This window comes from Acomys russatus, chromosome 19 (genome assembly GCF_903995435.1).
Source record: "Acomys russatus chromosome 19, mAcoRus1.1, whole genome shotgun sequence".
NCBI lineage: Eukaryota > Metazoa > Chordata > Mammalia > Rodentia > Muridae > Acomys > Acomys russatus.
Window position 1 is genome coordinate 5,076,812 of NC_067155.1, and position 72,089 is coordinate 5,148,900.

Consider the following 72,089-nt stretch of genomic DNA (forward strand, 5'->3'; position numbering starts at 1 on the left):
CCTTGGTCCTCTGTAAGAGCACTGAGTGTGTTCTTTAGTGCTGAGCCATCTCTCCATCCCTGATACCGGCCTCTTTATTACACACCCTGTAAACTAACAAAGTTACTATTGCCAGGGAAAATGTTCTCTGTAATGTTTACTTAAAAAGGAAACTTTATTACAGAGGTCTGACAAACTTATAAATCTATCATTGCATACATCACCTCTTTAATAGACATTATATACCTGTAATGAAAGCATCAGAATAAAACAAAAGTTTAGTCAGGAGACAGTGGCACACACCTTTAATCCTGGCACTCAGGAAGCAGAGACAGATAGATGTCTGTGAGTTCAAGGCCAGCCTAGTCTACAAAGCTTCTTGTTCCGGGACTATGAGAGCTCCATAAAGAAATACCATCTCAAAAACACCAAAGGCTGGCTCGTGAAATTTTAAATGATGGCATGAATCGATGGCTTTACCTTCTCATGTTATGTCTTATAGATTTTACATACCACAACAGAAAATCATGTTTGAATACAAAGCAGAGTGTTCTTAGTCACTGCACCCCTGATTATTGCGAATGTGAACCAACAAAACCCAACAAATAGTGTACGAGCATTTGCAAAGCATGGACTAAATGACATATATCCATTTGATCAAAACAAATACTTTAAAAATACGGCACTCAGGCAAAGGAAGACATTAAAACAGAACTAGAAAATTAAGCTGTTTTCGTGTTAGAAATGAGTCTGAGCATCTCAAGAAAATGGCTAGAAAAAAAAAAAACTGTACTTCTGTGGAAGCAAGCATAGCTGTGCCAAGTCCATTATGCAAGCACATCCAGCAAGGGTCCCATGAGGACTAGGTTTATAAAGCAAAAGGGCCTGGTATTTGAATAGTCACCTCAGAAACGCATAACAGTGGCTAAGTCAAAACAATGCAGTTTACAACTAGAACATATTTTTTGAGCACAAAAATGAAACCTCTTTTGAACATTTGAACTCAAGAACAATTGATCATCAAAAATTGGAATTTCTATCAAGTGGCTTCTTTACAGTTTAAAAAATGGGATTCTGGGGGGCTGGAGAGATGGCTCAGCGGTTAAAAGCACTGACTGGGAATTGAACTCATGACCTTTGGAAGAGCAGTCAGTGCTCTTAACTTCTGAACCATCTCTCCAGCCCCTTTTTTACATTTAAAATGCCCAGTGAATGCCAGAGATGTACATGGCTTCCATCCCAGCACTATCAAGATAGAGGCAAGTGGGTCTTGTTGAGACCACCTTAGTCTACATATTGAATCCCAGGCCACTTAAGGCTACTTAGACTTATTTTTTCCCTGTCTTAGAAAAAATATTGTCTGAGTGTGGAAACAATGACTCAGTGGCTAAAGTACCGACAGCTCTTTCAGAGGACCCAGGTTCTTCTTCCAGCATCCACATGGCAGGTCATAAACACCATAACTCCAGTCCAGGGGATCTATTGCTCTCTTCTGGCTTCTGTGAGCACTGCATATAAGATGGACCACAGACTAACATAGGGAAAAACACCCACACAGAAAATAAAAACAAATACAAATAAACAAAAGTGTCGAGTGGAACCATTTCTGTTGATGTTAGCCCTCCCTGTATCACACCTAGTAAAAGAGAAAGAGATGGTTTCATTTACCTAGCTTTAAGAGATGACACCTGAGATCAACACAATGTAGCCATGGCTTTAAAGTGACTAACCTAACCTAACCTAACCTAGCCCGCTGCACATCAGTTATTACTGATGTTTTGTTTACTAATGGTTTGTTCTGCAGTCCTGGGAGTCAACACCAGTTTCATACATGCTTAGCAAGTGTTTTGTAACCCAGCTACATCGCTAGTCCTGCTAGCTATCCTTGAAGCCTTTGCCTGTGTCCTGTAATGTACAGTGAAAGCACCAGGCTCACTGGAATCAGGAGAACCCGGAGAACACACAGAGAATGCAGATCATTCTTCTCTGTACAATCGCTACAGAGTAGAAATTTGGAAAGCTTCCAGTAGGAAGGAATGGAGCAGAGATTTGAAGATACAAATTCCTGTTCTGTGAGAAGGGAATAGGGTGGGACTAGGGAACTGGGAGTGATGTCTCAGTGGATAAGATAACTTATTGTTTTTCCAAAGAAGTTGGGTTCAATTCCAAGCACACTCATACTGGTTCACAGATTCTGGTAACCCCAGTTTCCTGGATCCAGTGCCCTCTTGTGGCCTCCAGGTAAACCATGTATGCATGTCATGCGCAAACAGATATAAAGACAAAGCACCCATTAGTTTGTTTAATAAAGAAGGGAATGAGGAGAATGATTGTGGCAGGTGTAGTAACAGAAATCACAAGGAACTTGAGACATTTAAACCTACTTAGTCACTTCTCCCTACCCCTCTCTCCCAGTCTGGTCTCTCAGTCCTTAAAAATACCAGACATCCAGAGCTGAGGAGTTGGCTCCAAGTTTACAAACCTCAAGAAGATCTAGAATAAGGATCCAAAATTCCATGCAGGCACAGCAGCCTGTCTGTAACTCAGAGAAAGAGGATACCAAAGCAAGGTGAATTGCAAGACTCTCTGCTTCTACAAGCTCTGGTATAATTTAAAGGCCCTGTGCTGGCTTAAGTTCCCCAGGGGGTGAACTGTCTTAGAAGGACTAGGAAATGTGTGTTATTGGGGAAGATGTGTCACAGAGGAAGGGCTTTGTGATTTCAGAGGCTCACACTATTCCTAGTTTTCTCTTTTCTGTCTTGTGCCTATAAGAGGAAAATGTTAGCTATCAGGTACAGTTACATTGTCATCCTTGCTTGCCTGCTGCCATGCTCTCTAACATGACTCTAACCCCCTGGAACCCCAAGCCTCCAAATTAAATGATTTCTCTTAGAGTTGTCATTGCCTGGATGTCCTATCATAGTAATAAAAAGTAAGTAAGACAGAGCCTCTGTCAGTGAATATATAAGAAGGAACAATGTTGGACTTCTACTCACACAAGAATACATGTACACACATATACACCCCCAAAAATACACATATACCCAGGTGAAACTGTATACACTCTTGAATGCACAGAAAAACACCCAGAAACCCAAGTTCGTTTTCCACCTTCTGATTACTATTATCAGTGGGCACATGGTTGTCTATGCTGGGTAGTAGATACCAGTTGTGAGGAAGGGGATGTGGAATATTTGGCTTTATGGTTTTAATCATCTGTGAACCCTGGGGCAGTGTGCACCTCTTCTGCCCACACCCTGGCCTTGCACTGTGAAGTCAAGGCAGGCAGTGTGATCTCACACATATCCTGGTGTACTTCTCTCCCACTTTGCTCCTCCTGGTCCTGGCTGGGCTTCTTCTTCCTGCACCTGGGTAAAGTTGTCAACTTCATCAATTAGACTCACCAAAGCACTTCCAAAGATGGATGTAAATGGCCCCAAGTACTGGGAGCCCAACAGGTCCTTTGATCTGAACTCTCACCCAACCTCGATAAACAAGAATTTGCTACAAGAGCCCTGTGGCTTGGTTGCTAACAAGATACCATCAAAGATGTATGGCATTGTCATTCACGTGGGTACTGGCATGTGTAAGATAGGCTTTGCTGAACAGACTCAACCCACCTACATTGTGGCCAACGTTGTGGGCTGCCATTCCAAAAAATAAGCCACCATGGGGCAGTCCAAAGTGCAAACGTTCATTGCTGAGGCAGTCCATGCTTGCCCAGAGTTAACTCTGATGCAACTGGTTTGTAATATGATTGTGATGGACTGGGAAGCTGCTGATCTCATCTGTCGCCACATACTGGAAAATGACCTCCAAGTGGCCACCCAGGACCATCCTCTGCTGTTCACCGATCCACCCTTCTACCCTGCCTACAACAGTGAGAAGCTGGTGGAAGTAGCTTTCCAGCCTCTGCACTCCCCTGCCATGTATGTTGCCTCCCAATCTGTGCTGTCAGTCTATGCTAACGGGTGCATTAATGGGCTGGTGGCAGACACTGGCCACGGGGTCAGCTACACAGTTCCAGTCTTTCAAGGCTACAATCTACCCAATGGCATCCAGCGCCTGGACCTAGCTGGCCACTACTTGACTACCTTCTTGGCAGAGAAAATCTTGAGATCTGGCTTCCCGCTTAAGAAGGAAGACACGGACATTGTGGAGAGCATCAAGGACCAATTCTGCTATGTGGCCTCAGATTTCCAGAAGGAGCAAGGACGCCCTGCTGCCAAATTCCAGCGATGCCTGAAGCTGCCAGATGAACAGATGATCACAGTGGGGAAGGAACTCTTCCAGTGTCCTGAGCTATTATTCTATCCCCCAGAGACCTCGGGACCTTCATCCTTGGGCCTCCCCAGCATGGTGGAACAGAGCCTCTGTTCCGTGCCGCAAGAGTTGCAGGCCGACATGGAACAAAATGTGCTGTTGTGCGGAGGCTCCTCTCTGTTCCCTGGATTTGAAAGTCGTTTCAAGGCTGAGCTGCAGCGCTGTCTTCGTCCAGAGGCCCACGTGGTTGTGGCTGCCCAGCCAAATAGGAACCTCTCGGTGTGGATTGGGGGGTCTATTCTGGCCTCGTTGTGTGCTTTCCAGTCCCGCTGGCTCCTGAGGGAGCAGTATGACGAACAAGGTCCCGACATAGTGCACCGCAAGTGCTCTTGATTCAACACAGGGTGGGGAGGTGTGTGGGAATAAAGTTTCTGTAGGGAGCCAGTTGTGTCTTAACAAATGCTCCATTCTCCTCCATCCCACCCAGGAACCGCATACAGAAACTCACTTGCAGACCAAGGCCACTGGGACTCGAAGCTCAAACCTTCCTGTATTAAATCTGACCTAAAGCACCTCTCATAATCCAGTCTCTAGACGCCCTAATTCTCACTCATTCCTCACAAGAATCCCTAAGACAGTACCTTTCTCTAATGTCATCAACCCACCCTCCTGGGATCAGTACCTCACTTGTCCACGCAAGGCATCGTCAAGTTTTGGAGAGATACACATCCGCAGACTGCAGCATTTGTTACTAATTTTCTCTCCCTTCTTTCTTTCCTTCCTTCGTTCCTTTTTTCCTTCCTTCCTTTCTCTTTGAGACAGTGTTTCTTTGTGGAGCCATGGCTGTCCTGGACTCACTATGCAGACCAGACTGGTGTTGAACTTACAGAGTCTGCCTGCTTCTGCCTCCTCAGTGCTGGGATATAGTTATGTGCCACTGCACCGGCTGCTACTAGTGTTTTTTTTTTTTTTTTTTTTTTTTTTTTTTTTTAACTGTCCTTCTAACTGGTATTTGATGGAAACAAAATATTTGCATTACATCTTTGGAAAACTGTTAGTTCATTAGCCTGCTTAGTTACCAGATTATCTGCTTTTTAAAAAAAAAAATTTGTTATTGTTTAGCTTTCTGAGTTCTTGATATATTGTAGGCATTAGTCCTCTCTTAGATGTATAGGGTGCAAAGAGTTTCTTCTATTGTGAGGGGGTACTTATTGACTCAATTTATTTTATTTTATTTTTTTGTTATTTTGATATACAGAAAACTTTTTAATTTCATGAAAATTTAATTGACAGCTTTTGGCTTTATTTCCTTAACTACTGGAGTCCTGCTGAGCAAATCTTCTCCTATGCCCATATTAAACATATTTCCTTTATTAATTTTTAATGTGTTGCCTGCATATTTTGTCCCCATTACATACATACCTGATGTCCATGAAGTTCAGAAGAGAGCATAAGCTCCCCTGGTATTGAATTTATAGATAGTTGCAAGCCACCATGTGTGTGCTGGAAACTGATCCCAGTTCTTTGGCAAGAGCAACAATTGCTCTCAACCCAAGCTTTCCTTTAGCAGGCTAAGGTTGTCAGCTCTTCAATGAAGGTCTTTCGTTGCCTTTGGTGGTCAGAATTAATAAGAATCTAATTTAATTCTTGTACATGCATCTATTTAGTATTATTGCTAGATTTCTTTTATGTGTATGAGTGTTTTGCTTGCATAAATGTGTGTACACTGTGACAGTCCCTGGTGCCCACAAAAGATAGAAGAGGGAGTCAAACCCCATGGAATTGGAGTTATGAGCCACTATGTGAGTGCTGAAAATTAATCTAGGATCTTCTTAACAAACGCTCTTTATATTTGAGGGTGATTCTAGCTCTCACCCCTTCTTTGGGACAAGGTTTCACTGCCTAGCCGTGGCTGAAATGGAACTCAGATAAGTGGAGCTCCAATAGAAGATCAACAGAGACAGCTAACCAGAGCCCAGAGGAGTTTATGAGACTGAAGCAACAACCAAGGACAATGTATGAACTGGATCTTGAGTTCCTACGTAGAAGTATATGTCGGGCAAATCAGATTCCATGTAGGTCCTCAAGTGAAAGGCCTGGGTGCTGTCCCTGACATGGACACTTTTGCCAGACATTTGATCACTTCCTCTTGGTAGAACTGCCTTCCTAGGACACAGATGAAAAGGACATGATCAGTCCTGATGCAACTTTGTGAGCTAGGGTGGATGGGAAGGGGATCTTCACTTATCTGAGAAATAGAGGAGAGGTGATGGGAGAGAGAGAGAGAGAGAGAGAGAGAGAGAGAGAGGAAGGGTGGGACTGGAAGAAGAGAAGGGATCGGTTCTATACCCAGGATGTAATGTGAATAAATACATCAATTTCCAAAAAAGGTTTCATGATATATGATTTTAGGAATATGATTTCACCCTGATCTTTGGAAGAGAAATTGTGTGTGGCCTGAATACAATTATGTAACACTTGGGTACAAAGATACACCCCAGCATCCCTGCACTGGAAGACAAGATGGAAAAATTCTCCACAGCCACCATCACCTTGCCGTTGGTGCTATGGTAGACAGGGAGGAAAGTAATCCAAACAGTGCAAAACACCAGCATGCTGAATGTCAAGAACTTGGCTTCGTTGAATGTGTCAGGCAGGTTCCTGGCCAAGAAAGCCACAGTGAAGCTTCCCAGGGCCAGGCAGCCTAAGTATCCTAGAACACAGTAAAATGCTATAACTGAACCCTTGTGACAGATAATGATGATGTGGTCATATTCAGAATCTGCATCAATATCAACAGCTGGAGGGGAAGTTCCTAGCCAGATTAAACAGAGAATAATTTGGATGAGTGTACAGAGAGGAATGATGCAGTTAAGTGTTCCTGAAACCAGAATGTACCTCATCCTTCTTGCAGGAGCTATGACTTTGAAAGCCAGAACCACTGTGATTGTTTTGGCCAACACAGTGGAAATAGCCACAGTGAATACAATTCCAAATGTGATTTGCTGCAGGATGCAGGAGACTGAGTTTGGATGGCCAATGAAGAGCAAAGAGCAGAGGAAACAGCACATGAGTGACATGAGTAAGATGTAGCTGAGAGCACGGTTATTGGCTTTCACAATGGCTGTGTCGTTGTGCTTTAAAAATACTCCAAGAATCAGAGCTGTAAAGGCAGAGAAACCCAAGGCCATTAAGGCCAGAGCCATCCCTAAGGGGTCTTCATAGCTGAGAAAGATCACAGCTTTATGGATGCAGTGATTCTTCTCAATGTTGGCGTACTGGTCCTCTGGACACTTCACACACTGACCCATATCTGATTGACAAAAGGACAGATTTGTTAGTACAGCTTCAGCAGTTTATTGATAAGACATTTCATTACTTCTGTTGGAGAATCTTTGAAATAGTTGCATTTGGTTGCTCATAGCATAATTGAAGGACATTGCTGTAGAGCAAATCTTATATTCATTAGTTCTTATATTTACAGAGAACAAAACCAAACCATCATTTGTCTAACTGTGTTGATGAGAACATTTACATATTTTCATAAAACACAGATTTCTTTCATTATTCTGAATGCTATCATGAAGTGACTTAGTCTGGTAAATTCATAGAATCTAAAATCGCTAACCACAGTGTGGCTGAGTGAGTTTTAAAATCACCAATCCCATACATTCTTTGCCTCCTAAGTTCATTGACTGCTCAATTAATACTGTCTTTATGAGAGATCAAGACTGTCTTCTACTTGGACAAGACCTGTGGTAGCCTTTCTTATTCCAATAGCCCAACCTGAACATGTTGATATAAAAGATACAGTAAAAGAAATAATCAGGGTTGAGTTTTATGTTTCTGTGTGTGTGTGTGTGTGTGTGTGTGTGTGTGTGTGTGTGTGTGCAAGTATTTCTATTGGTGTGTCCATATAAAAGAAACAGATGAGTTCATAAATTTGGCAATGAGTTGATTTATATGGGGGAAGTAGGAATGTGAGTGTGAGAAGTAAAATTTATATAAATGTAATATTAATATTTGAAAATTATAAGAAATACTTTATATCTCCTTATTTATGTTATTATCTGGCAGTACAGAGAAAGAATTTAGGAATCTTCATCATGGGAAGCTTTAATCCTAAAATTGAAGGTAGTTACCTCTACAGACTGAGCAGTACAATGCCCTTCATTTTCATCCCATCATCATGGGAAACATCCTGCACCTTTATACTTCCCTAATTTCAATCTGTATGAGACCCAGACTCTAATTTATTATTTCATGAAATTCTTAGGGTTGCGTTATTTAAATTTTTCACATAAGACCCCTCAGATTTTGTAGATCATGTGTCAACACTTATCTCTACTTTACTAGAAACAAATGGCATCAGACACTTGAAAATGAGCTTCTAGATATTCAATGAATTCTGTTTTATATTTAATCAGTTTCTTATAATTTTACAAGTAATTTTTTTTTACTGCTACACTAATTTTCCTAAAGATAACAGATTTGCTTTCCACACCCTCATTACCCAGTACATTGGTCATTTGCCTTATCTGTTCTACCTGGGGCTATGTATATACATGGTACATATAGACATATGTAGTGGCACATAAATATGTTCAAAAAGAGTAAGTGTATATTTGAAATATTAGTGACTGCAATCTTCCCTACATGTAGTTTTAGAGATGAATGAGTAGGAAAGATCTGGTGAGGAATTCTCACTGCAGCTTAATTACAAAAAATGTTTTTTTGAGAAATTGTGATATGACATAAATTTTCAATGAAGCAAAACGTAGGTTTAGGCATAAGAGTTTTTCGTTATTATGTTGTTAATATTTGTATTCATATATAGACTAATGGAGAAAATAGTATATTTTATTTTTGCAGTTGCATTTTACACTTCTTCAGCATCCCTTTGTTGGTGGATAGTATTACCAATGTGAAGGCTTTATGAGAGCAGCAAACACTCACTTGTTCCATTAGATATTTCATTTTCTGGGCAGTGGACACAAATAAAACTGCAGGCTGACATTCCCTCCTGCCTGAATTTTCTGAATCCAGGACCACAATCAGCACTGCATACAGAGGGCAGCATCTGAGAAAATAATATACATGCTAATACCAGAACTTTTAGCTACTTCTGCCATAACTATATTATATTAAAGCAAATGGATAAAAAGTTGAGATTATTACCCAATCTTGGAAATTCAAGAAAAGGAACTTTTATCTTTCTTTGTGCAAACAGTACATAAATTGCAACCTGGTTTTCTAATTAATTTTCTTTGAGCTCATACAAAGTACAGTAAAAGACAGAACTGGTTAGGGGAACGTTAAGTGAAGAATTTTCTCTAAAAGACTAGCCTGTCTTTATATCTCTGAGATAGTTTACTAATTGGTATGCATTGTAGGCATACTTGTTTACTCCAGAAAGTACTATTCCTAGGAATGTATACATGAGAAATCAAACAGAGCAAGACAGTAAGCAATGCTCCTTCAAGTGTCTATGCTTTTGCTTCCAAATTCCTTCTTTTTCTGCCCTTGGCTGTAACTAATGAGCCAAATCAATCATTTTTCCTCAGTTTGTTTATGGTCAATGTTTAATCACAGCAATGCTTTTAGCATTATGAGTAAAGAATATCTGAAACAGGTGAGCTGTCTTCTCAAACCTCAGATAGCAAACATCTCCAATAAATCTTGACAAATGCAGTTTAAACAAAAAATTAGCTGAAAAGGTAGATCCTGGTGTATTGGTGGTGACAAAGTCCTGAGTTAATGTGTAGGAAGCTAGAATTTGAATTGTTTCCTGAAATAAGAAGACTTTACAAAGCCTGTGAATACTGGGAGGGCTTGAGTAAAACTTAGTTTGTGTATAAAGTTTATTGAATGATTTCTTAAGTTAAAAGGATTCTTTTGTATTACTCTGAACGTGATGATAGGGTTGTATATGCTTCATCAGAAATTTGCTGTTTCTTGCATGCTCACTTCAAATCCTTAATTCAATATTAAAGTCTATGTATAAACAACATCGTTGTTGGTTATGGTGGTGCATGCCTTTATTCCCGACACTAGGGAGGCAGAGGCAGAGGCAGAGGTATCACTGTGAGTTCCAGGCCAACCTGTTGTACAAGGCGAGTCCAGGACAGCCAAGACTAACACAGAGAGAGACCCTGTCTCCAGAACCCAAATAAAAACAAAAACAAAAAACAAAAAGAAGCAAGCAAACAAAAAACATACACTGTCATTTTCATGCAAAGTCTAATCTCATATTCTTCCAATATACAGTTAACTAGAACAATTCTTGTGGTTGGGTAAAAAGGGTCGCACTGTGTAGAATTTGGGACCTCAACTCCCTATGTAGAATAGGAAACATTTCTTTCTCTCTCTTTCTGTATATTTTCATTTTTATTTTGGCACTTTTGGTAATATTTTAATGACTATTTCGAAGAAGAATGGAGACAGTACATATTACTGTTCAATTTCTCTTCAGTATTTTAAGGCATGGTCTCTATGTTATGCTGCCTGCCTTGGATTAGCTATATAGGCCTGACTGGCCAAATGAGGACAGAAAATTTCCTGCCTCTGTCTAGAAAGGGTTTGGATTACACACATGCATTATACACACCTGGCTTCTTTCTGATTTTAATTGATGTTTTAAATTTTTCTTTCCAACTAGTACAGTGCTGTCAATCTGTTTGCCATAGAAAATCCTATTCTGCCAAGATATATTCTTTCTACTCTATCAGTTTTTGTTTTAAAACACTGAATGGATAATGTACTTATTTAAAAGCATTTTATGCTGTTTTTTTATAATCACGTTATTACACCCTAGATTGTATTTATGCGATGTATCTTATTTAGCTAACCTGTATGCTTGGAATCACACTTACAGGCCTGGTTTAAGTAGACGTAGGGGCAGAGACCGATCATTCTGTTGTGCTGTTCAGTACTCTTGGTAGGTTTTAGTTAAGAATTATTCTAATCCATGTCCATAAAAGAGACTGTCCTCACATTTTGAAAATCAAACTTCATTATAATATTTGCCCAAATTTTTATAGAAAAAATCTGCTCGTGTTTATAAATAACGCTTCCTCCATGGAGGTAACACAAGAGTCTTTGTTTTTTGTTATTGTTGTTTAATTAGACCAATCTTGTTGTCTGTTGATTTTCATTAGGTAACGTTATCATGGAGATTAGATTATTTTTGAAAATTATTTGGTAAATATCGTCTACTTGTTGCTAATACAGTAATTGATACTTTTCTAATAGTTGTGCTTCTCTGTACTTTAATACTGTCTATGAGTTCCTTTGACATCTTGTGTTCAATTGTGAAGGTCTTTTTTTTTTTTATTAATTTATTCTTGTTACATCTCAATGTTTATCCCATCCCTTGTCTCCTCCCATTCCTCCCTCCCCACCCCGGCATTTTCCCATTATTCCCCTCCCCTATGACTGTTCCTGAGGGGGATTACGTCCCTCTATATATTCTCATAGGGTATCAAGTCTCTTCTTGGCTACCTGCTGTCCTTCCTCTGAGTGCCACCAGGTCTCCCCCTCCAGGGGACATGGTCAAATGTGAGGCACCAGAGTACGTGAGAAAGTCGTGTCACACTCTCCACTCAACTGTGGAGAATATTCTGACCATTGGCTAGATCTGGGAAGGGGTTTAAGTTTACCTCCTGTATTGTCCTTGGCTGGTGCCTTAGTTTGAGCGGGACCCCTGGGCCCAAATCTGCCTATCATATTGTTCTACTTGTAGATTTCTAGGACCCTCTGGATCCTTTTATTTTGCTATTCTCGCATGCGTCTCTCATTTAGAGTCCCAATAGGATGCCCTCCCCTCTGTCCCAGTTTTCTGGTAAGTGAAGGCTTTTGTGGGACATGCCCCTTGGGCTAGTATGCAGATATAAGTGAGTATATACCATTTGATTCTTTCTGCCTCTGGGTTAACTCACTCATTATGATCATTTCTAGCTCAATCCATTTATCCACAAATTTCGGGAATTCCTTGTTTTTAATAGCTGAGTAGTGTTCCATAGTGTATATGTACCACAGTTTCTTTATCCACTCTTCTACTGAGGGACACTTAGGCTGTTTCCATGTTCTGGCTATTATGAATAAGGCGGCTATGAACATGGTTGAGCAAATTTTCTTGTTGCGTGCTGGAGCATCTTCTGGGTATATTCCATGGAGTGGAATAGCTGGGTCTTGAGGAAGCCCTATTCCCATTTTTCTGAGATAGCACCAGATAAAAATATGGAACGCTTCACGAATTTGCGTGTCATCCTTGCGCAGGGGCCATGCTAATCTTCTCTGTATCGTTCCAATTTTAGTATATGTGCTGCTGAAGCGAACACAATTGTGAAGGGCTTGCTATAGTGTCTTTCATCGTGCTGCCTCAGTGGTTATGAACTCTTGAGTTTGTGTCTGTTATTGGACTTTATTCTCCATCCTTCTATTATGAGTAATAATCTTGCTGAGTATAGTTACTGTGGTTGGCAGTTATGTCTCTAAGTGCTTGAAAAACATCACTATTCTTCTTCTTCTTCTTCTTCTTCTTCTTCTTCTTCTTCTTCTTCTTCTTCTTCTTAAAGAATGTCCATAGAAGAATCTACTGTAAAAGAGATTGGGCCTTTCCATGACATGGCATTCTGTATTGCAGTGTCCATTTTTACCTTATTGTTACAAAACAATTTTTAAGTTTAATGTTAAGGGCTGTTTCTTTATTGATATTGAGTTTTTGGTATTTAAATATCTATTGTGTCTTAATGGCCACATATCTCACTGGAAATTTACAACTACATTTTTCTGTAATTGGTGTTGATGACTTGAGTGTGTCCTTCTCCTCTCGTATCCATTGTTTGTATATATGATCTTTTAATCATAACACCTTGGTCTCTTGTGCTTTTAATCTTCTGAATTGTTTTATCTTCATCATACATTGAAATTTCTAATACTTCTGCACAGTCGTCATACTTGGCCATCATGTCTTCATCTTGAAGTATTCTTTTGGTGAAACATTTTACTTAGAATTTAATTTCCTTTATTTTGATTTTCCTTTACATATTTTTGTGTGAATATTTTTATTATTTTGTATCATTATGGTATTACTGTTTCACATACTCTAGCAATGCCTTATTGTATACAAGTTCTTTTGACCTTATTGTATTCTTCCAGAAGTAGTTTGTGTCTCTTCTTTTGATTTTTTTCAAGGAAATTCTTATAATCATTCTTTGAAATCTTTGTTTAGGGTGTCATTAAATATGCACATTTAAATCTATATTGCTTTGATATTATCATTTTTATGGTTTTTGATACTGCGTGTATCCTGTTACACATACCTAAGAGCAAAGCACTGCCTCTATATTTTTTATTCTCATGTATTATCTAATGAATATCCTTCTAATGCTGAAGCAAGGTATAGTTGAAAGAGCATAAGATTTTATTCCTGACATTGAATGGATTTGTTGTTCAGTAGCTACACATGCAGCTCATGTGTTCATTGACTTGGAATGACTCCCTTTTTAATACTGAGAAGGGATATTTACATTAAATATCATAATATGTAACCAACTGAAATTATCAGTTAAGATCTAACTTAAATAATTTCTGAACGTAACTCATTTAATGTTTAAACAACTTTTTAGTTGTAGTGGCACAGCTCAAATAGAATGTCTGAACACCAACCACATCAGAATTCACATCTATATCATATCCTAGAGCCATTATTGGACATATTGTTTACAAATTTTCTTACAGTTAAATTTGTATTACTACCAGTATTTCTCAATACAGAGAATGAAATTAGCCACAGAATTATTATTTTGAAAAAACTATGTAAGAGTCTAGTGGACCAACCAAAGATACTGTAGTTAATATATTATTTTATGAGGAGTAATTTGTGGCTTGAAAAATGGTCAAAGTCCCTGGAACAGGCAGGTGACCTGGTTTCTACTCCTGGAGACTTTGCTTTACACCTTAGGGTCCAGACTGAGTCAGCAGACCCTTTCCCTTTACTGCTGTGATTCAGATCAGCTGTTTTGGGACCCAGAGCAAGGTTGATGCCCACTCTGTTTGGGCACGTTGGTCCAAGCTGCCTGTCCTTCCTGCCACATTGTAGCTAAGATCCCACTCTGGTCAGACCCTCTGAGCTGTGATAACCTTTTAGATCAGCATCTAGACACTGCAGGGGTATCCAGTCTCTCCTGAGAGCATGAGAGATCCTACCAGGCCTGTGGGAAATGTCCAAGCTGTGTTTTAACTGCCCTTATTTGCGGGCCCCTTCTACTGTGGTTGTAATTTGGGTCCTGTTCTGTCCCGTGAGTTGCACGTGTACTTGAGCTGTTTTAGGTGGGCCCAGCCACTTGTTTCCCCTCAGTCCTGGGCCCTCTGCAAAGTCTTCAGGAGTGGAAACCAGGTCTGTTCCAGGGAAGAACTCCCTAATTCCCACAGGCAAGGGCACGTGACCTATAATCATTCACCAATTATACACACTCAACAACCAGTGAAGGACACCAGAAGCTACCTCCCAACATCAGAGACACCAAAATGACAAAAGGACAGTGTAAGAATGCAACCAAAAACCAAAACAGTTCAGCATCTCCAGATCCCAGCTATCCCACTGAAAGCAACCCTGAGAACCCAAACACAATTGAAATACAATAAAACGACCCCAAGTCCTTAGACAGGAAGATGATAATAGAAAAAAACAAATAAAATGTGTAAACAGCTGCAGAGTATGCAACCAAACAGGTTAAAGACATGAAAGAGACATATAGAGAGGCACAGGAAGAATTTCAGGACAATACAAACAAACAGATGAAGGAAATCAATAAAACAGCTCAAGATCTGTGGAGGAAAATGGAATCTGTTGTAATAGAACACACAGAAGAAAAACATAATGGAGAGGCCTTAGAGAAGAAAGCAGGCAACGCAGAGGTAAACTTCTCTAACTGAATACAAGAAATGCAGGAAGGATTATCTGGACTAGAAAATAAAACTGTAGAACTTGAAGAAACCACCAAAGAAAATGCTAAATCTGAAAAGTTCCTGACACAGAACATGCAAGAATTCAAGGCCACCATGAAAACACAAAACTTTAGAATAATAGGTATCGAGGAAAGAGAAGTATGACTCCACAGCCCTGAAAATATCTTCAACAAAATCATAGAAGAAAATTTCCCCAATCTGAACATGGAGATGCATATGAGCATACAAGAGGCCTACAGAACACCAAGAGAATAGACCAGAAAAGAAAATCTTCTTACCATGTAATAATAAAAACACAAAATATACAGGACAAGGGAAAATATTAAAAATAGCAAGAGAATTGGCTGAGTAACATACGATGGCAAACCTATCAGAATTACACCTGGAGGAGATCCAAGATGGCGGCGAGCAGTGTGGACCACGTTTGGAGGCTCCAGTGAACAATTCAGGGAATTGCACAGATTTCCGAGCCAGGAACACTGAGGTCCGAACATCACGGCAGCGGGAGTGCTCCACAGTTCGGAGAGACCAGGGTGCGGAGGACATGTGTGCCCCTTCACATGGGAGGAGCATGGATTTTCTCTGATCGGAGCAGCAGCGGCAGAGGCAGCAGCACCAGCAGCACCAGCGGCACCAGCAGCGGTGGCTGAGGTTTGCAGCTTCCGGTGGAGGCGATTGGTGTGGTGGCTGGTGGAAATTGCTGCGGGAAAGGGGACTCGGGACACGATTTGGGTCCCGTGGAGCCTTTGGAACCAGACTGGACTCGGCGGACAGTTCGGCCCCAGAGTCCTGGGTACTGGCCCAGCCCAGCAAGCAATTCTGCCTGAGGCACTAACTCAGCATCGGCCACAGCTCCCCTGCTGTGGCGCAGGTGTAGTTGAGCACACAGCTCCACACTAGGCAGCACCTCAGCTCAGCGGCAGCTCTCCTGCGGTTACACAGTCAGGGCGGAGCACTTGTTTCCACCACAGGCGCTAACTCAGAGCAGCCGCAGTTCTCCTGCTGTGGCGCAGGCTTGGCCGAGCACTCAGTTCCACCCTAGGCGCCACCTCAGCTCAGCGGCAGCTCCCCTGTGGTGACACAGTCTGGGCGGAGCACTTGGTTCCACCACTGGCGCTAACTCAGAGCAGCCCCAGTTCTCCTGCTGTGGCGCAGGCTGGACAGAGCGCTCGGTTCCACCAGCTCTAAGACTCTGGTTGGACACAGTGTGCAGTTTGAATCCAGAATTCCTGGCTGAGACTGGTGGTCAGCCCGGGCCCTGAGTCAATAACTGACCACAGCACGCACTTTGGGCCAAAAGGCCCTAGCGGAGCTTGGTGTGTACTCCCAGCCCAAAAATTCTGGCTGGACCCTGTGTGCATTTTGGGCCCAGAATCCCTAGCTGAGCTTGGCAGACGGTTCAGGCCCTGAGAATCTAGCTGAGTTCAGCCCGTGTTTCGGGCCCAGTGTTCCTGGCTGGACTTGGCAGTGAACACAGAAGGCTGTGGATACCTTGGCATGACCCAATGCTCATTCAGAGACCCAGAACAATTGCAGGATCCATAGCACAGGGGGGCTCAAAATCACTGGCTGTGAGAGACCAGAACAACAGGGCTAACCTCCTAACATCCACACCAGTGAAGCTTTGAGATCACAGCCTAGGGAAATCTTGAGAAAACAAGTGAATCTATTGTCAGACACCCTTCATCCAACTCTGGAAGCTACCCAACAAAAACAAAGACGGCAAGATGTCTAAAGGACAACAAAAAAGCATACGCAAAAAACCCCAAAACAACATGGCGTCTCCAGTTTCCAGCTATCCCAAAGAAAACAACCCAGAGAACTCAAATACAACGGAAATACAAGAAAATGACCTCAAATCCTTAGTAATGAGGATGATAATGGAGGAAACAAATAAAATTCGTAATCAAATGCAGGAAGACGCAGACAAACAGGTGAGAGACATAAAAGAAGCACATAGAGTGGAACTGGAAAAATTGCAGGAAAATGCAAACAACCAGATGAAAGAAATAAATAAAACGGTTCAAGCTCTGAAGACCTATAAAGAGGCAATGGAAGAAACTCAGGAATATACAAAAAATCAGATGAAAGAAATCAAAAAATCAGTTCAAGATCTGAAAATGAAAATGGATTCAATGATAAACACACAGACAGAAGAAAAACGAGAACGTGAGACCTCAGAGAAGATGGCGAGCAACACAGAGGTGAGCTTTTCTAACAGAATCCAAGAGATGGAAGAACGAATCTCAGGGCTAGAAGATACAATCACAGATATTGAATCAACCATTAAAGAAAATGCCAAATCTGGAAAACTCCTGACACAAAACATCCAAGAAATTAAGGACACCATGAAAAGAAGAAATCTGAGGATAATAGGCATTGAAGAAAGAGAAGACATCAGACTCCAGGGCCCAGAAACTATTCTCAACAAAATCATAGAAGAAAATTTCCCCAAACTAAAGAAAGAGATGCCTATAAACATACAAGAGGCCTACAGAACACCAAATAGAATTGACCAGAAAAGAAACACTGCCCGCCACATAATAATCAAAACACAAAACATGCAGAACAAAGAAAAAATATTAAAAGCTGCAAGGGAAAAGGGCCAAATAACATTTAATGGTAAATCTATCAGAATTACACCCGACTTCTCAGCAGAGACCATAAAAGCCAGAAGGGCCTGGACAGAGATCCTGCAAACCCTAAGAGACCACAGATGCCAGGCCAGACTACTTTACCCAGCAAAATTATCAATAACCATTGATGAAGAAAACAAAATATTTCATGACAAAAACAAATTCAAACAGTACCTATCCACAAATCCAGCTTTACAGGAGATACTAGAAGGAAAACTCCATCCCAAAGGGTCAAGCTACAACCAAAACTACCCAGGAGATAGATAACTATCCCATGGCAAAAACACAACTACACAAACGCTCGACTGGAAACAACATCAAAATTAAGACTCTTAACAGTCACTGGTCATTAATATCTCTCAACATCAATGGCCTCAATTCTCCAATAAAAAGACACAGACTAACTGAATGGGTACATAAACAAGATCCAACATTCTTCTGCATTCAAAAAACACATCTCACCCATAATGAAAGGCATTACCTCAGGGTAAAAGGTTGGAAAAAATATTCCAAGCAAATGGTCACAAGAAGCAAGCAGGCGTAGCCATTTTAGTATTGAACAAAATAGACTTTCAACCAAAATTAATCAAAAACGACGAGGAAGGACACTTCATACTCGTCAAAGGTAAAGTCAAGCAAGATGACATCACAATTCTGAACATCTATGCTCCCAATACAAGGGCACCCACATATGTAAAAGATCTGCTAAAAAAGCTTAAACCACACATCGATCCCCACACAATAATAGTGGGAGATTTGAACACCCCACTCTCACTGAAGGATAAGTCATTGAAACAGAAACTAAGCCGAGAAATAACATCGTTAACCAATGCCATGGGTCAAATGGATCTAACAGATATCTATAGAACCTTTCACCCAAACAAGAAAGAATACACCTTCTTCTCTGCACCCCATGGAACCTTCTCCAAAATTGATCACATCGTAGGTCACAAAGCAAGCCTCAATAGATACAAGAGGATTGAAATAATACCTTGTATCCTATCAGATCACCATGCTCTTAGGCTGCAATTCAACAACAACAGAAATAACAAAAAGCCTACACGTACGTGGAAACTAAACAGCTCTCTGCTAAATGACACCTGGGTCAGGGAAGAAATAAAGAAAGAAATCAAGGAGTTCCTGAAATTCAATGAAAATGAAGGAACAACATACACAAATTTGTGGGATACATTGAAAGCATTGATAAGAGGAAAATTCATAGCACCAAGTGCCTTTAGAAAGAATTGGAAGCATCCCACATAAGCAACTTAATGACTCATCTGGAATCCCTAGAAAAAAAGAAGAAGAAACACCCAAGAGGAGTAGATGTCTGGAAATAATCAAACTCAGGGCTGAAATCAATGAATTAGAAACAAAGAGAATAATTCAAAAAATCAACAGAACCAGAAGTTCGTTCTTTGAGAAAATCAATAAGATAGACAAACTATTAGCCAAATTAAATAGATAGCAGAGAGACACTATCCAATTCAACAAAATCAGAAATGAAATGGGAGACATAACAACAGACACTGAAGAAATACAAAGAATCAAAGATCCCAATTTAACGGCATATATGCCACAAAATTTGAAAATCTAAGGGAAATGGACAATTTTCTTAACTGACTCCATTTGCCAAAATGGAATCAAGATCAGATAAACAAATTAAATACTCCTATTTCTCCTGTAGAAATAGAAACAATCATTGATAGTCTCCCAACCAAACAAAGCCCAGGACCAGATGGTTTCAGTGCAGAATTCCAGCAGACCTTCAAAGAGGAGCTAATACTGATACTCTTCAAGCTATTCCAAATGATAGAAATGGATGGAACAGTACCAAATTCATTCTATGAGGCCATAGTCTCATTGATACCTAAACCTCACAAAGACTCAACAAAGAAAGAGAATTTCAGACCAATTTCTCTTATGAACATCGATGCCACAATACTAAATAAAGTACTTGCAAAACGAATACAGGAACACATCAAAGATACCATTCATCATGACCAAGTAGGCTTCATTCCAGGCTTGCAGGGATGGTTTAATATATGGAAGTCCATCAATGTAATCCACCATATAAACAAACTGAAAATAAAAAACCACATGATCATCTCCTTGGATGCAGAGAAAGCATTTGATAAAATTCAACACCCATTCATGTTTAAAGTTTTAGAGAGATCGGGGATACAAGGCACTTTCCTCAACATAATAAAGGCTATATACAGCAAGCCAATAGCCAAAATCAAAGTAAATGGTGAGATACTCAAGGAAATTCCTCTCAAATCGGGAACAAGGCAAGGCTGCCCAATCTCTCCATATCTCTTCAATATAGTACTCGAAGTTCTAGCCAGAGCAATAAGACAACAAAAGGAGATCAAGGGTATCCAAATGGGAAAGGAGGAAGTCAAATTATCCCTATTTGCAGATGATATGATAGTGTACATAAGTGACCCTCAAAATTCCACCAGAGAACTCCTAAAGCTGATAAACACCTTCAGCAAATTGGCTGGATACAAAATTAACTCAAAAAAGTCTGTAGCCTTCCTATACACAAATGACAAGCTTGCAGAGGAAGAAATTAGGAAAGCCACACCCTTCACATTAGCCACAAGCAATATAAAATATCTAGGAGTTACCCTAACTAAGCAAGTGAAGGACTTGTATGAAAAAAATTTCAAAACTCTGAAGAAAGAGATTAAAGATGACCTGAGAAGATGGCATGTTCTTCCTTGCTCATGGATCGGGAGAATCAACATAGTAAAAATGGCCATCCTACCAAAAGCAATTTACAGATTCAATGCAATCCCTATCAAAATACCTACAAAATTTTTTAAAGACATTGAAAGTTCAATTCTGAACTTCATATGGAAAAACAAAAACCCAGAATAGCTAAAACAATCTTGTACAATAAAAGGTGCTCCGGAGGAATCTCCATACCTGATCTCAAACTGTACTATAAAGCAATAGTAATTAAAACAGCATGGTACTGGCACAGCAACAGGCTGGTTGATCAGTGGAATCGAATCGAAGACCCAGATATGAATCCACACACATATGGTCACTTGATTTTTGACAAAGAAGCCAAATCCATTCAATGGAAAAAGGATAGCATCTTCAACAAATGGTGCTGGTCTAACTGGCGGTCTATGTGTAAAAAAATGAAACTGGACCCATATTTGTCACCTTGCACAAAACTCAAATCCACGTGGATTAGAGACCTCAACATAATGCCAGAGACACTAAGCCACTTAGAGGAAAAAGTGGGAAAGAGCCTGGAACATATTGGCACAGGAGACAACTTCCTGAACAGAACACCAACGGCCCAGGCCTTAATGTCAACCATTAATAAATGGGACCTCATGAGGCTGAGAGGCTTCTGTAAGGCAGGAGACACTGTCAAGAGAACAAAGCGACAGCCTACAGACTGGGAAAAAATCTTCACCAACCCTACATCTGACAAAGGTCTAATATCCAAAATATATAAAGAACTCAAGAAATTAAACACCACCAAACCGAATAACCCAATTGAGAAATGGGGCTTGGAACTAAACAGAGAATTCTCAACAGAGGAGTATCAAATGGCTGAGAAATACTTAAAGAAATGCTCAACCTCCTTAGTCATCAGGGAAATGCAAATCAAAACAACTCTGAGATTCCATCTTACACCCATCAGAATGGCTAAGATCAAAAACTCAAGCGACACCACATGCTGGCGAGGATGTGGGGAGAGAGGAACACTCCTTCATTGCTGGTGGGAATGCAAACTAGTACAGCCACTTTGGAAATCTATCTGGTGCTATCTCAGAAAAATGGGAATAGGGCTTCCTCAAGACCGAGCTATTCCACTCCTTGGAATATACCCAGAAGATGCTCCAGCACACAACAAGAAAATTTGCTCAACCATGTTCATAGCAGCCTTATTCATAATAGCCAGAACATGGAAACAGCCTAAGTGTCCCTCAGTAGAAGAGTGGATAAAGAAACTGTGGTACATATACACTATGGAATACTACTCAGCTATTAAAAACAAGGAATTCCTGAAATTTGTGGATAAATGGATTGAGCTAGAAATGATCATAATGAGTGAGTTAACCCAGAAGCAGAAAGAATCAAATGGTATATACTCACTTATATCTGCATAGTAGCCCAAGGGGCATGTTCCACGAAAGCCTTCACTTACCAGGAAACTGGGACAGAGGGGAGGGCATCCTATTGGGACTCTAAATGAGAGACGCATGCGAGAATAGCAAAATAAAAGGATCCAGAGGGTCCTAGAAATCGACAAGTAGAACAATATGATAGGCAGATTTGGGCCCAGGGGTCCCGCTCAAACTAAGGCACCAGCCAAGGACAATATAGGAGGTAAACTTTAAACCCCTTCCCAGATCTAGCCAGTGGTCAGAATATTCTCCACAATTGAATGGAGAGTGTGATATGACTTTCTCACGTACTCTGGTGCCTCACATTTGACCATGTCCCCTGGAGGGGGAGACCTGGTGGCACTCAGAGGAAGGACAGCAGGTTACCAAGAAGAGACTTGATACCCTATGAGAATATACAGGGGGAGGTAATCCCCCTCAGGAACAGTCATAGGGGAGGGGAATAATGGGAAAATGGGGGGGGGAGTGGAATGGGAGGATACAAGGGATGGGATAAACATTGAGATGTAACAAGAATAAATTAATAAAAAAAAGAATAAAAAAAATAAAAAATAAAAAAAAGCTTAACAACAACAAAAAAAAAGAATTACACTTGACTTCTCAGCAGAGACCAGGAAAGCCAGAAGGGCCTGGACAGAGGTCTTGCAAACCATATGAGAACAGAAGTGCCAGGCCAGACTAATATACCCAGTGAAACTATCAATAACCACTGATGGAGAAAACAAAATGTTTCATGACAGAAACAAATCAAACAGTACCTATCTACAAATCCGGCTTTACAGTAGTTACTAGAAAAAAAACTCCACCCCAAAGGGTTGAGTTACAATCAAAACTACACAGGAAATAGATAACTACAGCATCACAAAATCACAACTTCACCAACTCTAGACTATAACAAATATCAAAAATGAAGGGACTTAACAGTCACTTTTCATTAATATCTCTCAGCTTCCATGGTCTCAATTCTCCAATAAAAAGACACAGAAACTGAATGGGTGCATAAACATGACCCAAGATTCTTCTGCATTCAAGAAGCACATCTCACCCACAAGGACAAACATTACCTCAGAATATAAGGCTGGGGAAAACATTCGAAGCAAATAGTCACAAGAGGCAAGCTGGTGTAGCCATTCTGCTATCTAACAAAATAGACTTCCAAGCAAAATTAATCAAAAGGGATGAGGAATGACACTTCATACTCATCAAGTGTAAAATCACCTGAGATGACATTACAATTATGAACATCTATGCACCTAATACAAGGGCACCCACATTTGTAAAAGAACTATTATAATGCTGAAACCACTCATCAATCTCCACACAGTAATTGTGGGAGACTTCAACACCCCACTTCAATACCAGACAAGACTGCCCATTATCTACACATCTCTTCAGTATTGTTCTTCAAGTTCTAGCCAGAGCAATAAGACAACACAAGGAGATCAAGGGGATCCAAATGGGAAAGGAAGAAGTCAAATTATGCCTCTTTGCAGGTGGTATGATAGTGTACAAAGTGACCCTCAGAATTCCAGCAGAGGACTCCTACATCTGATAAACACCTTCAGCCAATTGTCTGGATACAAAATTAACTTAAAAATGCCAGTAGTATTTCTATATAAAAATGACAGTCATGCAGAGGAAGAAATTAGGAAAACCACACACCCCATGTTAGCTACAAACAATGTAAAATATCTTTTAGTTACTCTAGGCAAGCAAGGGAAAGACTTGTTTGAAAAAAACTTTTAATCCCCGCAGAATGAGATCAAAGATAATATGAGAAGATGGAAGGATCTCCGTTGTTTGTGGATAGAGAATATTAACATAGGAGAAATGGCCATTCAACCAAAAACAACTTACAGATTCAGTGCAATCCTTATGAAAAGACCTATACAATAATTTAAAGATCAATTCTCAACTTCATATGGAAAAACAAAAAACACAAAATAGCTAAAACAATTCTGTCCAATGAAAGATCCTCAATAGTAATCTTCATTCCTGATCTCAACCTGTATTATAGAGCAACAGTAATTAAAACAGCATGGTACTGGCACAGCAATAGGCTTGTGGCTAAGTGGAATCAAATTGAAGACCCAGAATGAATCTGCAAACATATCCATGTCGTCACTTGATTTTTTGACAAAAAAGACAAATCTATTCAATGGAAACACGATAGCATCTCCAAGAAATGGTGCTGGTCTAACTGGATGTCTACATGTAGAAACATGCAATTAGACCCATGTTTGTCACCACGCTCAAAATTCAAGTGCAAGTGGATGAAAGTCCTCAAGATAAAATCAGAGACACTAAATCAGTTAGAAGAAAAATTGAGGAAAAGCCTGCAACACATTGACACAGAACTTCCTGAAAAGAACACCAACAGCCCCGGCCTTAGGGTCAACAAATAACAAGTGGGATCTCATGAGGGTGTGAAGCCTCTGCAAGCCAGGAGACACTGTCAACAGAACCATTTGACAGCCAACAGACTGGGCAAAGATCTTCATCAAATCAACATCTATTGAATGTCTAATTTCCAAAATACATAAAGAACCCAAGAAATTAAACATCACCAAACCAAATAACCTAATTAAGAATGTGGGCTCAGAGCTAAACAGAGTATTCTCAACAGAGTAATATCAAATGGCTGAGAAACACTTAAAGAAATGCACAACATCTTTAGTAATCAGAGAAATACAAATCAAAAAGATTCTGAGATTCCATCTTATACCCATCAGAATGACTAAGGTCAAAAATTTGAAGTGACACCACATGCTGGCTAGGATGTGTAGAAAGAGGAACACACCTTCATTGCTGGTGGAAATGCAAACTTGTACAGCCACATTGTTAAAAATTTTTGGTGCTTTCTCAGAGAACTTGAAATAAGGCTTCCTCAAGATCCAGCTATTTCACTCCTTAGAATATACCCAGAATATGCTCCACCTCACAACAAGGACATATGCTTAACTGTGTTCATAGCAGCCTTATTCATAATAGCCAGAACCTGGAAACAGCCTAAGTGACCATCAGTAGAAGTATGGATAAAGAAACCATGATAAATGTGCAATATGGAATACTACTCAGCTATAAAAAAAAACAAGGAAATCCAGAAATTTGTGAACAAATGGAGGAAATTAGAAATGATCATACTGAGTGAGTTAAAGCAGAAACAGAAAGACTCCCATAGTATATGTTCACTTATAACCGGGCACTATTCCAAATTGCCCCATGAATGTCTTCACTTACCTGGACATTTAGACAAATGTGAGGGCATCTATTTTGGACTCTAGGTAAGAGAATTGTAGATGGGGAAATAGAAAGATCCAGAGGATCTTAGAAAACTACAAGAAGAACATTGTAATGGGTAGAACAGGGCCCATGGCTCTTTGCTCAAACTATAGTACTAACCAAGAACAATACACGTAGAAAACACTGAACTCCTACTCTGATCTAGTCAATGGACAGGACACCCTCCACAGTTATGTGCAGAGCAGAGACTAAATCTGATATGAGCTCTGGTGCTCCATAATTGATGACCTCTCCTTGGTGGGGAGCCCTGGTGGCACTCAAAGAAAGAATAGACACACTACCAAGATGAGACTTGTTAGCCTGAACCCATAATGTGGGGGAGGATATCCCCAATGTCTGACATATACCTATTGGAGGTAAATAAGGTGGGGGTGAGAGCGTAGGAGGAATGGGAGGTCACAAGGAATGGGAGAACAAACCGACAAAGTCTCTATAACAATTGAGTTCTTCCACCCACTGTGTACCACTAAACTCTCTCCAGCTCCCAATGTTCTTATGCACCACATATACAAGTGTTGTATGAACGTGCATGCAGACAAAAGACCTGTACACATATAAAAGAAAGTACATAGTTATAATTCAAAGAATATCTAATATGTATAACAAAATGGGAATTGATTATTAGAGGTGATGACAATTTAGGTTTTATTTGTAAAATGGTATACACAAAATTATAAAATAAAAATTATTTACTGTTTTTAAATGACTTTGTATTTGTCTTTACTCCATCCTTACAATCAGGCTCAGGCTCTTGAACATCTCTTTTATTGATTCTCTTTAAGTGAGGAAATCACTATGTAGTAATAATAATGGTAACTTGAGAATACTGCATATTTTATAGGAAATAATATCAATGAATGTTCAAACATCGTATTTTATTCATATTCAAAACTAAACTTGCTCTGATAAAATAAAAAATATTGTATGCACTGCCTTTCTAAAATCCTTAAGGAATTAACAGATATATCACATCAAAATAAGGAAGAGAAGAAACATGATATAGGAGGGCAGAAAATAGGTTCTTTGTATGACAGTTTATTTCATTTCACTACATTACAAGAAAGCATAAATGCGAATCAGTACATTATTTCCAACTTACTTGTCTGCCTCCTGAGGCCCACTCTAGCATGTCTTCAGTTAAATAGAATTGTTGTCCATGTGGAAAATAGGGGTTAAATCTTCCTATCTTCACCTTAAGTCCAACACCATGTGGGGAATTCCTAAGGTGAAAGATGTCACACTCTTTATGTTTCATATTCACTTTGTCACCAAAAGGATTAGTGAAGTGCCTCTTTCTTAGCAAGGAGTTCATCTGAAAGACAGGAAGAATTCTACAGTCAATATACCCTTCCTTGACGTGAGAAAAACTATTCTGATTTCATCTGAAAGGCAATTTTTTCAAAGGTGTCTGGAGGGAAATCTCAATGAAAGTGAAATGAGAATTTGACTTATCATAATGTTTGCTGAACTTTAGTTATCTGAATGGAACCTAACAAAGAAAAGCATAGACATACATGTAGACATCAAACATAGATGTACAACACACAAACATGTGCATACAGAGAGACCACATCCATACAGAGATGCACACATAATATATCAACACATTTACTTACACACACATCAACATACATGACCAGAAAGCAATATGAACATACAGAAACAATCAGACACACAAGTGAAGAAATGAACAAAACCGATACATAGGCACACACATGCATGCACAGATATATAAACACAAAAAGACACAATGAAATACAAACATCCACACAGAGACATATTGACACAAAGACAGATTCATGAACACAGCATCCAAAGAAAGACAGATAGACAGACAGAAACACACACACACACACACACACACACACACACACACACACACACACACATACACACAGCAACCTAGACATACAGATGTGCAATCCCATGCAAAGAAACACACAAAACATAGAGTCAGGAACACATAGAAACATTCATTGACATATTCCCCCAGACAATCCACAAAGACAAAAACAAACAGAGAGACACTGACATTCAGACAAATTCATGCTAATTCCTACAGACAGACAGACAGACAGACAGACAGACAGTGTCAGTTGGACAGAAACACACACACATATACATATGTAAAGTGAAAACATTTTTTCAAATATATGAACAGATGTGGATGTAGTAAACTGAGTCACAGCATTATTTCTTGTGTTATTACTCTCAGCCTGTGAGGAAGGTCCCCAGACACAAAAGTTGGGAGACAATAAGTTGATAAAACTTGAGAAACGCATCCTAGCACTTATTACCACAAATTTTACAGTTAATGCACAAACACTCATTTTCTCATATATAAGATTAATGAGGAAGGTCCAATTGTGTCACCAATATTAGAACAGGTATTACTATATTAAGGTGCTCTGTGACAAAATCACTGATTTTCACTAATAAAAAATGTCCCCCACTCTAGTGCCTTTATACTGGATATATATATATACTTTGTCAGCATAAAACGTGTTTAGAAATCAAAAGTTTCAGGCAAGTGTTTCCTAGTCCACTTCCACTCACTTTGGGAATCTGAGAGATTCCTAAAAACTATGATATTAATGACACAATTATCATCCAAGAAGAAACACTACCTTCATGCAGCTATTACCATCTTCTTTCTCATTGTCAATTGGCTGATTTTTTACCTTTTGAAGAAGCATCTCATAAATGGAACGGGCGATAGCATAAACAACATTGTATATATCATAACTGCTATCACTAAATGCCATGTCAAAAGTCTGTGTCATTAGCCATTCTGATGAGGCATTATATAAGAAGTTCTTCAATGTCTTACAGCTACATGCTGAGGCTTCACAGTTAAAGTACATCAACTCCTGGCTTGCCAGATATTTATCTGAGTATTTGAGAGGGTTCAATGTTTGCACAAAATCTTTAAAACCAGAAATCTTACCACGGTCATGTGCAAAAGCAAGGATCCCATGGAGTGAGTCAAGTGTGGAGTCTCCTTTTCCTGTGGTAACATCCCACTGTGAGGTGGTGACCCATATTCTCTGTATCCCTTCAGATTCCCAACTTCTAAAACTCAAAGCTAGAGTACCATCTGAGTTGCCGTAAATGATAACAACATTTGTTGATGATGTCACAATTTGGTTGTAATACACTTCAGTTCTTGACATGTATAACTGCATATTGTCAGAGATTATATTCACGAAGGCAAAACACATTTTATTTTTTTCCATCTCTCTTCTCAAATATGAGAGAAATTGGTTGGCCTGATCATTGTCTGAGATGGCTAGACCGACCCAGTTCCAGCTGCAGTAAAGTAAGAAGGAGACCATAGCCAGGGCAAGAGATGTATCCTCATGGGCCATCTGATGCAGACCGGGAAATTTTACATGGTCACTCAGGAGAGGATTAAAAGTGCCATAAGTAAGCTGAAGCATCTAGGACACAGGGATCAACATGAGGTAGGATGCACTTCTATGATCTCTTAAACATATTCTTATCTGTAAAAGTTCTATAAATCCCCCTTTCCGTTACTTCTCCCCTTATCTTTATTTCATACAAATAAATGTAGGATCCCCATCAAGTTTTTTATTAGGCCTTTGAGCTACACAGATTGACATAAGGCCAGAAGGACCAGTCTCTTCTTGGCACCCTTCTTAACACCTTGTTAATGCCACCAATAGATACACAATTTCATTAATTTTCTTTGCACAAAATCTCACCTGATGATATTTGAAGACATAAAAGAATGTGTGAAATATCACAGATGTTTCCCAGTTTGGTCCTGTAAGCATTGTGAAACATAAGACCTCATTGCCACAGAAATAATTAGGAAAAATAATATGACCTTGTTCAGAAAGATGGATGATATCATATAATTCTGACACACTTACACAAAGTAGATGTTTAAACATTAAAGATGTATTCGGTAGAAGATCAGGGTTTCTGTTGATTTCATCCATTGAAAAAGCCAAGGCAAGAGCAAACATTTTGTTTTCAGCTTTTGTTCTGTTAAAATAGTACAATATCTATTATAGACAAAGTTCTACACAGGGCCATTTTCAGTCAATACAGTGGCTATGCTGTGATGCATGTACTTGTGCCCTACCCCTAAAGTTTGAAACAAATATCCAATGTAATGAGGTTGTGATGACATAAAAATCTAGAATGTTGGAAATTTATACATGTTCATGTGAGGTCATCTCACCAACATAAGCATTTTCTATATAAGGAAATTTCCACATTTGGTTGTTTAGTGTTTTCTCAGAAGGTAAAGGTAAGGCCACATGCTTTGATCAAACTTCAAACCTGATCATGTTTTCATATTTTAATTATTGAGAAACATGAAAATTACAAATGATGTGTGAGTCAGTGAATTTCTAGTATTTCCTTATGAAATGAACTGAAATGGCTGAGGTGCTGAAAGAGTGACTGATGAATGCATAGGCAAGAGTTTTTCTGCATCAGAATTTGGTTCCTGTGCTATAAATTCATTATAACTAGTTGATGTATATTTAAAATATTTTCACACATCCATCTTCATAGAGTGTCTTGTTCTTTGTAGTTTGTTTTTTCAGGCTAAACACCTTTTACACACACAACACGTGTGTGTGTGTGTGTGTGTGTGTGTGTGTGTGTGTGTGTGTGTATGGTTCTCCCTTTTTCTTTTTATTATGTTTCTTTTTTAACATATACATTTATGATATAACACATGAATAAAATTAATTATATAAAGCAGGAAGAACCACGAGACTAACTTGAGCTATAAAAATGTTGCATTCTTAATGATTTGGTTATTCATATTTGGAAAACGTGATGAAAACATCTTTGTTCTCTTGTTGGGTCTAAGTTTCTGAATGAAGGTCAATATCTATCATATATCATCTCTATTAACATGAAAAATCTATCTTGATCTAAAAACACCTTAACCCTAAACAACTAAGCTTAATTGTAAGACTAAACTATCTGGTCTTCAACCCTATCAGAGACTTGAGAAGGAATAAAACTTAATTATCTGAGTAAACTGGAAATGCAGGTTAGCAGCTTCCAAAATGAAAAAATGACAATTTGTTGCCTGAACAGTCCCCCAAAATTCTTAATAACGTTGGAGCATCATCTTCAACCTTCTGTCCCAATATATCTGACAGACATAAATGTGAGGCAGGAACTATTGAGGACTTGCTTATAGTTTCTTGGCAGAGTTCAGCCATCGACTCTTCCTGAATCTAATTTGCCTATTTTTGCCAGAATTCTTTCTGTGGAAGAAAGGAGGACATTTTGCCCAGTGACGGGTTTGTCACATTTTGATGTCAACTCCATCAGGAGGTTCCTTGATGCTCATCATCTTCTTTGATGCAGGCAGGATGTTGCCAGGAGTTAACGTCTCTTATCAAAGAATCTTTAGAATAATAAAACCATCTTTTAAATGCCGTATTCTGTAGGTCTCTGATGTTTTTTAAGATCTTATTTAACTATTTTACCTTATATATCTATGGATCACATCTATCTATGAGACCTTGAATATATATTGTTTTGATAGAATTAGAGTAGTATTTGACATGATCATGATTTGCATCAATATACAAAATTCAATGCCACTGAATTAAAAAATAACTTATTTGTGAATACCAATTAAGGCCTTGATATGAGGAGTAGATTAAATAATCTTTTTGTTTTATCCTCTCTCTATATTTCTATATCCCTCTTTCATTCTTTTCACCTCATATCTCCTAACCTAAAAAAAAAGATAAACGAAGAGAGAGATGTCCCTGAGTCTAATCTTATTTCTAATGAAAATAATCATCTGTAGACCAAGAGAGTGAATAGAAATCTATCAAACCAGATTCTGGTTATTACAAACAAGGGTGCTATAAAAACAGTTGAATAAATGTCCTAGTTGTCTGTTGGAGCATCTTAGGGTATATACTCAAGAGTGGTATGGCTGGATCTTGAGGTAAATTTATTCCCAATTTCCTGATATAGAACCAGATTGATTTTCATAATGGTTGTACACGTTTGCACTCCCACCAGCAATGGAGAAATGTTCCCCTTTCTCTCTATCCTCACCAGCACGTGCCATCACTTGCATTTTTCACCTTAGCCATTCAGATAGGCGTAAGATGGAATCTCAGTCTTTTTATTTGCATTTCCTGGATGACTTGGGATGTTGAACATTTCTTTAAGTGTTTCTCAGCCATTCAATTTTTTCCTGTTGAGATCTCTCTATTTAGCTCTCTACCACATTTTTAAATTGCAATATTACGCTCAGTGCTGTTTAATTTCTTGAGTTCTTTATATACTTTGGATATTAGACCATTGCCAGATGTAGGGTTGGTGAAGATCTTTTCCAAGTCTGGAGGCTGTAGCTTTTGTTCTGTTGACTGTTTCCTTTGCTTTACAGAAGATTTTTTGTTTTGTGCGGTTCCATTTATTAATATTTGACTTAGAGCCTGGATTGTTGGTGTTCTGTTCAGGAAGTTGTCTTCTGTGCCAATGAGGTCGAGGATCTTCCCTACTTTTTCTTGTAACATATTTAAGGTGTCCAGTTTTAAATTGAGCTCTTTAATCAATTTGGACTGTGGTTTTGTTCCTTTTTCTTTGCAGTTTATTTTTTTTTTCCAGAAGAACAACTTTTAAATGATTTATTTTTAAATAAATTCACACACCAGAGATGCATATTTAAAAAGATGTGTTTAAGTTTAGAAATCAATCTGTTACTTTGTCAGAAAACTGGAAAAACTCTTCCTCAATACATAGCAGTACCCTACCTGGGCATAAACCCAAGAACACTTGCTTAACTATGTTCACAGCAATTTTATTCTTGACAGCCAGAATCCTGAAATAATCTAGATGTCCCTCAATCAAAGAATGGATAATAAAACTGTGATACACTTACACAATGAAGTTCTACTGAGATACTGAAACCAAAATTATCATGACATTTCCAAGTAAGAAGGTGTAACTAAAAAAAGAACATCCTGAGTTTGGTGACCTGACCAAGAAAGACACACTTGGTATGTTATTACTTAGCTATATAGTACAGGATAAACATACTAACGTTCACCAACAAAAGTAAATAAGTAAGAAGGAGGACCCAAGAGAGGATGTTTAATTCTCACTCAGAAGTGGAAATAGAATAGAGAGCAGAAGTGAAAGACAGGGATCAAGGTAAGAGAGGGAGTGCAGAGAGAAATGAGAATATATATGAGACTTAGGGAAAGCCTGTGCTGGAGGACAGAGGGCCTGAAGAAAAAAGAGAAAACATTGGTGGAGACATCTCTCTATCAAGATGGAGAACTAATACAGCATAGGTTCTGGGATACCATAGAGCATGACTCTAGCTGAGACTCATAGTATCAGGGTTATTGGATTTAGAGGATGCCCTCTAACTGACAAAATTCCCAGTAGAGGGAAGAGAACACCACTATAACCACAGCAGCTTTGACCACATTTTACTCTGCCTATAAGATATGCAGTAATAAATATGGAGCAGAGACTGAGGGAATGTTCATCCAATGCCTGGCTTAAACTGAGACCCACCTTACAGGAGAGAGCCAACTTCTGACACAATTACTTATAGTCTGCTATGCTTGCAGACAACAGCCTGGCTTAGCTGTTCCCTGATGAGCTCCAGCCTTCAGTGAATCAAAACAGATCCTGAGAATCTCAGCCAAATATTGAACAGAGTGTTGTGAGTCTTGTGGAAAATCAAGGAGAGGGACGAAGGACGAGAGGACAAAGAAGTGACATGAGCTCCACAAAAAATCCAACAGAGTCAACCAACTCATGAGGTCACAGAGTGTCTTGTGGAGAATGAATCACCAACCGAGTACCATGAATAGACTGGATTTGGTCCCCTACACAGATGTAGCCAATGGGTCCCCTAGTGTAGGTTGCCAGGGCTGCCATTGACATGGACCCTATTGCCTGTTTTTAAATCTTTGCCATGTTGGGCCTTCATTTTCAGGCTACAGGGGAAGAGGATATGTTCTGTCCCAATGTGATTGATGAGTTTGAATGGGATGGTGGTTTGGCTCCCCTTCTCAAAGAAGTTAGGATGGTATGGATTGGGAGTATTGGCACAGGAGTAGAAGAGGGAGGAGAAAATAGTTCAGAGGTAAAATATTTAAAGAAATAGGTTCATTAAAAAGATGTATGTCTTTATGCATCTCTGTGAGTGGACTTAAGCAATGCCCATTATGCTTATAAATGTAACGGATTCCACAGTTTTGAATGAGGTTTTGCTCTAGACTACTTCATCTTTAAATGCACAGGAATGTATCTTCTCCAGACATGCATCCCGATATTAAGTGTACGCACAAGCATCCCAGGATTGTTCATTTATTTTATTTCTAAGAAAAGTTATGGGATTCAATTCGACAATTAGTGGAATATATTTTATCTCTTCTACAAAACTTTTTTTTTTAACCACATTTCCGGTTACACTAACAGAACACCAGCATATTACTGAGAATTAGAAACATCTGGATATTGCAGGTGATTTGTTTGTGCCAACATTCCACGTTTGTACAATAGAATATAAGGAGTAAAACATATTGGGAATCTTTATAATATACTTTTAATGAACGGAACAAAATTAATTTGACCTATAATATCTTTTTCTCTTTAAAAGGAAGAATAATCTCTCCTGTCTCTGTCTAGTAATTTCATATCATCTGAACAACAAATGTAAGACATACTCCTTTGTTCTGAAAGATTCAGTGAGATTTACATACAATTAGTTTTCCACTTGGAAATTGTACAAAGTTATCTTTGTCTACAAAAATAGCCCCTTTTAGATTACCCTTTATCATGCTTGAAAATTTCAGTGCCACACAATAGGAATTGAGATTGGAGTTTGTGTGACTCAAACACAAACTCATGCACACTAAACAAAACAAACGCCAGTTACTTGATATATTTAAGTTGCCTTGTAATGTAAAATTCTGTGCTTGAAAACAAGTAGCAGAAATCCATAAAGCCAAAATGTGTACAGAAACCACATGATAAAATATGCAATTATACTTAGTAATCTTAATGAAAGAGAGACCTAAGTGGTAAATGTGATAAAAGTGTCAGAAAATAAACAACTTAGACATAAAAAGAAGACACATAGTTCTTAAGGAATTGCACTGATAATATACTAGGAAACTACTCTAATCATGTTCTCAAGTACTCTCAGGTACATATGCTGCAAATGTAACTCAGTCAAGTGACAAGGAAAGTAAGTTGTCACCCCTATTAATGATAGCCTTACGTTTCAAACATTAAATTTATAGTCTGAACATTCATTCTTCATGCTAAAGAGAGAGTAAACAACTGGGCTTTGTAATACATAAACCCAGTGGTTGTGTATGTATACAAGTTATGATGGAGATATAAGAACTATTTTAAAGTTCATATTGGAATGAAATCCTACTTATATTCTTGACAGAGGTTCAGAATTCATAGACTGAACACATCCAGATAATTTCAAAGATGATGTGAATGTCTTTGTGAAAGCTTTATGAACCTAAGTGTAGTGCAAACATTAGGGGCCTCAGCCCATGTACTGGTAGCTACACACTGACAGAATAGTCATCAGCATTCACTCTATGGCGATTTAATTGTATCTTCTCAGGATGAAACTTACTGAAATAGTTTGGGGTATCTTTTGACAATAAGGCACTGGCCTTTGTGCACTGAAAAATGTCAATAGGAGGGCTATTTCCTGTGGCTCATGGTAGAGGTACCTGTGTTCACTCAACCTTTAGCCTTGAAATCAGGAGACTCACAGGAAAAAGCATAAAACAGCAAGTTAAAATCATAAAATAGCACTGAACTCATAAATGAATATTGGATTATTTCTTGATGTGCACCTTGGAACAACAAGAGAGAACACTCAAAGCATTGTTCTTTTTCTCTTCTTCAGATCACTCCTGACTGAAATACTTGTGATGAAATCTACAAGAAAAACACAAAAGCACTTACAGCTCATTCAGAAGTGTGTTTAAATCATCTTTCTTCACAGGCCTTTTCGCTGATTCAAGGGGGAACATACAAGCTGTCATTAAGTTTCCATCCTTTTTTTCATTCTGCTTCATTCTCCAAAAGCATTCAGAAGGAAAGAGATTGGTCATGAGAAGTGGAATGTTCAGAAGCAAGAAGAACAAAATCAAAGTGAACATCTTTGTCCTACTGTAGGCCTGGATATTGTGGGTTGCAAAGTGTCATACATATCAACCTATCATATGGGCACCCTTGGGTTCCTTTCTTCTTTTATATTTCTGGACAATGGAAAGTCTACTTGCACATTCATAATTCCTTTTCTCCCCAAGGCCCTTGCTCATTCCTCAAGGAATCTTCCCTGGGGCTTGTCATCTGTGGTCCACAGTCCATGTGATAAATATGAGTTGATAAATATATATAGCAATAGTTTTTCTCTGGTTCCGTGACATCATTCATGTTTGTGGCCAGTCAAATCCCTAGGCAGAGCAACATTTATAAAACAAAATTTGGTTTCCAAACTATCTTACAGATTTGTTTTTGTGAATACCATTAGATATTATGTCACTAGGGTTTTTTCTGAGATGATTCACAGTGAAACATGAATTATTGATTCAGGAGGGACATACAAAAGTCTTCATGATTACATGGTGAGCATGGTGTCGCCAATCTATATGTTGGAGAGGCAGCCTCCTGTGTGAGGCATCTGAGACCCACAGAGCATTTAAACTGTGGAATATGCGATACCAGTTTCAAGCACAGAATATCTAATGTAAAACTGTGTATACATTGTCTGGAGAATCAACAATCAGGTGAAATCCATTAACTTTATTTGACTTCTTCTGTATCCAAAATCATACACCTACTCACAAAATCTCAGACAGTTTACATATTAAATGTTGATTTTTTTCAAACATAACCAAAATATTTTATTCATGTTTGAGAGTATCACAGGAAACTCCTTAGTACTTTATACAATTAACATGAACTAATAAAAAATACAGTGAAAATACAAGGAACAACAAGCCAACGTACTACTGATTTAAGAATGTGATGAACATTTAAGTCACTTGTAGGTATTACTGATAATTAATTCTCCTCAAAGGTCTGGCATCTATGTCTAAGTGGTATTTTGAAGTCTTTTGGCTGATGATTTTTAAGGTTAAAGAAGATCTAGAGAGAACTCCAAACCTTTTATATAATTTCAAATAAAAAAAAGTATCATTCCATTAACACCCACATTTTTAATGAGAAGCTAAGTTAAATATTTGAGTTCTTACACATGATCTACACCTAGATTGTCAGTTCTCACAGGTCAATAACTTGTGGTGACCCATTTTTTGTACTTCATCTTTGATTTTCAACATTGAGTTTTGTTTTTTACATTCAGGTAATGTGTGTAAAGAATTATTATTCTGAGTATTTTAGACATGAGTAAGAACTGGGAAAAGAATACGGGCTTAATGTATAAACTCTTCTTATACCATTTTCCTAGTAATCTACTCTTTATTGGAGTTTAGAGTCTGTATTGTCAGTGTGATAATGACATTTTCTTCCCACTGGCTTTTCATAATACTCCATCCTTAATTTCTCTATATCTTTGCAATTCTCAAAAAATAGTTGTCCTACTTTATTTGTGTAAAAATGCTTATGTCACATATGCACACCAGCAGACACTTAATACACACACAGACACAACACTTACAGTAATGAAACTGGAGTCTATGAAAATGCTGAATTTCCCAAATTTTACTGTATACCTTGACACGATGCCTTCCTATTTCTTCCCCAATTCCTGATAATGATATCATTATTTTTTCCAGGTTAATAACAATTCCTTGAATTATATATAGACCACCATGTGCTTTTTATCTGAATTCAAATAGGTCTAGAAAAGTATGGACCTAATAATTATATTTGTTTAGTTTCATGTTTGATTTTGGGTTTTAACCAAAAAATAAATTAAATCAAATTAAATAGAAGCCAATTTTAAAGTATCTATATAATAGTTATATTATTTAAATAAAAATAAGTTTGTAAATATGTAAGATGTAAGAGGTAATACATTTAATGAAACTTTCAAAATTCTAATAATGTTTCGTGAATAGAAAAATGACTATGTATATATGAAGGTAAAAATCACACAGTTTTGGATGATATGTTTTTTATTTGCCAGTCTGTTAAGGCCATTAAATTTGATATCATATCTTGTGTATTCTGAAATAAACATTACAGACAAGTGTCTATGTGTTATGCTTACTTACGTACATACACAATATTTCATGTGAGATTTGGTGGAGCAAAAGCTTTGCCAAAGAAACTGTACCCTGCATTGCACACTGGAGCCCTCAGTTTCAACTCACACTAGAAACATGAGGTCGAACTTTCAAAATTCCCCTAGTCTCACTAAATTATTCGTTCATTATTTATCTACCCATTTGTATTGTGATGACAAACACTCCTCCTGATTAGCGTTTCATGTTTTTATGTCTAAACTAACATAAGTTGAAGTTTTTCATTATTAGATAAAATGAAAATTTAAAATATAATACGGGATATGAGGAAATATGTTCTACCTGGCCTGGAGTGATGACACAGTAGGTAAGAGCAGTGACTGTTTTTACAGAGATCAGGGTTTTATTCCTCGTATCCAAATAGATCGCCACAGCCATTGATAAATCCAGTTCTAGGTGATATGCTTATCTATTCTGGCCTCTGTTCATTCATATGAATAAGATGAATAAATTGTTTTTAATATAGAAGTCTGCATTACTACTTATTTAACGTAAACAAAAACATTTACTTCTATTTTACCACAGAGTTATTTTGTAAGAAAATTATGTAAAATAACATAAAACAAAGTACATCACATCAAAGATGGACAATGCAAAATAATAATAAAAAACACCCAAGAGAAGTCATAAGAATGAGATGCACACTCATTCACACACTCAGGTACTTATTCCAATACTAACCTGAAAGCTATACTCTATTTGCCAAGGACCTGGTTCAGACCAAGTAGGACCTGGGATTTCAGGCTAAGCCTCTGTGAGTTCATATGAGTTTTTTGTTTGTTTGTTTGTTTTTGGTTTTTTTGTTTGTTTTTTACTGATGTAGAGGGCTTATGAAGGATGTGGTTTTGTTGGTTAGGGGAAGTAGACTCAGGGACCCCTTTCTTCACTTTGGCAACAGGTGGATTAGGTAGAGGGGTATGGGAGAGTGAAGGTGAGCATCTACTTTTATCATGGAGTTCTTTGGGCAGCTGGGTTGTTGGGTTGGAAAAAATAGGGATGAGTGGGGCAGATGGCTTGGGGACCTCCCGGAAGTTATAGGAGTTAAGGGTGATACCTGGTTTTGATTTGCCATATGAATTCAGTGAGAGCTGTGAGATGTCAGGTAGGGATGGCTTTAAGGCTCTAAATCTCAAACTTCGCTGGCAAGGAAGAGGTACTGTTTTTAGATGGGGTTGCTTTAATGGTTCCTAAGCATTGGCAGACTATGCTTGTGATAGTAAAAAACAGGGAGATGGTCTTTTCTCTCATTGATTCTTTTTATTTTGGGTAAGAGCAGTAACTTGGGTACATCACTTAGGTAGTAAATATCACCTGTGGCCCTATGATATCCCATGTGGGAAGAAAATATTCCCAAACAAGATTTGTGTTTGTCAACTTTTATGCCACACAATTTTAAGAGGGTTCATATCTCTTTAACATCAGGGTCTGTTCTATGTGATGAATTGTTTCCCATGAAATATAAATATAGTAAATGTTTCTGGTGATTACAATGTCATAGAGGCAATTTTGCCAGGAGGGATTGGCATGCCCTACCAACATAAGTCTTTCAGCTGTTTTAAAATGCTGGCAGCTATATTAATGATGATTGTGGATTCTGAATTACCAGTTTTTTGAGAGGCTAAAAAATCATTCCTTATGCCCAGATTGGGGTCTTGGAGTCTAGAAACATTGCAAGGAAATCTTAGGCCAATATCAGGGTGTATAGTGACAAAGAGTCTTCAGTTGTTACACAAACCATATACAGCCTCTCAATAATGTGAAGATTAAAATGAAAGTAGGAAAATATATAAAACAGTTAGACAAGGTCTTCAAAGACCTCAGAGGCATACACAATATGTCATTTAAAATGTTTTAATTATTTTAAAGATTTACTGACAATGAGAGAGGTTAACTCCTGGCAACACCCAGCCTAACTCAAAGAGGATGGTGGGCATCAAAGTACCTCATTATTGAGATGGCTTCAAATTTGGCAAACAGGCCACTGGGAAAATGTCCTCTTTTCTACCACAGACAGAATTCTGCCTGAAAAAGGGCAAACTTGGATGCAGGCTGAGTCTACAGTCAAACTCTGCCAAGACAGGATAAGCAAATCCTCCATAGTTCCTGCCTCACAAATATGTCTGTCAGATATATCGGGCCACAAGGTTGAAGCTGATGCTCCAATGTTATAGAGGGTTTTTAGTGACCATTATGTTAGCAAATTGTCTCTGCTATCATCTTCTCATTTGGAAAGCTACTAACCTGCACATCTCATATACACAGATAATCAATTTTATTCCTTCTCAAGCCTCATATGGAGTTGAAGACCAGGGAGCTTAGTTTTACAATGCAGCTTAGTTGTTTAGGGGTTAAGATGTTTTTAGGTCTAGATAGATGTTTTAAGTTGATAATGATGAGATATGATAGATATTGGTTATATTAGGAAATTTAGATGCACCAAGATAGGAAATATGTTTTCTTCAAGGCTGTCAAATACAAATAGCCAAAACACTAAGAATGTAACATTTATGTAATTGCTAATTGTGTCATGGTTATTCTTGCTATAAGTAGTTTATTTTATATATATGCAATAATATAAATGTATATGTGACAAACGAAAAAATTTTAATAAAAAAGAATAATAATAAATTAATACACAAAACAAAAAATTCTAAATCTAAAAAGTTCCTACCACAAAACTTCCAGGATATCTGAGATGCTATGTACAGATCCAAGCTAAGAGAAATAGGAATAAAGAAAATGAAGATGTCCAGGTCCATAGAACAAAAATTATTATCAAGAAAGTCATACAAGCAAATTTGTCCAAAATGAAGAATATAAAGCCTGAAAATACACCATAAGCTTACAGAGCACCACTTCAATTGGACCAGAAAAGAAAATCCTCTTGGCACACAATAATCAAAACACTAAATCTACAGAAGAAAGAAAGAATATTAAAAGCTGCCACGGGAAATGTTACCAACATACAAAGGCTGAACTCTCAGAATTTCATCTGAAAATTACAATAACCAGAAAAATCTTAACCACCACAGATGAAGGAAAGAAGATATTTCAAGACAAAACTAAATTGAACAATATCTAGCAACAAACCCAGCCCTACAGAAAAGATGAGAATGAAAACTCCAAATGCAGGAGGCTAACTGCATCCAATAAAACACAGGAAATAAATAGTTATACACCAGCAAAAATGGAACGGAAGCACACACACTCAAACACTCACACTCACACAGCATGATCATCATTAAACTAACAAGAATTAATAATTATTGGTCATTAATATATCTCAACATCAATACACTCATTTTCCCAATAAAAAGTTAATAGAGTGAATGGAAAACAGTACCCACCAGACTGATGCACACAAGAAACACAACTCAGCTAAAAAGTACATATTACCCAAAAGTAACTGATGTTTCCACTCTGAACATCTATGCCTTCAAAGCAAGAAAAATACTAAATCACACATTGAACCCTACACATTAACAGTAGGAAACTTCAGCACGCATCTCTCACCAATGGACAGATTATCGATACAGAAACTAAATGGAGAAATAATTAAACAGATGTTAGGAATCAGATGGACTTAACGTATATCTACAACATTACATTCAGCACACATTCTACAAAACTGCCAATATAGATGTCCAGATAGCAAACGTAAACAGATACAAGGAAATGGATAACTTCTTTTATCAGACCACCATGGCTTTAAACTGGATTTCAACCAAAACAGAAACAACAGAAAGTCTACCAACTCATAGAAACCAAACATCTCTACTCAATAAGAATTGAGTCAATGAAGAAAGAAGTAAAGAAATTAAACACTTCCTATAAATCACAAAAATGAGTGTACATCATACCCAAACCTATGTGACACAATGAAAGCAGTGCTAAGGAAATGTTTATATCACTAAATGCCTTTATAAGAAAATTGAAGCGATTTCATAGTAGCAGTTCATTATGACAGCTGAAAACTGTAGAACAAAAAGAAGCAAATACACTCAGGTGGGCTAGACCGCAGGAGATAATCAAACACAGGGCTGAAATCAATAAATTAGAAAAAATGAACCAGCAAAACAATGAAAAATTAAAGAGAGAAAAATCCTAAGCCAAACTAACTAAAAGGCAGAGTTACAACATATGGTCTTAGGCTATCAAGTCTCATCTTGGTAGCCTGCTTATTCTTTCTCTGAGTGCTACCATGCCTCCCCCCGAAGGGAAGTGGTCAAATATCGGGCACCAGAGTTTGTGTCAGAATCGGCCTCTGCTTTCCACTCAACTGTGGAGAATCATCTGTCCATTGGGAAGATCTGAGTAGGGAGATGAAGTTTACTGCATGTGTTGTCCTTGGTTGGTTCACTAGTTTGAGCATACCTCCATGGACACAGGTCCGCCTATAATGATGTTCTTCTTATAGGTCTCTAGGACCCTCTGGATCCTTCTGTTTCCCCATTATCCCATATTTCTCTCATCTAGAGTTCCAATAGGAGGTCCTCACATCTACCCCTGGTAAATGAAGACTTTCATGGGACATGCTTTTTGGGTTAGTGTCCAATTATAAGTGAATATATACCATGTGAGTCTTTCTGCTTCTGGGTTAACTCACTCAGTATGATCATTTTTAGTTCCATCCATTTGTCCACAAATTTTGGGATTTCCTGTGTTTTTAATAGTTGAGTAGTATTCCATGGTGAAAATGTACCACAGTTTCTTTACCCATTCATTAACGGAGGGATATGTAGGATGTTTCCTGGTTCTGGGTATTATGAATAACACTGCTATGAACATGGTTGAGCACATGTCCTTGTTGTTTGGTGGAGCATCTTCTGGGTATATTGCAAGGAGTGGAATAGCTTGGTCTTGAGGAAGCCTATTCCCAGTTCTTTCTTGAGTCTTTCTCTACTTTAGGTATCATCGTGACAGTGACTCCACAGAATGATTTTGGCAATGGTCCTTCTATTTCTATTTCATGGAACCATTGAGAAATGCTGGTATTAGCTCTTCTTTGAACGTCAGGTAGAATTCTGCACAAAAATCATCTGGCCTTGGGTTTTTTTTTTTTTTTTTTTTGGCGGGCGGGGGAGAGTTTTGATGACTGCCTTTGTTTAGTTAGGGGTTATTGGACTTTTAAAACTGTTTATCTGACTTTGATTCAGCTTTAGTACATGAAATTTATCAAGAAAAGCATCCATTTTCTTTACGTTTTACAGTGTTACAGAATACAGGCTATTGAACTAACACTTCATAATTCTTTGTGTTTTCTTAGTGTTTGCTTTTATGTCTATCTTTTCATTTATGAGTTTGTTAATTTGGATATGCTCCATCTTTCTTTTAGTTGGTTTGGTAAGGGTTTGTCTATCTTGCTTATTTTCTCAAAAAAACAGTTCTTGATTTCACTGATTCTTTGTATTGTTTTTGTTTCTAATTCATTGACTTCAGCCCCAATTTTGATTATTTCCAGTCTCCCTCCTCCTCTTTGCTGTGTCTGCTTCTTTTTGCTCTAGGGCTTTCAGGTGTGCTGTTAATCTGCTAATATAGGATCTCTCCCTTCTTTATGCAGGTGCTTAATGCTATGAACTTTCCTCTTAGCAATGCTTTCATTGTTTCTGATGGCTTTGGGTATGTGTGCTTTCAGTTTTAATTGAATTTGAGAAAATCATTAATTTCTTTATTCCTCCTGGACCCAGAGTCCATCAACTAGAGAGTTTTACAGATTCCATGGGCCTTTTGAGTTTCTGTTGTTTCTGTTTTTGGGTTCTGATAAGGTTCAAATGGTCATGTCAATCTCCTTTTATTTGTTGAAGCTTGCTCTGTGAGTAAGTATATGGTTGATTTTGAAGAAGGCTCCATTGGGGGTGAAGAAAGCAAGTTATATTCTTTTGTTTTTAGGTGATTCATGCCTGTCTGTTAGTTTCCTTATTTCTTCATTTAGATTCTGTCTTGATCTGTGCATTAGTGAGAGTGAGGTGTTTAAGTCTCCCAGTATTAATGTATTCAGTTCAATGTTTGATTAAGCCTCATTAATGTTTCTTTTATGAATGTGGGTAGCCTTGCCTTTAGTGCATAGATGTTTTGAATTGAGACATCATCTTGGTGCATTTTTCTGTTGATGAGAATGAAGTGTCCCCCTCATCTCTTTTGATTAATTTTGGTTGAAAATGTCTTTTATTAGATATTAGAATGTTCACTCCAGCTTATGTCTTGGGTCTGTTTGCTTGGAAAACCTTTTCCCAGCCCTTTCCTCTGAGGTAATGTCTATTTGTTTTGCTGAGGTGTTTGGAGAGTTGAGGCCACTGATGCTGAGTGATATTAATAACCAATAGTTATTAATTCCTGTTATTTTGATTATGCTGGTAGTGTATGTGTAAGTGCTTCCTTTCTTTTGGTTTTGTGGATGTGGTGTCATTGACTTTTTTTTTGTTTTGTTTTGTTTTTCTGGTTGTCTTTAGCTTCCGTGAGTTGGAGTTTTCTTTCTAGTATTCTGTAAGGTTTAATTTGTGCCTATGTGCTGTTTAAACTTTGTGTTTTTCATGAAATACCCTGTTTTCTCCATTTCTGGTGATTGAAAGTTTGCTGGGAATAATGGTCTAGGTTGGCATCCATGGGCTGAAAGATATCTGTTCAGACCTTTCTAGATTTTAGAGTCTCTTTTGAGAAGTCGAGTGTAATTTTGATAGGTATGCCATTGTAAGTTACTTGTTCCCTCGCAGATTTTAATATTATTTATTTGCTCCATAGACTTAGTAATTTATTATTATGCCATGGAAGGATATTATCTGTCCCAATCTACGTGGTCTTCTTTAAGCGTCTTGTATGTTTCTAGGCATTTATTTCTTTAAGTTGACCAAATTTTCTTCTATGATTTTGTTGAAAAAATTTTCTGTGTTTTGGAGCTGGGAGTCTTCTCCTTCTTCTAACACTATCATTCTTAGGTTTGGTCTTTTCATAGTGTCCCAGCTTTCTTGGTTGTTTTTTGTCATGAACTTTTTAGATTTAACATTTTCTTTTACTGATGTTTTAATCTCTTCAATTGTACATTCTACATATGAAATTTTTTTTCCTCCATGTCATGCATTATGTTGGTGATACATGTTCTCTTCCCTAGGTATTCCTTCTCCAGATTACCTTTTATTGTGTTTTCTTTATTTCTTTTAGTTTCATTTCTAGGTCTTGACCTGTTATTCTTATTTCCTTCTCCCTTTTTATTGTATTTTTCTGCATTTCTTTATGGGTTTATTCAGCTCCTTCTTCTGTTCAATGCATTTTCCTGTATTTCTTCTCCTCCTTTCAGTTCTTTTCATTTTCATAAGCTCAGATTTGCAGTCATTTTCTTGTGCTTCCTGGTGTAACAGTATTCTTTGGGCTTGTTGTGGTAGGGAAGCTATTTTCCTGTGGTGTCACATCACCTTGGGTTTTGTTGGTTTTTTATTATGCTGACCTCTAGCCATCAGGTTGTCTCTAGTGTTAGCAGGCCTGATGTTCCCTGTGCTGTCCTTGTCACAGGTATGTTTGGCAGGTCATGAGTCATCAGCAGAGAGAGCTTGAAGGTACATATTCCTCGGCATGATAGGCCTCCTCATGATGACTGAAAATGAAGGTTGAGTCCAAGTGCTGCTCACATTTACTGGCTCAGATGTCTCACTGCTATTTGTATTCCTGTTGGGTCAGGGAGATGGAATCACCAGAGAGGGTTGTAACCTGAATGTTGCTAGGGCCAGACACAAGTCTCTTTGGGATGAGGGACAATGCAGCCTTGATCTCAAAAACAGATCACCTTTGCTGGCTCTATTTGCTCTCTCCTCTCTGTGTCCCAGGTGGGTCAAGCAAATGAAGGCATCATTAGAGAGGGCTTTGTGCTGCCTGTTGCTCACCTGACAACGGCCTCCTCATGATATAGGGCAAAGGGGTATGTGTCCTGCCAACAGCTCCGCTCTGCTGGCTCTGCTGGCTAACTGCTGTCTATGTCCTAGGTGGGTCAGAGAGATGGAGTCAGTAGCAAGGAGGGCTCTAAGCTGAGTGTTGCTCAGGCTAGACACAGGCCTCCTTGGGATCTCTGTCCAATTTATTTTTTAAAAAAGATTTATTTATTTGTCATTATGAATACAGTCCTCTGCACCTTCAGGCAGGAAAAGTGTATCTGATCACATGATAGATGGCTGTGAGCTACAATATGGCTGATAGGCATTGAACTCAGGACTTGTGGAAGAACAGTCAGTGCTCTTAACCTCTGAGCCATCTCTCAGCTCTCTCTCCAATTTCTTCATGAGGGCACTTAGTGCTATGAATTTTCTCTGTAGCATTGCTTTCATGATGTCCTATAGGTTTGTGTATGTTCTTCCTTTATTTTAATATAATTATAGAAGTCTTTAATTTCTTTATTTCTTCCATGACTCAGTGGTCATTGAGCCAGGTGTTGTTCAGTTTCCATGAGTGTGCAGTCTTTTCATTATTTCTGTTGTTGTTAATGTCTACCATTAATCCATGGTGATCTGATAAAGAATAGGTCAATTCAATTTTCCTGTATTAACTATAGTTTGTATTGTGACTGACTATATGGTTGGTTTTGGAGAAGATTTTGTGTGATGCTGAGAAAAAAGGATTCTCTTTTGTGATTTTTGGTGAAACATTCTATAGACAATTACTAGGCTCATATGACTCATGACCTCTGTTAGTTTTATTATTTCTGTATTTAGTTTCTGTTTCTTTTTTAAAAATTTATTTGTTTATTATTTCTACAGTATTCTGGCTGTATGTATGCCTGCCAGACAGAAGAGGATACTAGATCTCATTATAGATCATTGTGGGACACTATGTGGTTGCTGGGAATTGAACTCAGGACTATTTGAAGAATAGACAGTGCTCTTGACCTCTTAACCATCGCTCCAAAATCTTAGTTTCTGTTTCAATGATCTGTCTATTGGTATAAATGGGATATTGAAGTCTCTCACTATTGATGTGTGGGGAACAGTGTGTGATTTAAACTTTAATAATATTTCTTTTACAACTGTGGGTTCGCTTGTATTTGGGAGCATAGATGTTCAGGATTGAGATTCTCCCTTGGTGAAATTTTCCTCTTATGAGAATTAAGTGTCCTTTCCCATCTTTTTTGTTTATTTTGGTTGACATCTACTTTATTAGCTATCAACATGGCTAGTTTAGCTGCTTCTTTGTTTTGTTTGTTTGGAAAACCTTTTCCCATCTCCTTACTTTGACATAATTTCTCTCTTTGTTGATGGAATATATTTCTTGTATGCTCAGAATGACAGATCCTGTTTAAATATACATTCTTTTGTTCCTTGTCTTTTTATTGGAGACTTGTGTCCATTGATGTTGATAGATTTTATTTTGCAATGGTTGTTAGTTCCTTTTACTGTGGTGATGATGGTGATAGTATGTTTATGTGCTTGTCTTCTTTTGGTTTTGCTGTTATGAATTTATTTCTATCCTCTGTTTTCATGGATCAAGTCGACCTTGTTGGGTTGGAGTTTTTCTTCTATTATCTTCTGTAGGAAGGGTTTGTGCATAGATATGGTTTAAAGTTTGTTTGGTCATGGAATAGATGATTTTTCTCCCTCTATCATGATTGAAAGCTTGGTTGGTAATAGTAGTCTGGGATAACATGTACGGCCCCTTAGTTTCTTTGTAACATCTTTCAGGCCCCTTCTGGCTTTCATAGTCTCTGTTGAGAAGTCATGTTTGAGTCTAATAGGTCTGCCTTTATATGCTACTTTGTCTTTTTCCCTTGCCAACTTGAATATTTTCTCTTTGTTCTCTAGATTTAATATTTTTATTATTATGTGGCAATTGCAATTTCTTTTCTGGTCTAGTATACTTGGTATTTTGTAAGCCTCTTGCATGTTTAAGGATGTCTCTTTCTTTAAGTTGGGTAAATTTTCCTCTATGGTTTTCTTGAAAAAATTTCTGGTTCTTGGTGTGTAGAATATTTCTTCTATTCCAATTATTCTTACATCTCATCTTTTGCTGCTGTCCTTTATTCTTGGAGGGGGTCTTGTGAGGATATTTTGTATTTAGTATTTTCTTTGACAGATGTATCACTTACTTCAATTGTATCTTCCATGCCTGAGATTCAGTCCTTTGTCTCTTTTATTCTGTTGTTCATGCTTACCCCTGTGACTCCTGTTCTCTTCCTATAATTTCCATCTCCAGGATTTTCAGATTTGTGCTTTCTTTATTGGTTCTATTTCCATTTTCGTGTTTTGAGCCATTTTATTCATTTCCTTCACCTGATTGTATTTTCCTCTAGATCTTTGATGACCTCTATTTATTTTATTGTATTTTCCAGTATTTCTTGAGACTTTTATTCATTTATTGTTTAAGTGCCTCTAACAACTTCATAAGCACAGATTTAAGGTCACTTTCTTGTGTTTCAGCTACATTAGGATATCCAGTCTCTCTCTCTCTCTCTTTCTCTTTTTGTTCATGGTCAAGCCATATTGACGTGGTTTTGTTGATTCTGTTCCTACACTAGACTTTGCCATCTGGTTGTCTATGGCATTGGCTGTGTTCCTAGAACCTGCTGTGTTTCTCAGGCCTTTGTGCTTCATTGGTGTTCTGATGGTCTCAAGATAAGTAGTAGACCCATCATATGTGTGTTGGGAATCAAATTCCACTATTGCTGAAGATAAGCCAGTGCTCTTAGCTCCTAAATCATCTCACTATCTCCTCTAGAAGATCTTTGAAAAGAATGAAAACAAGTTAGTCTCAATTTATTCTATAATTACACAACTTTTTTCCAAAGCTAACATTACACAGATAACAAAGCAAGAAAGATAAACAATAAAGAAGAATATTATAGATTTGATTTTCTAACGGACATAGGCAAATAATTAAAATAAAACACTTTTAATGTATTTTAGAAACACATCAACATATACCAGTTTCAAAAAAGTGATGTACTGTGAAGGAGTGAAAGGATAAAGGTGGCTTGGATGTTTAGAATAAAACTGAGAAATAAGCACAGAGTCACTAGAATTAGCTACATCTGCACATTTGATATCACCATAATTCCAAGAGTGGTTTTATATACTGATAGAAAATTGGTTTTTTCCTGCTGACATTTGGCATTGGGTTATAAAATGGGGTCCTATGTTCTTAACAACTTTGTATGTAGCTCATTATGCCTTGACCAGGTATAGAATAATCTTTATGAAAAGTCATATCAAATGCAAAGATTTCTTGAGAATAAGAACATATACGAAAAGAAAGCATGACACTATTGTCAAATTCCTTTAAGAACACCAGAAAAGTGTATATATTGACACAAAATTTCTATATTAAATATCAAATCTTGTCATTAACACACATAATTGATATAGGAAATACTGTTTTTGGATACTGTTGTAAAATTAATCGAATATTTGAATGAACTAAGTGGAAGAACTTATATATTAAGATTTCATCAGCAAACTAAACCAGTAACACAAAAGTAATAGTGGAGAACAAAAAAGTGTAGCATAAATTTCCAAATGAAAACAGGATGGATTAGACTCAGTAATGTCTTTTCTCCTCTTTTACATTCTTAGGTTTGGAGATAGGGGTTGAAAAGAAAGAAGGGTGAAAACAGAAATACACAGAAAAGCTAGAACAATAAGATTAGTGAATCTACTCTTCCACATAATGCCTCAACTGTCACTCAAAAGGTTATTCTTAATTCTCTCATATAGAATTTTGTAGATAGATACAAAATAAGATTAATTCTAGATATAGTTGTATAGAATTCAAATGTAAGTTTATTCTTCACACACATTATATATAAATATTTCTACTCTAATATAAGGTATTGTCCCATATAACTCAATTATAATACCAGGTTTACTTTCATAATTTGAAAGTGCTAATGCAAGCAGTTTAGGACAAATAAGTTGTACAAGTTAATTGTTAGCTGACCAAATCATGGTCATATAAATCACTAATCAACTTTTATCACAAGAATATACATTTCAGGTGCAACAGATAGATATGATTCTACAGAAAGATAAGATAGGATAGTTAGATAAGGTCTTTTAAAAACCTCAGAGACATGCAGAATATGGTATTTAATTTTTTAAATTATTTTAAAAATTCACTGACAATAAGACAGATTAACTCCCGGCAACACCCAACCTACCTCAAAGAGGATGATGAGCATCAAAGAATTTCCTTATGGAGTTGGCTTCAAATATGGCAAACAAGACACTCAGCAAAATGTCCTCATTTCTACCACACACAGAGTTATGCCTAAAAAAACCCAGCAAACATAGATGCAGGCCGAGTTGCCTGCCGAACTCTACCAAGACAGGGTAAGCAAGTCTTCAATAGTTCCTTCCTTACAAATATGTATGTCAGATATATTCGGCCAAAAGGCTGAAGAACATGCTCCAACATATTAGAGTTTGGATGACTATTCAAGTAGAAAACTATCTCTGTCATCTTCTCATATGGAAATCTACAAACATGCACTCCTCATATATTCAGTAATCAAGTTTATTCCTTTTCAAGACTCTTATGGAATTGAATACCAAGTAGCTTAGTTTTACAATGAAGTTCAATTGTTTAGGGGCTAAGATGTTTTAAGGTCTAGATAGATGTTTTAGGTTGATAATTAAAAGATGTGATAGAGATTGATTTATACTCAAAATTTTAGATGTACCAAGATAGGAAAGATATTTTCTTCAAAGCTGTCAAATACAAATAGCAAAAACACAAAGAATGTAACATTTGTATAATTCCTCATTGAGTCATGGTTCTTCTTGCTATAGGTAGTTTAATATGCATTTGTATAATAATATGAAAGTATACGTAAAAAATTAAAAAATATAAAATAAATAAATTTTTTAAAAAATAAAAAAAAAAAAAAAAAAAAAAAAGAAAAAAGGAAAAAGAAAACCAGGATGGCTACAGAATCCAATTATCCTAAATGATTACCTAAAGAAACCCATGCTAACAAAGGCAAAGTTCTAACGTTATATTTGATTGTTCAGAGGGTGAAAATCAATCAGACTTTGAAGATGCTATTTAAGAAACACAGGAGCTAGGATTTAAGAAGGTTTTTCTTCCTAGCATATGTTTTGTCCCTGATGTAATGAAGTGAGTTCTGTTCAGGCCTTAATAATATGATGTAGCACTTACGACCAAAGATGATGCCCAAGAGTGATGCACTGTAACCCAAAATAGAGAAGACTTCCATAGCCACCATGACCTTTCCCTTGGTGCTGTGGTAGACAGGGAGGAAGATGATCCAGACACTGCAGAACACAAGCATGCTAAAAGCCAGGAACTTGGCTTCATTGAATGTGTCAGGTATATCTCTGGACAAGAAAGCCATAAGGTAGCTCCCCAGAGCAAGGACTCCCAGATATCCAAGGATGCAGTGGAATGCAATAGCTGATCCTTTGGTGCAAATGATGATGATGTGTTTATGTTCTGAGTGAGCATCTTTATCAATAAATGGAGGAGAAGTTGCCAGCCAGATTCCACAAAGAATGACTTGGATAAGGGTACAGATGGCAATAATGAAAATAGGGGCCCTTGATATCAGTAACCATCTCCTAACTCTTCCTGGAGCAGTGATCTTGAAAGCTATAAGTACAGTGATAGTTTTGGCCAGCACAGTAGAAAGAGCCACACTGAAGAGGAGTCCAAAAATGTTTTGCTTCAGGACACAGGTGGCTGTGGTAGGATGGCCAATGAAGAGGAAGGGACAGAGAAAACAGAGGGTCAGAGTGATGAGCAGGATGTAACTGAGATGCAGGTTATTGGCCTTGACAATAGGAGTGTCTCTGTGTTTCAGAAACACAAGAAGAACAACAGCTGTGAGTGAGGAGAAGCCCAGGGACATGATGCTGAGTGTCTTCCTCAAGAGCTCATCATAGGCAAGAAATATCACAGTTTTCTGTAAGCATTGGTGACTCTCTTTGTTTGCATAGTGAGTTTCTTGACATTTCACACACTGATTCATATCTGCTAAAAATGCAGTTGATTATGAATACATATTCAGGTTTCTCCTTTTACCGGATGCCACTTTCCAGGTATATCATACTGCACTGTTATTTGAGACATCTTGTTTTGTGTGTATAAAATACACACAGTTGGAAATCACACAATACCCATTATACTTTCTATTCCATACCTCTATAGCAAGAAAAGCTTTCAATCATTATAGATGGAAAAAACAAGATAATTCATGACAAAGTCATATTTAAACAATATCTGTATACAAATATATCCATACACAGAGAATACTAGCAGAACACTAGATTAAAGGAAAAGTTCAATAGGACTAGGAACAGGTATAGGTGACACCAGTCAGAAGAACAGAGACCCCCATCTCGCTCCAAATGCCAGGTTGGTAACCGAAGCCTTGGTCCCCAACCTGTTCACACACTCTCAAGTTAGCTGTCAGAAATTCAGGCCTCAAAGACTTGAACACCAAAAAAGAAACAAAAGCCAAGGACAAAAACACTATGCAATAATTAGAAACTAAGAAATCAGCATTGAGACCTATAATCACCTCAAACCTACATGTCTTAATTACAGTGTGAGAACACAGTCAACAAATAGCCAAAGCCATAGGGCACCACCAGGTCCCAACTATCCTAAGAGAACAAGACTGCAATATTTTAGTGCAGGTGAATGCAGAAGAAAATGACCTTAAGATAACCTTCACATATATGATTCAGGCTCATAAAGAAGAAGAAAAAACACTCTCTTAAAGAAATTAAGGAAAAAGAAGGAAAAAAATTAGAATGAATCAATAAATTCCTTAAAGAAAGACATGAAATCCAACAAACACACAACAAATAAACAAACAAGCAGGTGAATGAAACTGTTCCAGGTCTAAAAATGGAAATAGATGCCCTGATAACATAAACTGAATGAATCATCAGGAACAGAATTCACAAGATAGAAGAAAGAATCTCTGAGGTTGATGATACAATGACAGAAGATTCATTCGTCAAAGAAAATGTTAAATCTAAAAATTCTTAATACAAAACCATCCAGGATATTTGGGACATTATGGAAGGCCAAGCTATAAATTATAGATGTAGGAGACTAACAGTAATTCTAGCTTGATAGTGTTAAAATATGTTTGACAAAATCATAGAAGAAAAAATTCCAAACATTAAAAAGGACATGCCTATAAAGGTAGAAATTTACAGAATAACAAATATATAGAATCAGAGATGGAAGGCTTCATGCAAAATAACAACCAAAACACTAAATGTATAGAAGAAAGAAAGAATATTAAAAGCAACAAGAGAAGAAGGCCAAGCTACATATAAAGGAAGATCTATTAGAATTATACTTGACCTTTCAACAGAGATTCTGAGCCAGAAGTACCTGGACAGATGTCTTTAAGGCTCTAAGAGTCCACAGATACCAACATAGACTACTATACCAAGCAAAACTTTCTATCACCAAAAAGAGAGAACATGAGATATTCATGACAAAGGCAAATTTAAGCAATAACTATGTACAAATTGAACCTTACAGAGGATAGTAAGAGATACATGCCAATACAAGGAGATTAAGGACATTTCTTAAAAAACAAGGAGTAAATTGCACACTAACAAAACCCAAAGAAGGTAAACACACACACACACACACACACACACATACATACACACACCACCACCACCACCACCACCACCACCACCAGCAGCAGCAGCAGCAGCAGCAGGAACAACAGAAACACTAACAAAATAACAGGAATTAATCATAATGGGTCATTAACATCCATCACTATCAATGGACAGAATTTCCCAATAAAAAACACAGGATAACATAATGGATATGAAAATATTACCTATCCTTCCACTGCAGGGAAGAAAAAGACCTCAACATCAAAGACAGATGTTACCTCAGAGTAAAGGGTTGGAAAAAGATTTTCCAAGAAAATGGACCTAAGATACAGGCCGGTTTTGCTATTCTGATATCTAACAACATAGACTTCAAACAAAATTTAATCAAAGAGATGGAGGACATTTCATACACATTAAAGGAAAACTTCACCAATATGGTGTCTCAAATCTGAACATATATTCCACAAATGAAAGGGCACCCACATTTGTAAATGAAACCCTACTAAAGGTTAAAGCACACATTAAACTTCACACACATTAATATTGGAAGACTGATGTTTCCCATTCTCACCAATGGGCAGGTCATCTTGACTGATGACTTTCTGAATAGAACACTGAGAGCCAGTAGTGGCTCTAACTTTGACAGTGGGAACTCGTGACAATGAAAGGTTTCCATAAGATAAAGGACATCACCAGTAGAAACTAATGATAGCCTGCAGAATGGGGGAAAGATTTTCACCAACTCCTCAGTCAATAGAGGGCAAATATCCAAACTTTATGATGAAATAAAGAAAACTAGACATCAAAAAACCCAATAATCCAGTTAAAAGTTAGGGTCAGGAACCTTAAAGTGAATAGCTCAGAGACTATTTGTGGACTTCCGTTCGTGGAACTATTTGGAAATAGTGGAATAGTAATTGGGACATTTGTGTCTATGGAAGGGCTTTTAAGGATCTTTCTATTAACAGTATGTATTTTCTGTCTCCTGTGTTTGGATCAGCATGTGAGCTCTGAGCTACTACAATTGTCATGCTTTATTAGTTAATTTTCCATTGCTTTGAAGAACCATCATAACCAGCACAACTTATTAAAGAAAGGCTATAACTCACGGGTTTATAGTTCCAGATGAAGATCATGGAAAGGTGAAGGAATTAAAGGACATGAAAAAATAGCTGAGTTTATATCTGATCTCTAAACATGGATGTGGGGAGAGGGGGGAGAGGGATGGAGGGAGAGAGAGAAAAAAGACACACCTTGTATTTATTGCAAATTCTTCCACTACTGTAGGGCAAGTATTCAAACAGTTGAGCATATGGGGTATGCTCATGTACTCTAGAGTATCAACATGTACTCAAACTGTATGAAACTGTAAGACAATTAAATGCCTTCTTTTATAAGTTTCTTGGTCAAGGTACTTTGTCATAGCAATAGAAAATAAAGTAAGATAAAATGCATGCTGAAATGAGGCATACTTCTCTGGTAGTCTTGAGTGGTTTTCTGTAGGCAGACACATCCACATGTACAGTGGTTAAAGAATATAAAGCAGGTATGAATTTAAATGTCAAGAGTGTATTGTTTCTCTGGGAAGAATGAACTTTATGTAACCTATGATTTTCTAATAGCTGGAAAAAAGAGGAATACCTTCACTGATAGGAGCTGGTCGCAGCTCACTTACAGATGTTTTCCATATGCTTAGGAACTGCAAATGAAGGACAGGTGGGGATGCTTTCTGCATGACTGACAATTACCTGTCTCATTGGAAATCTCATTCTCTGGGCAAGGAATGCAGTCAAAGCAACAGGCAGCCTTGCCCTCCTGCTGGGTTTTCCTGAATCCAGGATAGCAGCTCTCACTGCATAGAGACCAAGGAATCTGAGAATAAAGTGAGTGATAGCAAATGGTCAGGTATTTATGGGATTTGCCACAAAATGTTCACAAGTGTTATACAATTCTAACATTATAATTGTATGAGGTGTGTGAGATATACAGAGCAATTGAAGCTGATTCTCTTCTCATTGTATGAGCAGAAGTTAGACATCTGCAAATGTTCTTTCATGCCATACTAAAAATGGTGTCTAATGATAAGTCATAAAGAATCTATCACCAACATGAGGCTTTGTCTATGCACAGAAATTCTTATCTCAGGCAATCTCAGAGTCATTCTCATGTCTTGGGTTAGGCAACATATGTTACCTGCTTTTTCTGCAGTTTGAATTTTATATATCCCAACTGCAGGCTCCTCCCTCATCACCTCCTGACCCTACTCCTTCCCATACTCCCATCATGTTGTTTTGTTTTGACAGGGGCCTAAAATCAGAAGGTCAATGGGCCATTGGTTATAACTTTCCAAGCTGGGGTAAAAATAAATCCTCTGTCAGATGACCTGTGAAAATGATTCAGGTCATTCTGAAAAAGATATGGTATTTATGATATTAAAGAAATGAAAAGCTTGGAAAGTAAGTAGTTCATCCAGCAAAATTAGGTAGTAAGACAACTCTTCATATTGGTGGTAAATATGTATCTATGAGTGGACCCTGTAGGGGCAAGTAATGGTCACAACTTGCTTGTTGTAAATTTCAAAAGTACACACTTGTGGAAATACTAAGGTAAGATGCCACCCACCTCTGTCCATCCTGTGACCCACTGTATCATATCATAAGATACGGACAATTTCTGGCCCTCTGGAGGATTTGGCGAAAATATTCCTACTTTCAGATATAGCCCAAGACCTTTTGGGAAATTCCAAAAGTTGAGAATGTAATACTCTACATGTGACTTCCTTTTTCAATCCATGACTACATGGTCCCCCGCATGACTGATGAATTGTGTGTTCTTTAAAAAAGGATGAAGCTAAAAGAGAAATACATATTTATGTTACATAACCTCCAAAGAAGTATAACCGAAGTAGAATCAGAGAGAATCTCTTCTTGGTTTTAAACTTGATGTGAAAAAACACCTTTAATATAGATATTAATTGCATTGAACAAATGACACCAAAGGTTAATGGGAGCATCGTTGTCCTTCTAAAATGTTCAAATCAGTTTAACTAGAAAAGGTAGAACGAAAAACTCTTAAATCATGAATATGTATGGAGGAAACTCTCACCTTCTTTAAAAATGTAGTTATTACAATTAAAATGTGAAAATATTTAAAGGTTCATCTGTAAAATGAATGATTTTGTGAGTTATCATTTACATAATATAAGCATTTAGAAGAGTTCAGGTGCACTGTGATAATTCTCTGTCTCTTCTCTTGTGTAATTGGAATTTTCATACTGAAAAATTTACCCTGAAAATATTGTATGGCCCATTGTAATACAACTGTCTACTGAATTAAACATATTTCTCCTTACAGTCTCTCTTGAATATTTTAAACAAAATAATCTAAAATATGCATTGCCTAGTTTGAGTGCATTAATAGGCCTGTAGAATGTCATGTTGCCAATGTCACAATTCAGCTGAAGTGATGTTACCTGCCATGGGGAGAATAACATCTCTTTTCCTTTTCCATGAGTTTGAAATTGTACTTGATTGAGAGTCATCTCATGCACACTGTGGGACACAGAATATACAGCATTATACACATTGTAACTCTCCTCACTCATGGTCATGTCAAAGATGTTCCCAGGCAAGAATCCCAAGGAGGCACTAGGCAGACAATTGTCCACAATTTTACAATCTTTCCTAAAAAATGAGCAATTGAAGAATGTGTGCCATAATGCATGAAGATAAATGTCTTCTGGGAATTTGGAAGGATTGGCTGTCTGTATAAAATCTGTAAAATGAATAATCTCCTCATTATGGTGTGAAAAGATAAGAGCCCCATCCAGTGAATATAATATGAAATACTCATCAAATTTTGAATGATCCCAGTGTGAGTTCAGGACCCAGACTTTCCATGTAAGTAACTTCTCTTTTATATTTACTATTAAGCTTAACAGAGACTCAGAGTCCCCATAAATAATAATCACATTTGCTGATGATTCCAGGATCTGAACCTTATTTTTCCAGGTTTTGGTAAGATATGAGCCCCTGCTGACTAGGATTATTTCCACAAACGCTATGCAGATTTCATTTTTATCCATCTCGCTTCTCAAATCTGAGAGAGTCTGGGCACCTTTGTGATCATCTGTAATGAAGGGCCCCACCCAGAACCGTTAGAAATAAAGCATCAAAGATACAATGCCAAGTGTCAGAGGTGTGTCCTTAGTTGCCACCTGGTACAGAGAAGAAAACCACCTTTGATCACTCAGGATGCTATCAAAATGCCCAAAAGTAAGCTGCAGAGAAAACACAATGAAAAAGAACATAGTCATAAAATTGAACTACAATCTACAGCAATGGTTTGAATCCCTTAAGACAATCTTGCTTTGAAGGTAAAACCTTCCTTCCTATGGGTGTTCCAGAAATGTACATAAAGCATTCATAGGTTCAACAGTGTTCTGTGTCTACTCTACATTCCCTTTTCTCTCTATTCTATGCTACATAAATATAGATATGCCATCAACTGTCTACATCATTTTCTATCCATGAAGAGTGATTTATGTTTCCTTTTTTGCCTCACAGCCCTGTACAATGTCATCAATCGAGCTGCCATCAAGTCCTATACCATCACTCCATCTCACCTGTGGAAACTTGTATAGATCCAGCAGTGTCCCTATGTATTCAGATATTGCCCATGATGGTCCTGTAAGTACAGCAGCTGAATTGCTCTCTTTTACATATCTTTAGTTAGGAATGCTATGACCACACCCTGAAAGTGAGGCAAAACGATTGCTCAGAGTGTTCCTTTGACCATGTGGAACATAATGGACTTAAAATCCCAGGGATGTGTTGGGTAAAATGTAGGGGTTGCTGTTGATCTGCTCAATGGCACACATCATGGCCAAAATACATTGGTAGTTCTTCAACTTGTACCTGGACAGAAAGTAGAACAATGTTTAGGAGGAAGATCTGTGCCACATAACATGTAATATATGTGAAAGTTTAGTACAATGGCTTTTATGCAAACTTACAGGGTTCTAGAAGGGTGATCATAGCGATGAGTCCTGGTAAAGCATGCTATGGCGCCTGAACCATATGGAGTTTGTAATGAGGCAAACACTCCAGGATTAGGTCATGGACACCAATGCCACAAAACTTTCCATCTACAATTTATACTATCTGAAAAAAGTGCTGAGACAATGGAGAAGCTTAACTTGTTAGAGAGACCAACCAATGACTTGTCAACATGAGGCCCACACCAGAGAATGAACCCATGCCTAAGGATGACCAGGAACCAGAGGCTGGATATCCCAGAGACACAGGACAGAAAAAAAATCAATAAAATGATTCCTAATGAAATTTTGCTACACTCATAGATCAGTGTCTAGCTCAATTGTCATCAGAGAGATCTCTGCTGACAGCTGGTGGGAGCAGATGCAGAGAGACCCATAGCCAAACCGGATGAGAGAGCTCAAATTGGAGATCACGGTCAAGTCCCACCACATGGAGCTTTATAAAACATGTGAATAGAGGGAGGAAGAATTTTTGGAGCCAGAGGGGTTAAGAACACCAGGATAGTCTACATGTAGAAAAATGCAATTAGACCCCTATTTGTCATCATGCACAAAACTCAAGTCCAAATGGATTAAAGACCTCAATTTAAAACCAGAGACATTAATTCAGTTAGAGGAAAAAGTGGGGAAGAGCCTGGGACACATAGGCACAGGAAACAACTTCCTGAACAGTACACCAACAGCCCAGGCCTTAATGTCAACAATTAATAAATGGGACCTCATGAGACTGAGAAGCTTCTGTAAGGCAGGAGACACTGTCAAGAGAACTAAGCAACAGCCTACAGACTGGGAAAAGATCTTCACCAACCCTTCATCTGACAAAGGTTTAATATCCAAAATATATAAAGAACTCAAGAAGCTAAACACCAAAAAATGAAACAACCCAATTGCAAAATGGGGCTTGGAACTTAACAGAGAATTCTCAACAGAGTAGTATCAAATGGCTGAGAAACACGTAAAGAAATGCTCGTCCTCATTAGTCATCAGAGAAATGAAAATCAAAACGACACTGAGATTCCATCTTACACCTATCAGAATGGCTAAGATCAAAAACTCAAATGACACCACATGTTGGCAAGGATGTGGAGAGAGAGGAACACTCCTTCATTGCTGGTGGGAATGCAAACTAGTACAACCACTTTGGAAAGCTATCTGGCGCTTTCTCAGAAAAATGGGAATAGGGCTTCCTCAAGACCCAGCCATCCCACTCCTTGGAATATACCCAGAAAATGCCCTACCACATAACAGGGACATATGCGCAACCATGTTCATAGCTGCTTTATACATAATAGCCAGAACATGGAAACAGCCTAAGTCCCTCAGTAGAAGAATGGACTAAGAAACTGTGGTACATTTACACTATGGAATACTACTCAGCTATTAAAAACAAGGAATTCCCAAAATTTGTGGACAAATGGATTGATCCAGAAATTATCATAACGAGTGAGTTCATCCAGAAGCAAAAAGAAACAAACGGTATATACTCACTTATATCAAAACACTAGTCCAAGGGATACGTACCATGAAAAACTTTACTTACCAAGAAAGTGGGTCAGAGGAGAGGACATTCTATTGAGACTTTAGGCGAGAGTAGCATGGAAGAATAGGGAAATAGTAGGACCCACAGGGTCCTGGAAACCTACAAGAAGAACTTTACGACAGGCAGATTCGGGTCCTGGGGTCCTCCTCAAACTAAGGCACCAGCCATGGAGAATATAGGCATTAAACTTCGAACCCCTACCAAGACCTAGCCAACGAACATGATATTCTCCACCGTTGAGTGGAGAGCGAGCTTTGACTCTCACAAGAACTCTGGTGCCGCTTTTCTGACCACGTCCTCTGGATGGGGAGGCCTGGCGGCACTCAGAGGAAGGATAGCAAGTTACCAAGAAGAGACTCGATAACATATATAGGGGGAGGAGGTCTCCCTCAATCACAGACATAGGGGAGGGGAGAAGGGGGAAGTGGGAGGGAGAGATGAATGGGAGGAAACAGGGGAAGGGCTAACAATCGAGATGTAATATGAATAAAATAATAAAATAAAAAAAGAATAAATAAATAAATAAACAAATAAATAAACAGAGCACCAGGATAACCTGATTCCCAGAATCAAATAAGCAGAGATCATAGGGGCTTATAGAGATTGAAACAGCAACCATGGATTCTGCATTTGTCTGCATTAGGTCCTCTGCATATATATATTAGGGTTATTAACTTGTTTTTTGTGGAACTACTAATAGTGGGGGTATGGTGGTGATTATTTTGAGTCTTTCAACTGTTCTTGATGCCCCTTTCCTCCTGCTGGGTTGTCTCATCCACCATTAATATGAGAGTTTGCACCTAGTCTTGCTGTAGCTCCTTGTGATGTGTTTGGCTGATATCCTTGAGAGGCCAGCTCTTTTCTGAAGGGAGATGGAGTTGTGGATCAGGTGCAGAAGGTAATGAGGTGAGGTGGCAGTGGTGGATGGTAAAATGGAGGTGGAGCTAAGAGGAGTGGAAGGAGGGAAAGCTGAGATCGGATGTTTTGAAAAATAAGAAAGAGAAATCTAAGGAGGCATAAATATGCTAATATGTAACAAAATAGACATCAAACAAAACCTATTCAGATAAGATAGTAAAGTGTACTTCATACTTATTGAAGGAAAAATCCAACAGCAGGTTGTTACTATCCTAAACATGTACACATCTGTAGGCTCAATTTTTTAATCAAATATGTTTTATTATGAATTTATTAACCGAGAGTACCTCACTTATAATCTGACTAACCTAAAGAATAGGAAAAGGAGATGAAAGAATACAATAATGAAACCATAAAGATACCAGTTCTGAGGAACAAGTCTCCTGGCGTAATCAGCAGAATTTCTTCTGCTGGAACCTGGAGCAACAAGAACCTGGAATCTCATCCAGAGCCAGAATCTCCGAAGCTTTCCCTCGAATGGTTCTAGTGTGAGGCATCTCAAAGTGGAGCAATGAACAGCCAAAACTTTTCCAAGTCTCCAAAGTCCTCACCTCTTGTTTTTGGCTCACGTTTATATCTTTTCTCAGAATTTGTTCAAGGATGTTTTTCAGCTGGTTAACAACCAATCTCCTCCACATGGTGGTTCGACTTCTAAGGGGATAAACATTACCTCCTCTCTCCTAAGTCTTTTTCTCATCCCCCAATTGTGCTCCAAATAAAAAACATGTTTATCTCACCTTTACACATCAAATACATCAGTATCCATCTTTAATAGTGAAACAGAATTCAATTTAAAAGCAGATCAACCCTGCTGTAGAGATGGTGGTGATTTCAATACCTCACTTTCAGCATTAGAAGGGTAATATGGAAAAAAAAACTAAATAGAAAAACTCTAAAGTTAAATAAGTCAGTTCTATCACTGCCTTTAAAACACCTTTTGCACTTGAAAACCTCTATATTGATGACATGTTTATAGAAAGTATTGTTTGCCAGCTATGCACTCAGAATCCTTCAATGACCAACCCAGATAGAACAGTAATTTCAAATTGTACTGAAAATATGATCATTCTGTCTCAGAACTCTTTTGTTTTCTAATAACCAATGGACTATGATGGTTGAAAACCTGAAAAGGCAACTTTAACACAAAACATATTAATTTAAAACCTTTTTTATACCTATAGAGACAAGATGATGTAAATAAGGACTCCTTTATATTTTCTACACACTGTGTACACTGAAATGCAAAACTGAATACAACAGTTGGTCTCAGTGAGCATATAGCCTTCGAGGTTTGCATTTTGTTCTTTTGATATCCAAGACACAAACACACTGTGGGAAACAAAAGAGAGGTTCAAAATGTCTTCCACAAAGAGTGTTATATATTAATATTCACCAAAAGTTCTTTACAATATGTGTTGTCTACTAGTTATACTTAGTATTTTTTGGCACTTAAGAGAATCCAAAAAGATATTTTAAAAAGAGTACTCAGTATACTTATTTGGATATTCCAGGATTTCTGTGTAGACCATACTTGCCTTGAGAACAGAGTTCTATTAAATCATATCTACCTGTCAAACAAGGCACTGTGCAAAATGTCCTCATTTTTACCACAGACAGAATTATTCCTAAAAGTGGGCAAGCTTAGATGCAGGCAGAATCAATGGCCAAACTCAGCCAAGACAGGGTAAGGAAGCTCTCAATATTTCCTTCCTCACAAATATGTCTGGCCCAGCTATATTGGGCCAAAGTGTTGAAGATGGTGCTCCAATGTTCTAGAGAATTCTGGAAGACTGTTTAGGCAGCAAACCATCTCTGTCATCTTCTCTTTTGGGAAGGTGCTAAGCTGGACTCCATGTATACTCAGGTAATTAATTTATTAATTTTCAAGCCTCTGATGGAGTTGAAGATCAGATAGTTTAGTTTTACATTTAAGCTTATATGTTTAAGGGTTAAGATGTTTTTTAAGTAGATATCGATGCTTTAAGTTGATAATGATGATATATGATAGCTCTTATTGATTTACATTCAGAATTTTAGACTCACCAAGAAAAGAAATGTGTTTTCTTCAAGGCTACCAGATAGAAACCTTAAAACATATGAGTGTAAGATATATATAATTCCTGATTGTTTTATGGTCCTTTTTTGCTATATGTAGTTTATCGTATATGTGTATTATAAATGCATATTTAAAAATATTTAATAAAAATTGTAAAAACAGTTCACACTGTAACAGAAAGAAAAGAAAATAAAACAAAAGAAAAACAAATGGCTATCTGTTTGTGTCACCGAAATGCCAAGATTATAAGCATGACCTACCATGATGCTCAGCAAGATACTCAATTTTGATAGCGTATGGTTTGTTATAAGATGTATAATTAGTATGATGAACGTTGAAAGGAGGATTTTTTTAAATCCCACAACTTAATCACTATACATTTCACTTAGTATGAGTTACCATCTTCTACCTAACAAACAGATATTGATGTCATGATGAGAAATGAGCATGTATGAACATTAGTGGTGACTCTGACAATACAAAACTTAAAGAAATTATTGAAAATACTTTTTAGAACAAAACATCAAAAATGCCTTTCCTGAAAAATATAGTTTTGATAACTGATAAATACATCTTGTACAACTCATTTATGTTATTTTTATATCTTCAACATGAAATATAATAAATATTGAAAATAAACCATTCATTATAAAATGTTTCAAAATAACCAGTAAGCAGATATTTACATCCTTTAATTTGAAAAATGGTAAAAAAAAATTCCTCAAAAAGAAGAAACCTTTAAAATCACACTTTTCATATTCTTCTACTATTTAAATCATTTTATGTTATTAATATACAAGTACACACATGACTGCTAAAGTTCCACTTGAGCATACAAGTCAACCATATTTTCAAGTTAGTATGAAGGAAAATGTCTCCCAAACCCAGTAAGAGAAACTGTCATTATTGCTTTGCAGGGAAGTTAACCACCATGCTTAAAGATCCCATAGCATGAATACACATACTCCTGTAAATTAATCTCTTTTAGTCAGGATATACTTTGTATATCCTGAACTTATCAACTATTCCTTTACCATCTTTCTAATTTTGACAAGAAAGTAAAATCCTAATATAAAATTAGAACAAACAAAATTAGTGCCATATAAGTTAATACTAGCTGCACAATTTATGATCTTTTGATGCTATGGCAATTGAGATAGATATACTTACGCAGCTATAATTAAAACATGAGTATAGTCAACTGAAGTAAGACAGATCAATTCCTCTTTCAAATTACATATACATTCTTTTCTATAATGCAATAAACCTTATGAAGCATTTGTGAACCTTGAAGAGTATATGCTTGCAGGTGCCCCACACTCTATGAAAAGTACATTTGGAAATGTGTTGTCTTCATCAAATATGTTACTTGTTTATAGCTTATATAGTTGGAAGTTAATGTTAGTTATATTTCTAACTTCAAAAGATATTAAATCACACAGCCCTCTCTTCTTGAACATAGTAGGCAAACAAGCCACAATGAGCTCATGTAATTACAAGTGTGATCTTTGCAGAAATGGGGTGGCTGCTGTACAACTTGACGAGGGATTCAAGTTGATGCACAGTGGTGTCTGAGCTACTGAGATTAGAAAGCAGAGGAAGAGACAAGAAATAAGGATATCATCTGCTGTAAAGCAGAACATTTTTCTTTGTAGCATGCAATGTGCAGACATCTGGTAGACCATATGGATTTGCAATCTTACTTGAAGTAAGTCATGATTTTTAAATTTCCCATGCTTCCTTTGGTATGTTCATTTGAGACTAAGCCTATTCCATCATGTTTAAAGTCTAACGCCAGCTCAATTTAAACCATTTTATTCTTCCACAGTTGAATTGGTTACTTGTTCCACAGCCACATTTTAGCAGACACGGTAATGCCACATCGACAACACTCCATTCTCAATCTTATGTTTATTGTAGGTGATTTTCTGCCCATTTTCTTCAGCCATTCTTGAATATGTATTTCCATGTTCCCTTTTGAGTTCAGAATTGAGTACCATGAGGACTTCTTATTTTCAAATGCTTATTGTTTGGTTTCGTACAGCTATGGATATGTCTGCCCAGGATAAAACATACCTGACTTCCCTTAAACACTAACATGCATGATTGTTTCTCTCTGGCAGGACCTAGAAAACTGAAGCTGAATTGTCTAAAACCTTGTCTTAATCTGGTAACATTGAGAATGCTTAGAAACTTCTTTCTGAATCCTTATCATAAAAAATGTGTGTTCAGAAACATATTCATGAACAAACAAATACAAATTGGAAATCTACATTTATCTATATATGTAAATGCTGCCGACAGGTAAACATGGTGAGTTATAGAGAGTACAATAATTGAAAGTCAGATAAAATAACCTGAGACAGATGAATATACGTAGCAGAGAGTATGTCTTGATGTCTAATTCTGGCATTCCTGTCCCTAAATTATCAACAGCAAACATGTATGACTTGTCACTCCAGTCTCACAGAAGGAAATCTGTTGTCACTAACCTAAGTGACATTGTCCCTTTATACAAGAGCACAGCTGGACTTAAGAATTCCCTCAAATACTCTATCAATTTTCTATCATATAATATTTTCTCCACATAGCTAACATTGAAAATAGGCAAATCCTGTGGAATTACAGGCATGGCCAAGAATATAGGGAAATTTCCTGTGTCTACTGTGGAAAAGAAAGTGAATAAAACCCCCAAGCCTTCTTTACCCGTAAAAGTACCAGAAGAGTCACTAAGAAGACAGAACTGCAGAAAAATCTAGGAATGGAGAAGAGGAAATTGCTTAATGGGGAATAGAGTTGGAATAATGATCTTTGAATCTGCACTTTCCCTAGGGATTATGAATGTCAAATTTTGAAAAGGAATAAACGTATAAAGGATTTACTCGACCATAATATCTTCATTAAAATTAATCATTTTCCAGTCAGTTGTTTTGTTGAGTGGGTTGACAGCAAAAGCAGGGAAAAATCCTGCAATCACCACATCTCCTTTACTATATAAATGGTAATCTATTCTGACTAAGCAGTCGCTGATGCTGTGGGGGCACAGACAAATTGGAAGCTGCAGGAGGCAGGAGATAAAAATGCAAGAGAACAGCATGTTAGCAAAGTATCTGGCATCTGTGAGCATGATAAGGTGAAGTCTGCAGTGTCCAGCACACATATGCAAGGCTCATTTGTCTGCATGTTTCTTTATAAGTTTACTGGTGAATGAAGTTATCTCTTGAATCATCATTGCCAGTACTTTCTGACATGCTATTCACCCCCTGTGGAATTGTCCAACACTTTCTTCCCACAGGCTTTGAATCCAAGGCCCTGTATTCAGAATAACACAATTTATGGATTAAAAATATATTTAGTCTCTTCTCCAGGCACAAGCGGTATGATTTCATCCAAGACTACAGAGATCTAGTCCCATGACATGAAATCCTTAGTGGATTTGTCCACAAATGTGAACCAAGAAACAACTCATTGAAAAGACATTTATGATGATACAAACATGTTACATTGGACGATGCCATGGTAGATTAAAGGAAGCAGGGCCAAAAAATCCCATTCCAGACCTGACCAAATCATAATAGCAGACACCATGAACTGTAGAACTGGAGGCTATCAATCCCGGTTTTGATTTCCCATGTCTCTGCGAGTCTTAGAATATTCTCTTTTTCTGTAGATGCATGCCTGAATTCCAAATTTATGTGTATACTCTACTATAAGCTGTTTATGTCTCTTTCTGATAAAACCTACAGTTCTGCTCAATTGATTTTCTTAGGATCTATTTGATGTCATTGCAGAAATGAGGTTTCTTATTTGAATGTGAACTTTGACTTTATATAATATTCTTTTATCCACCATGAATCACTGAGTTGACATTTTGTCATGATACTCCAAGTGCTAGAGCACTGTGTCTTCCCACAATTTATTCATATCAGAGATGATAGTGTCATTGAGAAATATAATGCCATAGAAATATATCCAGGTTTTTCTCTCCAAAAAAACTGAGTAAAGCTTTCTGGGTAGAAAGATTCCATTCCTAAAGGCACAAAGATGTGTCAAGTCATCGTCTCTACCATGTTAGGCACTATAGCCATGACATATGTTGATGCAAAAGTGCTCATGGTGGAAACTATGTCCAGGACAGAGTTTCAATCATTGTGTAATAATGGCTTTTCTTTGATAATAACGAATCAGTAATTCTGGGCTAGAAAACAGGTGAGTTTCCTTATCATATCTGTCCTACTCTAGCTTAAAAAGCTGGGTGCAGAAGCTCCTCTTCTCAGCCTACCTCCACTTTCCGGGGACTCCATGGCTTTAGAGGATGATACTGCCCTTAACATTTTTTGTCTTTTTTTTTGTTAATCTTTGCCATTCTGACTGAGGTAGAAACAAATTACCAAACTTCTTTTGATTTGCATTTTCTTAGTAGATAAATATGATCATCGTTTTGAGGGATTTCTTAGTTCTTTCTTTCCATTTTTATAACTCTTTATACAAATCCCCGACCTACAAGAGAGTATCTTGAGTGACACTGATTTTATGAATTTTTTCTGTGTATTTATTATTGATATATACAAAACATGTATTTGTGCAAGTTGATTCTCTATCTGCTCAAATTGCTGAATTAATTAATCATTTCTGCAGAATTTCTAGAATTTGTAGTTTGTGTTATTGTAATTGTATTGTATAATATACAAATAGTGATAGTTTGATTTGTTCTTGCTCTCTTTCTATCCCTTTAATTTTCTTTTCTTGTCTTACTGCTGCAGCTAGTGCTTTAAGCATAGTATTGAAATGGGCATAGTGTTCATCCTTGCCTTGTTCCCGACTTCAGTGGTTGTGCTTTATGCTGTTTTCCATTTGGGATGGGTTTGTCTCTGGGATTTCTGTATTATCCTGTATTGTGCTGAGTTATGTTTTCTCCAATGTTATGTTCTCTATGACTTTTATTATGAAAGCATGTTGGCGCTTGTCTAAGAATGTTCTTTTTTAAAATAATTTATGCATTTATTTACTTATTTATTCATTCCACTTACATCCTGATTATAGCCCCTGCACTCTTCTCCAGGTTCCACCCTCCGTCCCTCTTCCCCCACCATCCTACCCCAGCTCATCAACTCATGTCCAGACTGAGCACATCCTTTCCTTCTGTGGCCTGCCGATGTAGCCCAACCACCTGGGAATGATGAAATAAAGCAGGCAGCAAAGTCTATGTCAGAAACAGCCTGCACTCCCTTTACTGTGGTCCTCACATGAAGCCTGAGCTGCCCTTTGGCTACATCTGTTAGGCAATCTAGGTCCAGTCTATACATGGTACTTGGTTGATGCTTCAGTCGTTGCAAGCCCCTCTGGGACCTGGTTACTTGCATTTGTTGGCTTTCTTGTGGATCTCCTGTAACCTCCAGGTATTTCTATTTATCCCTCCCTTCACTTCCCCACAAAACTCCCTATACTTCACACAATGTTTGGTTTTTAGTCTCAGCATCTGGTTCTATCTGCTGCTGGGTGAACATCTATGCTAGGCTTCTGTCTATGAGCATATCAGAACGATGTTAATAGTGTGAGGGGTTGGCTCTCTCCCATGGGCTGGGTCTCAGCTTGGTCCAGGAACTGGATGGACATTCCCTAATATCTGGTCCTTCTTTATCCCTGCACTGCTTGTCGATAGGGTACATTTTGGGTCAAAATTTGTGTGGGTGGGTTGGTGTTCCTCTCTCTCTATTTGGAATCTTGTCTAGTTAGAGGATTTCCTCTTCAGTATCCAGTACCCCTTCTACTAGGAATCTCAGTTACAGTCACCCCCCATATACTCTCAGGAGCCAAACATGTCTTAGTTCTCCAGCTTATCATCAGAGATGACCCTAGCTATGGTTTCTCTTCCCTTTGTAGGCCCTCTGTCCTCTTATATCTTCTTTCCACTTTTCTGTTACCCATCTTTATTTCTGTCTGAATTCCCTCTCCCTTTCACACTTTGTTCCCTATATTCAACTACTTCTGCTGTCTGTCCTATTTCCCCTTCACAGTGACATTCATGCATTGTCCCTTGGTCCCTTTTTGTTACTTAGCTGCTTTGGGTCTGTGAATTGTAGTATGGTTATCATGAATTATATGGCTAATTCTGCTTATGACTGTATACCATGTCTGTCTTTCTGGGTCTAGGTTACCTCACACTGAATGATCTTTTATAGTTCCACCCATTTGAATTCCAGAGGTGGCCAACTTAGGAACTTTCAGCATTACTCTGCCTGCAGTTCCAGAGGTGGCAGCCATTGGGGACTACCAGCAGTAGTGAGGCATGTCCTTGATCTTTGCATGACAGTCCCCAGTCCCCACCTCTATCTGCAATTGCTGAGAAACTTCTCACTGGGGACTATCAGCAGAGATGAGGACTTCCCTGTGTCCTCTCTGCATGATTATGATGGCCCCAGCTCTATCTGCAGCTACAGAGGCAGCATTCATAGGAGATTGCCAGAAACTGTGAGATCTACCTCTCAAATTCCATGCACTGTCTTCAAAGTCCAGGTCTGCCTGCAATCCCAGAGGTGGCAGCTCTCAGGAACTTTCTTGGCAGTACCCAACAGGGATTAACTACCAGAAGCACATCATGCCAATTCCTATGGCCCAACTCTACGTACAATTGCAGAGGCATCAGCCACCAAGGACTACCAGGGATCTTCAAGTGTGCCACCACCAGGGAAAACTAGATGGTTATAGAATAGCATAGGAAGACACTCAACAAAACCCAGGGAAATACAGATTCATCAGAACCCAGATATCCTACTAAAACAAGGCTGGATCATATAACACATTTGAGCCCTTGCAAAACAACTTTTAAAACTTAAAATCTCTAAAAGTAATAGAAGAAGATATCAGAAGATAGAAATATTGTCCTTGTCCACAGATGAGAAGAATCAACATAGTAAAACTGGCCACGTTACCAAAAGAAATCAATAGATTCACAGCAATTACCATCAAATAGCTACACAACACTTTACAGATGTTGAATGATCAATTCTCAACTTCATATGGAAAAACAAAAAACCAAGACTAGCTAAAACAATCCTTTACAATAAAATATCTTGTGAAGGAATCTCTACCACAGATCTCAAGCTGTGCTATACAACAACAGTAATAAAATACATGATGGTATTGGAATAGAAATATGCTCGTTCTTGATGGTAATCAAATCAAAGACCAAAAAATAAATCCTCACACCTATGGATACTTGAGATTTAACAAAGAATAAAAATCCATACCATGGACAATACATAGAATCTTCAACAAATGGTGCTGGTCCTACTGAATGTCTACATGTTAAAATATGCAAAAATACCCATATATATCCTACTGAACAAAACTAAAGGCCCAGTGTGTTAAAAACCTCAATATTAAAAACAGACACACTAAATCTGTTAGAATAAATACTGTGAACAAGCCTTGATCTTTCGTCACAGCAGACAACTTCCTGGAGCGAGCACAAATAGGTCAGGCTCTAAGGTCACAATTAATAAATGGGATATCATGAAACTAAAAATCTACTGTAAGGTAAAGGACATTGTCAACAGAAAAAAACAAAAACCTTCCTACTAGGGAAAGATCTTCACCAATCCTACATCTGACAATTAGTTAATATCCAAAATATACAAAGAACCCAAGAAATTAAACACCACCAATATGAGTGACATAATTAAGAAGTGAGGTTCAGAGCTAAATAGAGAATTTTCAACAGAATATTGAATGGCTGAGAAACAACTAAAGAAATGCCCAACCTTCTTAGTCATCAGAAAAATGCAAATCAAAATGACTCTGAGATTCCATCTTACACTCCTCAGAATGGCTAAGTTCAAAAATTCAAGTGATAGGACATGGTGATGAGGATGTGTAGAAAGAGGAAGAACACTCCTCTACTGCTTGTGGGAGTGCAAACTTCTATAGCCATATTAGAAATCAATCTAGCACTTTCTCAGAAGATGGAGAGTAATGCTACCTCAAGACCTACCTATGACATTTCTTGGCGAATATCCAAAAGATGGTCCACCACACAAGAAGGAAATTGGCTCAACTATGTTGATGGCAGCCTTAATTATAATAGCCAGAATCTTGAAACCCCCTAGATGTCCTTCATTCAAAGAATGGAAAAAGAAATTGTGGTACATTTATAAAATGGAATACTACTAAGTTATTAAAAAAGAAAGGAAATCTTGAAATTTGCAGGCAAGTGTATGGAACTAGAAATTATCATCTTCAGTGAGATAACCCAGACCCAGAAGATATGCATGGCATATATTCACTTATAAGTGGATATTAGCCTGACCTGAATGTCCTCTGAGAGTCTCCACTCACAGGGGATTGGGACAGATGCTGGGACTCTTTATTGAACTCTAGGTGACAGTGGTATGGAAGAATGGAGAGATAGAGCATCCAGAGTGTCTAGGAGCCCCACAAGAAAACTCTCAATGCTTACAAGTCTAGACATTCAAGGAGTGAGGTGCTGCACAAACTACCGTACCACACAAGGTCAATGCATGTAGGAAATCTAGACCCTCTTATAAGATATAACCCATGGATAGCTTATTCTCCGTGGTTGTGGTAAGAGTAGGGACTGCCTCTGACATGAACTCTGCTGACCCCAATTTGAGCACTTCTCCTACTTGTGGAGGCATGGTGCCATTCAGAAGAAGTGGAAGCAAGTTATCTTGATGAGACCTGATAAGCTGTGATCTTAGGGTGTGTGAAGGTGGTATCCTTCTGTCACGGGTCTAGGGGAAGGGAACGGATGAAGTGGGAGGGAGAGCAGGAAGTGAAAACACAAAATTCAGGATATAATCTAAATAAGTTATTAAAAAATAATAATTACAAATAGGTTAATGAGAGTAAGGGAGTTATAAGTGTGAGTTGAAACTGAGGACTCCAGTAAGTAAGCAGGGTACAGCTACTTTATTTAGCAAACATAGGAGTAAGTTTTGCTCCATTAAACCTCTCATGGAACATTTTGTATTTTCATAAGTTAGCACTGAACAGAGACACTTATCTGCCATGTTTATTTAAGCATTATTCAGAATAAACAATATATGAAATCAAATTTAATGGCTCACAACAGATGATATAATAAATGAAAAATAACATCCAACATTTTGTGCTTTTACCTTCATATCTACATATTCATTTGCTATTTGTAATATATTTTTAGAATGTTAAAATTTTCATTAAATATATTATCTCTTGGCAAGATCAAAGATGGCAGTTCCAACTATGCACTGTGTCTGAGCAGCAGGGTGGAGCCTAGAGATAGGATGGGGGCTAGAGACCACAAGACATGGAGAGCCCTAGGTGAGAGATATGGACATGGTGGAG

The 72,089-nt window shown here is 37.8% G+C and overlaps 2 protein-coding genes, 1 non-coding gene and 1 pseudogene across 3 annotated transcripts; 1 reads left to right on the top strand and 3 right to left on the bottom strand.

Moving 5' to 3' along the window:
• Nucleotides 1-3,399: 3,399 nt before the first annotated feature.
• On the top strand, nt 3,400-4,635 carry LOC127202936 (actin-like protein 9). The gene is given in 1 exon segment (XM_051161780.1): nt 3,400-4,635. A coding segment is annotated over 1 exon segment (1,236 nt).
• Nucleotides 4,636-6,650: 2,015 nt separating this feature from the next.
• LOC127203096 (vomeronasal type-2 receptor 116-like) lies at nt 6,651-35,478 on the bottom strand. Its single transcript, XM_051161899.1, has 6 exons — nt 35,282-35,478; nt 29,035-29,320; nt 27,937-28,749; nt 26,409-26,621; nt 9,199-9,322; nt 6,651-7,555 (listed from the first exon to the last, which is right to left on the bottom strand). The coding sequence occupies exons 1-6, from the start codon at nt 35,476-35,478 to the stop codon at nt 6,651-6,653; spliced, it is 2,538 nt and encodes an 845-aa protein (XP_051017856.1).
• Nucleotides 12,475-12,581, bottom strand: LOC127204057 (U6 spliceosomal RNA). The gene has a single exon (XR_007832413.1). It is a non-coding gene; the product is annotated as a U6 spliceosomal RNA (small nuclear RNA).
• Nucleotides 35,479-50,620: 15,142 nt separating the features above from the next.
• On the bottom strand, nt 50,621-65,838 carry LOC127203445 (vomeronasal type-2 receptor 116-like; annotated as a pseudogene).
• Nucleotides 65,839-72,089: the final 6,251 nt, after the last annotated feature.

What these genes read in the sequence shown, in the direction of transcription:
- LOC127203096 (XM_051161899.1), bottom strand. Translation starts at nt 35,478, where the DNA reads ATGTTCACTTTGATTTTGTTCTTCTTGCTTCTGAACATTCCACTTCTC. An exon ending in AACACACTTCTGAATGAGCT is followed by an intron (nt 29,321 to 35,281) that starts GTAAGTGCTTTT and finishes CTATTTTAACAG; the next exon opens with AACAAAAGCTGAAAACAAAA. An exon ending in GGGCCTCAGGAGGCAGACAA is followed by an intron (nt 9,323 to 26,408) that starts GTAAGTTGGAAA and finishes TTATTTTCTCAG; the next exon opens with ATGCTGCCCTCTGTATGCAG.